This window comes from Nicrophorus vespilloides, unplaced genomic scaffold, assembly GCF_001412225.1.
Source record: "Nicrophorus vespilloides isolate i.1.1-1 unplaced genomic scaffold, Nicve_v1.0, whole genome shotgun sequence".
NCBI lineage: Eukaryota > Metazoa > Arthropoda > Insecta > Coleoptera > Silphidae > Nicrophorus > Nicrophorus vespilloides.
The window spans coordinates 1-54,131 of NW_017098248.1; the positions used below are offsets into that span (position 1 = coordinate 1).

The window sequence follows — 54,131 nt, forward strand, 5'->3', positions numbered from 1 at the left end:
AACAAACCCTACTCCCGATCACAACCCCCACCCCGTATCAATAAGAATTAACTTTGTAAGTAATATAAGTATTTTAGAATTAGTCTTAGTAAAACGTTTATGTGATGAGCATAGTCTCAGTAAAACCCTCAAAGACTGACATAGTCTCAGTAAAACGTTTAAATGATGAGCATAGTCTCAGTAAAACCTTCAGATTGATAGTCTTAGTCAACCTGTCGATTAAACTACATTGTCTTGGAAAGGGACCCCAAGAGTACCAATTATAATAAACTTGTTTTAAACCAATTGAATTATTTAATTCCCAACTACTGAGACTCCACAACGACAACACCAGACAATATTCCACTGTGTCCAGAATTCCATCCCTGGGACACGACAAGACTATGTTCATCTTATGACTTCTAATACTTCTTCTACTTACAAAGTTTTCAGAGTGGGAGTTGTGATCGGGCGTAGGGTTTGTATAAATGAATGATTAAGCGTTCCCACGGGATTCGGCCTCGGTGGTTTTGTTTATTATACTTTGCATTTGTTTATATGAAAAAATGATCGATTACGATTGTACGTGTAATGATCATTATGTGTTTATAATAAGGACTTGAAATCTGTATAAAGGTATAGGAGTATCGATGGGAATGTTTACGTGGCCCCCTTTGTTTATAGTAAAGTGTATCGAACTGAGATCATGATAGAGATTACTTTATGCTGACGTATATGTGTATATAATAATGCGACTATGAGACGCCGTGGATATCTCTAGTTCGTTATTACACTATATTAATAATAACAATTACAATAATAATGGTTGGACACAACAACATGTTTGTGCCATAAATCTACTTGACTATAAATTGACTCAAATACTGAAACTAGATCAACTTTAAAATGTATTATTACATGTATTCTACATTAAATTTAATAACTAAGAAATAAAACAAAGTTTTTCTACTATTTTTTAACTATGTAACAGAATACTTTTAAAAAGAAGCAAATAAATCTTGTAATTTATTTTGGCTCTAAAAACACATATTTACTATTATTCTTTTTATATTTTCTTTTTTTTTCACCTTGAAATCGAAATAGATATTTAAATTGATTGATGGTAATTGCTGCAGTTTGCTTCATAAATGAACAATAACATTATAAAATACGTACGTTCTTGACAGTGATCTTATATTATGTAATAAATCCAATCATTTCTGCTTACCAATACATAATTCAATAAATTATTTCAAATTTTATACGGATGCCTCTGGATTTAATACGACGTAGACTACATATGTATCGATCTTTGCATACATTATTTTCGAGAAATTATCCTTTATAACTCACTTAAAGTAGAAGTATAACCTTCGCGCTATATTTTGCACTTTAGCTGTTACTTCAATTATTGAATAACCTTCTTTAGTTCCTTATTTGGGTATTTTGAAAATCAGGATTAAAAGTAACAACTTTGATATATTAATGCTAATCAACTCGAATTATAATTATTTAAACGACATGTCTAAACTCTAATATATAATACTGTAAATAATAATATTTTAAACACAATAAAAAAAAAACATATCAACATGAAAAACCTTTATACTTTTACATTTTATTGCAACTAATGATAATTGATTAAAACATGAGATACATGATCAAATTGTATAGTAAAATATTGAATTGTTCGGCTTCAATATTATAATAATAAAAATGAAATTCAACTGCTACAAATGGCTATTGACCATAACTAAATTGTTTATTAACTAAATTACCTCTTTTTGTTCGGTTTTAAAGTCCTCGATTAGTCCAGTTTCAAACAGTATGGCATTGCAAATAAAATATTTTACGGGGCGCAATCTTATTTAGCCACAGTCGCAGAATTTCCTTACTGTAACCATGTTTAGTAGATTAACTTCTGTTATTCGAAAGGACCAATTTTACTCATTAACTAAAGAAATGCATTTTATATTAGTTATAAAAAAATAAATTTGATAAATTTGTTTACGCAACAAAAGTCGTTGGCTAAAATACCTTGTTCTAGTTGGATTTTTCTATTTCTTTTACTGGGAACTAAATGTGTGCTAAAAGTTTTTTAATGTGATATAAAATAGCAAACAATATTATTTAGTATAATGCAACATATTTATACAAGTGGACAGTTTATTGTGAAAGTGGTATACGAGATATCACATAATTTGTGATTAATTTAGTATGATATCTCATTTATATCACTATCATGTATATCACTATTTAAATTATAAACATATCTAAATAGTCGTTGGTATTTTAATGTAATCTTTGTATTGTATACAAAAATGATTTGTTTTGCAATTGGAAACATCAAGTGAGTATAACACTATATATATTCAAGTAAAACTTGTACATACAGAAGTGTATAGGTTATTTTGTTATGTTATAACGAAAAGAAAAATTGTATACCAGAATATCATGAAATAAGTTTATAAATTAATATTGTTACTAAATATATATATATATTAAAATTTATCCGTTTTTATAATCTAAATCTTTATAATATCTATAATTCATAAATCTCTATAAATGACTATATTAAACGATTTAAGCTTAAAATTGCATGACATTACCAAATGTACCATTTTTTTATTTTACTCAGTTGTTTATTAAACGGTTCATGTGTATAAGTTTGACTACACTTTTCACGACTTCATCAATTAACAAATAAAATTATTTTAAAAAAAATCTAGAATGGATTCTAAAACACGAATATATAAATCAATGGTTGCCTAAAAAACGATATTAAAACTATTAATAGTCTATAAGAAACTACTGTTGTAACATCATATGATGCATTGGATAAATTATATCAATAGACATCAATAGTATTGCAAAATATAAATCTAATAAGAAACTAAGCTTTGTAAAACCGAACTCGTATAATGATAAAGATTACACGTTTTCTTAATATAATTACTATATATTAATATTTACTCAGAGTTTCTATTCTCTGAACAATTATCATATACACAACAATGCAACCTACAAATAAGAGAATTCTCAAGTTTTATTTAAAGTGCTAAGTAAAATAAATATAATACACACAGAAACTGACATCAAAACTTCTGGTAATCAATTTCTTATTATAAAATATTAATTAGAGCTACAATATTTTAAGGAATTGGGAAAAAGGTTTATGAGAAATGAATTTTCTAACTAAACGTCAATAATTTCAACTGACAAATTTACTAACAAATAAAAATAGATGTGTGATAAAAACATAACTCAGATATTTTTTTAGCAAGAAATACAATAACAGGTTTGTATAATTTCAGATTTGAGGATTATACATAATAAACTATAACGTTTAGACTTCAAGCCGTACAATAAACAAAATAATTAAGTAAATAAAAATAATGAATAAAAATGCACGTGTAAAATTTAATAATACAGCTTTGTAAAACTGCTAATTACCTAGGTTACAAAAATAAAACATACAATAATATTAGAAATTTCTAACAGATTTTTTCAAACAATTAATTAAGATCAATTAATAAAAAAAATACTTACCTTAACTTTGCTATTTATTCAATATATTTTTATTTTTTATTTCGCGAAATTTATTGTAGTCATTTATATTTTGTATTCTATCATTTGAGCTATTATTTAAATAAGTTTATAATACATATGCATACATGTTGTTTTCATGAATGAATGTATAAAATACGTTCGTGGGATAAACACTTTTATTGCGGAAAAAAACGTGCCTAAAATAATTACAATAATTTAAATACTATACATGTAGATGACACGGTTCTTTCTATATTAGTAAAAATAACAAGTTAAAAAAATGGCATTAAAATTGAATAAATTAGAGAGCAAATTTCAGGACAATCAACAACAAAGTATAGACGACAGGAGGGCCGTTGCGGCCATCCTCAGTACACCGCATTTACGAAAAATAAACGAATAACGAACAGAAGAGAGAACCTAAGTTAAATGTTATCACAGTGATAAGATCTGGCTAGATATTTTGGCGTCGATCTCAAAGGAATTTGGACACTTCGATGGAGGCGTTCTTCTTGAATTCAGCGTAATTCTTGTCTGATTGCTGCAAACAAAAGACCATTAAGAAAAAAATAATATAGGGAAAATGGAAAATAAATTAATGTTGATTGGCGTTCATTGAGTTTGATCCTCCTGACTGCAGTCACGTAGCTATCCTGTCACTTATGGTATATCCATTGCAATCTGTATTAATCGACATGGCCATAAGGTATTTGCACGTCGGTATAACTCCTAAGAGCGCGATACAGCCTTGCCACAAATTATCGGATGAAATGCATCTTTCCAAATTCTTCTGAGTGTGAGTCCAAGGCGCGTTCCATTTACATACGATTGCATACCTTCTAATTACATTTTGCAAATTTCTATTGAATTACTCTTTTCACCGTTACTATTCATAATTCCATATTAATTATGCTCTTTGAATACGCACGCAATTTTGCATTGCATTCATAATACACGTTCTATTGTCTGTCATTCAAGATAATTGTTAATGATTTAATGTCAGTTGTTTATGCACGCTTTTCATTCCTATGTATAAATATTTAGTACCTAATAACCATAAATTACAATTTACACGACAATTTAAAAAATATATCTAACAACAATGAGAAAATCTCTGTACGATTTTCATCTAAATTATTATCTAACTGTATGCTAAAATATTATAGTAATCACTCGAGAAAATGTATTATTAACAAAGTAAAAAGTGATACATTAATACTATTTATTAATAACTTTAAGTACTATAGGCTGTAGGTCTTTTTGTCCTCAAATATATGATTTTATTTATGCTAATTAAATGCACATGATTCACTATAAGTTACAGAACTGCGAAATAATATTTTAAAATATAAATTGTCCATCGATTTCTCTAAGGCAGAGATTCCCAAACTATGTGTTCCGTGAAAACTTAGAATGAACTAATTACTTTTTTTCTCATGTTTTTTAATAAACAAGGTGTTGCGTAAAAATTTCAGGATTTACAAACTGTTGCGTCGCAGGAAAAGTTTGGGAAACCCTGATCTAAAGAAACAAATACTGAAAATATTTACTCTATGATAAAAATTTAAATTTTAGAAAAATCGCTAAAATAAAAAAATTGAATAATTTCCTTTCCGTTTCACGAAATATTTTTTTTTATATAAATTATTTTAATATCACGCAGATCATCTGGTATGGAAGGCCAAAGTATGTAAAACTGGTTAGAATTACGTCAATAAGCGCCACACTTTTTCAAAACTGAAATGGAACAGGAAGTTTAACAGCATGAGTGCATATATATACCTTGAGAGCGTCTTTGAGTTCAATGTTGTATAATCGTATAATGCCCTTTAAGTTTCTCCTCAATATCCTGTTGAACTCGTTGCGAGAGATCCTGAACTGCGGGGCCTTCGTCGTAGCATTCGGATCGGCACTGGTCGTAGTTTCGACTGGCTGCAAGAAATGAAACCAGCAATTATTTAACACTTCACAAATTCGGACTTTTCGATACGCACCGGAGCATTTTCTGGTAGGAAATTATCGTTGACCAACTTGTTTACTGTACCAACTGTATTTCTGGTATCATTCCATTGCTAAAAAGAATTAATTTATAAAGGAACAAATACATTAATTAAAAATTAATTAAAACTACCAATTTAATATTATTTTTTTACTAACTATCATGTGCTAAATATTCCAAAAAAAATCAATATACTAATATAAAAATAATTAGTATAATAAAGTAGTTTATATTGCAGATAGATGACAGTCATTTAATTAAAACGTGAGGCAATTAATCAAGTGTCATCTAATTTTATTACTTGACAAATGTTGAAATAATCATCACTTTACTACTTTTCTAATGAAAATCTTCTAAACTTATAAACTACACAAATACTGTTAGAGAAAAAATAAATTTATATCTTACCTCGTAAATGACAGAAAACAATGTTCTAAAGAATCCTGGTTTTCGCACCGTAGCTCGTTTGATCCTTTGATATTGATCATTCGAAATTCTAGAAATTTTCTGAAAATAGAATACATTAATATTATTTAATTAACTTTTAGAAGAAAACACATCTTTCATTGTTTTTGACAACAGATTAAAACTGAAAAAGTGCAACCTTTGTAAATAATCTCCTTTAAGATTTGTTAAAAAAATGCTTCTAAATATGGTTTATTTACAGAAGTTTAAAGGTTGTTACAACTTACATAATTATATAAAAACCATTGATACGAATGTTTTATTCCATCCATAACATATTAATTAAAAGCAATGTTTCTAACAGTAAAATAATAGTTGCCATTAATGGAGAATTTCCAAATGAATATTACAGTTGTCAACTGCAGTTACATAAACAACGTTCAAATTTATTTAATTGTTTAAATATACAGAAAACAGTTAACTTAATGAAATAAGAGTGAATATAAAATTCAAAATTATTTAAAAAAAAATGCATTTTGCAAATTGTGGTTTCCTTAATAAAAAAAAATGATTAGATGAAAAAAATAAAGAATTCATATTAAAAATGATTGAAGTTAATTATGTTAAATACAATATATAAATTATTCAGATTTAATTAACGGTATAATTTTAAATAAAAAAACATAAAATTTGTACATTCCTACTATTGTTTCCTAACTTACTGCAGACTCAAAACTATCAAATTCTACATTTTTATTTTCTTCAAGGCTTGGATATTGGATATAATGTAAAAGAATTGTATGCATTCTACAAATTTTCTTGATTATGTGGTTGCATATGTATACAATTATAAAGAAGCACCAATTGTCCAATATTGTGAATCATGTTGCATATATATTCAAACCAAAGTTCTTTGTGTTGGATTTGATTTTGATACAAAACTAAAGTAATTTTATATTGGTTCGAATACGTTTTAAATTAATAAATTAACAAATATGAGACTTTTTTTTATAGCAAATGTATTATTATATAAAAAAAACTACAGTATATATCAATTATTTAAAAATTTAAATTTTGTCTACCTTACATCTTAATTAATTAATATTATTAAAATACTTTTCTTTTTTCATTTATATATAAGATAACATAACATAACGTACAGAAAATACTCTTAATATTTAATAATATTTGCATAAAGCTTGCAGTGTATTACTTACATAACTTGTGTTTCTTCTCATACTTTAATCATAATTGATATTTAAATTATTGAGAAATTTTTTTATCAGTAATTACAAAGTTTAACAATTATTTACAATTAGTTAATTGTGCAATACGATGCTCGTAGCAAATTGTAATTATATAATTATTCCATTAATCTAATCTTCACGGATGGATAGTAATGAATAGTAAGCAATATTTAATTTGCTTGTTCTCTTTTACAGAAGGACGAATCGATTCCGTGAATGTCGCAACTATTCAACATGCAAATAATTGCATTCATAGAAACAATATTCAGTATTTACGAAATATTTCTTTTTTAAATTCAAATGAAACAAGAAAATAGGTCAATTTGAGTATCTAACAATTGTTTTCTTTTTCAATTGTTGATCGACTAGTAAGTTCTAATGTATTTTATAATTTTGTTGACAAAATAACATTGATCACAAAAAAATCATTTTGTGAAAATTATTAATTTATCAGATTTTCTATAAAATTTACCTTAATCACTTAATTAATTGGTTGCAACATATTCAAAATATTTTTGAAAAAAAAGAAAATCAAGTACTCATTTACTTTATTACATCGAAAAAGCAAAATGTTTAAATTGCATTACGTATTTGTTATAACATATTACCAACTATTGTTTTTTTTTCTATTCTGTATATCAGGGGTGGCCAAAACGTAGTTAACTATTTCAGGAAAAAGGAATTCATATGTCAAGGTATGAGGTACGATGTTGATTCAGTTGTCTAGAAATTTCTTGGGTTTGGAAATTTAGGAATTTCTGACCCTTCAAAGGGTTAAGTGACATTTTTCCACCCTATTTGAGCAATAGGTCTATAGACATAACATCTTTTTTAAAATCACATTTTCTGAGCAAAAATAAGAAATAAAATAATATTTTATAGTCGTTATCGATAAATTACTACTTTATTTGTTAATCTGTATGGTTTTCTATGTAGTAAATTTTGTTTTGTTATAGTTTTATGTAAGTTTTGTTTTGTGAGTTATTATTTTCTTATATTTTTTTAATTTTGATAAAGTTAAATAAAAAGAAATAAATATTTTTGGGAAAATTCGAAAACCGCTTTAAAACGGGTTTTGTAGACCAGCTGAAATTCTAAAACCGGTTTTTGTATAAACCCTATACAATACCTCATCTTTAACATTGTCATCATTAATTTGCAGCGTAAAGGCAACAAAAGTTGTGATGAGAAGGAACAGTATTGTCCTTTTGAGAATCCGCCGATGCATATCCTGAAAAAGAAAATAACATTAGTAATATTATCATCATCTGTAGGAACTTACAAATATAGAATATTATTTTTAAACTAGATGTCATAACTTGAATAACTCCGAACGCTGATTTACATAATTAATGCAAATTTTGACATGGTTAACCATGCGATCGTTGAAGCAGCTCCTTAACAAAACAAACAATAACATAAACCACTAATAGAAATATTTCCTGATGGTTTCCAATTGAATAATACGAAAATTTCGCAACTCCGTTTCAGTTCGTCCATCCATTTCATGCATTCCATGCAATCTCGTACGGTCCAAGGTACACCGATCAAATACGGCAATATTACGTAACATATTTTTTATATAACTTATTACAAAAAAGTAAACGAATATAATAATCTCGGTCAATGTTAAGTACACTTGTCATGGACACGATTTCGATGGAAAATGTATGTTCAGTCGTTAAATTTACATCAACTGATCGAATGCAATTTCAAAGACGTTTTAATGCGAGTATCGAAAATGACTTTGTTCAATTACTTGACAATTGTAGTTGCATAATTGCGACACACTTAACGAAATTGCATGAATTCATGTTTCCATAATGAATGGGTGAAAGCACGGACTGGACGAGGAGGCGCATGCAGTTTCGAAAATCCTTCGATAAATTCGGTACAAGAGACGATGCAATACAAACAACCTCGCAAGATTGTTTGCTCACTTGCTTCCTATATACGTCGTTGTTTTATATAACATACAGGAGATCTCGGGAAGAGGATAATCGCGTCATTCTTTTAGGATTTCTCTTCGATTCTTGCGAGAAACCAGTATTTCCAGTTAATCACCGATTAAGTAATAACCATTTCACATACAATACGGTAACGATTTCGATCAGAACATCGTAATTAATATAATTTGAATTTAAGCAATTCATTAATCAAAATGAGAAAACAATTTATGAAAGCATCGTTCCGATGGTTGCACTGAAATGGCGCAATTACAACTATTACCGCGATAATTGCAAGATGTTAATACCTTGCACATTACATGGCTTTTCTCGAACACAATGCAACAAGTAGTAAAGTAACAAATTCCTCGCTACAATAATTACACATTGCAACAAATATATTTACGTATTTACAATGTCACATGCACTCAAGTTAATTGTAACATGTTTCACACGAATCTAATCCAATGTTAAAATCGATTCGTTCTAGCCTATTGACTAGACAGAATTGTGTCCGAGACACAAGCATCTGGGAATACATTGAACTCTCGCTGAAATCTCGCTTACGTAATTGTGTTTGAAATAATCGCGAGGTTGCATAAACCTATAAAATTTCGCAAATATTACGTTAGCATTTAATGGATTTTAAAGCCGGCTCTAACAATCCCCTAACGAGGCTTCCTCGTTCAATCAAATTATTTCTTTATTTTCTTTTTTTCCTCGTTGCATAACATCTTTTATTGATTGATTGAGCGAACGTTGAAACTACTTGGAAATGCGTTTGCTTCTATACTTGGATATGCACTTCTATAAAAAAAAGAGACGACGGAAACTTTCTAGAAATGAAAACAATAAGTCGATTTATTTAATGAATATTATTGCGAGTGCATTTCATATTATTGAAGTCCCCAGGAACTTCGCGTTCGTTACGATTTCATTCCGGGAAAGCAGATTCGTAATTTAAACATCCGATCTTAACGCCTACATATTATATATAATATGATAAACTTCTCTTGAATTATAAATTATAATTTATAAACAACATATTTACAAAAAAAAAACATAATTACAATAAAGTTTCCACTTAATTTTATTATTTTCTACATATTTTTCCTTAATTCAGTAATGAATTATTTCTTAACAAATTAAATAAAACACTTATAATTGAATAATCTAAGTCTAAAAATATTTGATTAAATTTCTTCGAATTAATTTTTCTTAATTTAAATATATATCATACTTAAAACATATGGACAAGTATTAGAAATTCATATCAAATAAAAAATAGAAAAAAAAATCACAATGCAATCATTTACTTATAAAATAAATCTTTCACAATAAAAATTCCAATATACAAAATGTCACACAAGAAGTTCAATTTCATCATATAATGTTGAATCTGACTGAGGAATATATTGAAAATTATAATTTATGACGTACAACATTTCTATCACAATATAACTTTACGTCGATTCATAATTATATAATCTTACAATAAAATAGTAGATAGAAACATGATAATTTATAATATGTAATACAACAGGGTACGCGACAACTGGGCGACGGTCAACTCGGCGACTGACACAATAACAATAATTGTTTAGCCATATAATAACACAAAACATAAATTTGATGTATAGAAAAAAAATAAAATGAAAATATTTATAAAATTTCCATAAAAACACAAAATATGTAAAGATTCTTCATTTTTGATTTATTTTCAATTTTTTTATAGAAAATTTGTTTTTTTTATATATATCAAATATATGTTATGTTCTATTATTTGGTTAATAAATTATTGTTATTATCATAGGCGAATATGTTAAAATTTTATTTTAAAGTGTTAGTCGCCGAGATGTCACGTAATACAATACCTCGCATAGTACGGCTTCATTCAATGTGGATTAACTTCAGTACGGTTTGAAAACAAACTAAATTTTAATTGAAAAAAATAAAAATTAATTCTAAGAAAATAGTACACAAAAGTATTTTATACATAGTATTTTGTACAATGATAGTTTTTTTCCTGTAAAGTCTTGTGTATTTTATTTTTATTTGTTTTTTCCTCAAATAATCCGAAATTGGCAGAACCCGCACTATGTAAGATATTGCTTTATATATTTTACCCAATTGTTATATAATGTTGAAGATATTTAAAAAATCACATCTTCTTCATAACTTGATTGGAATGTGCATTCCAATGTTATTATGAATCCATTTGACTTTCAAAAGGAAGATCTCACATTAATTGAGATTACTTTTGACAAGGATGAAGTTCCTGGAGAGAAAGTTCTCTAACGTCCTTGAACTAATTAAGAACATTCTGAAGGATTTAAAAGAATTACAAATATACACCGAAAATTTTAACACAAAGCAATGGAATATTTTATTTGTACCTCTATATTTATGAAATTTAAAATGTCAAAAAATATTAATTAACATTTTATTAATGCGATAAAAATAATATATTAACATAATTATTACATTTTTAATTATTATTAATATAAATGTGAATACCAAAATAAAATTTAAGAATATTCTTTAAATTAATGTTATTTTACTACTCTTATTAAATCCTTTTACTTTTATTTTATAAACAAAAAAAAAGCACACGTGCTTGAAAGAACTGCAGCCGAAGGCGGTTTCCTCTATTTCTTTTCTTAACATGTTTTTTATTTCGTTTTGTGAGTTTGAGGCTGTGTATCAAATTCGATTTCTATGATCCGTAGATAATATACATTAATATCGAGGTGTTCGCATTCCATCGCTCTATTGCCCAACTGCCAACAGGTTACATAACGACGTAATCGACTGCGTACACACAGTTCGGACACACGTAATCGTCCAGCGCGTGTCCCTTTCTTGTTTTGCTTGTTCGTTGCTCACGTTGAACTTTCGCGAAACCGCGCTTGAATATATCGGAAACGAATTGCACATTGCCGTACGTATGAAAATCCCAGAAATGAAAGTTCAATAAAATCAACATATGCTTTATGCAAGACAAATATGGGCGTACTAAACGGATGTCAAATGGAAACATTTATTTTTAATATAAATTTATTAAGAATATTATTTACTCTTTTTAACCCTTTGTATGACATTACAAATTTGGTGTTTAGCCATGTTTCTCAGTCGGTTGTTTTTATTTAACCATTGAACAATATTTTAATTAATTTATCTTTAAATAAATACACGTTGTCTAATAACAACTTTGAAAATAAATAGAGTTCAAAAAGTTAATATATTAATTAATGCAAACAAGTAGCATAATATTTTTATGTATGTAATTAATTATACTTAATATTAATATTTTTATTACGCTACTAATAACTTACACGAAAATAATTGTAAGGAATTTGAGAATATCAACAATATGCACTGATCTCTTTTATTTTTGTATTGTGCGTCATATAAGATAGGATTCACACGTATCGAATCCAATCAAAATAAGATGAAATGATAAACTTCAAATAAAAACTGAAATATTGATAAATTTTTGTTTTATTTCGTAATAATTTAATTCACAATCTGTTCAGCAATGTGAACATTGAAAAAATTTAAGATCGCGGTAGACATTAGGTAGGTAATCTTTCCCGATGGATAGTTACCATTATGATGATTTGATTTTTTAATTTGATGGTTGGATGTTGTCTTGTTAACTTCAGTAGTATATTGATGCTCTGCGATTGCACTATTTCCTTTGATTGTGATTCTGCTGCTATCCTTAACACTGTCATTGTCCATCGACTTGGCTGAAGGTCCATATTTGACCTTCATCTTTGATGAACGATGGCGCTATTGCTGCAAGCACCGAGATCGGCAAAACCGTGGGTAAGGGCGACTTATATAGGTAAATATAAAATTAAAATGAATATTTCAATCAATTCTTTGTATTGTTTTAGGAAAGGTTCACCATCACTGTACTAAATGATGAATCTAATTCATTATCATTGAATAAAATGTACTTAAAGAAAAATCCGATTTAGTTTAGCAAATGCATTATATACAGATTGTATTTTTTTTTTCCACAAAAAAATCATATCAATTGGTGACACATTTATTTAACAAAATCAAGTAGTCCATTTCAAACAATAAACTTTATAATTTACCAGCGCAGGAAGTATAAAATTAAGAATATCCGATAATAATTTATATTTAGTATATAAAATATTATATAAGGATACTGTTGAGTTGTCAAACTACAAATAACACCGAATAACCTTTTAAAGCAGTGATTCTGAACCTGTAGGTCACCCAAGTTTGATTTGGTTACGAAACGACAGCTGTCACCATATGTTAAATGAAATAATTGGGGAAAAACTGTTAGAAATTGGATCTCAGTACATTTACAAACAAATACAGTGGAACCTTACTTAAGCATCTTATATAACGAGTAATTCCCATTACGAGCATAAAATGGAATTCGCATTCCAGTTTGGTTCACTCGGGATAGCCAACGTACTTCAGTATAAAACAATAAGGATTAATATTCGACTCCCATTTCTGCACAGAGTATTCCGAATTTAGGCAAATTATGTTTATGATTTTAATGAATTCATTTATCGTGTTGAAAAGATCTTCTGGTAAATTCTTGACCATCAATGCTTTTCGATGTGTAAATTGCATTATCAGATTTTATTGGACCGTTGAAAAATTATTTAGTTAGAATAATGTATCGGCTCATGACACATCGGTTGCGGAGCACTGCTATAGCAGACATGTGGAATTTTGCATGGAACAATACATCTGATAAATTACCTCCTCGGCATTGTTGGTACAACAACAAGTGAACTATTAGTGTTTTATTTCAAATTTAGATTTTCCTCTCTTCCTGGGACACTCTATAATATAGAGTCTATATAATCAAAAATTTCTATATGAAATACAACTCATACATAAACAGTAATTACAACAACGTGAAAAGTAAAACCATACGTTTGTGTTTTCTAGAGTCATTTAATGAAGTAAATTAATTAATAATAGTTTGCATAAAAACGTGATCCAATTAGTCCTAATGATTTTACGTTTGATGCGGCCACTAATTAGCGCGCGAAAATAAAAATCAATTACGGTGCGTTTTACTTACTCCAACATGAAAATTTCTTTTTTGTTTTCATATATTAATTTTCCTGCTCCTAATTAACTGCAAATTAATTTAAATTGCTCTCGTTCGAGTTACAGATTTTTTCACATAGATTTTCTCCTCGTTTCTTTGTTGCTGATTACTCGTGAGACTTTTTTTTTATTTGAGTAATTAAAGCTTGTAAAGAATCCATAATACATGTAAAAAATATATTTATATTTTTATTTTATTAGACCTTTCAATAGTGCAGGTAATAATAATTATGTAATGTTCAGTTTTATTTATAATAATTTTGATACAGAAAAAAAAATATTACTAATTTTTAAATGTTGCTGTTCTTTTTAAAATAATGTACAATGAACACGTCCATAATGCGGTTTCAATAAATCGCGTTATTAAAGGGTTGACTAATTGTTCCAGTAGGTGAATGATATTAAAGGAAATATAGATCTTATATAAAGTTAAAATAACAACTATATCCAAGTTCAGTCATACCTCGGTTAACGTTTCCTCTGATAACGTAAAAAATTTAAAAATTTACTTAACATAAAAAAGATTCCAATTTAAGACCAACTAACAATCCGACTGATCAATTAATAGGTTTCGACAATGTTGATAAAGAGGATGCTAGAATTTTAATGTATGGAGAAGATGGTAGAAGAATAAAAAAAACATGTAAACAACGAAAACAAAGAATATGAAGATAAAATTTTCTCTCCATTTGAAAAGGTTTTTAAATGACATTAAAAATGTGAAAATTATCCTTATAGAAAGAAATGTTATTGGTAAACGACAAGTGTCACAAAACACTCATATTTCAAAATTAAAATTTCACCTTGTATGTAAGTTGACGTTTTATATAATAAAACTTTTCCGTGTTTGAATAAATTTTCTTCATTTTAACGAAAGAAAGTTTACCTCTGAAAACTAAGTTTCGCTTAACAAAGTAATTTCGATAATAATGCTATGATTGTATATTTACTACTAACTAAAATATAATTTTTGCACACTTTCTTCTACATATTGCATGAAATGCTTTTAAATAATTAATTTTTACTAAGTTATAAATTGGTAAATGTAAAAACATACTCTATTTTCATACATGTATTAAATAAATATACTATTTAATAATTTATACATAAATATTCAGAACATCGCATTCGATTTAACAACTGTTTGATGCTTCAGAAAACTTGTATAAAAAGTAGAACAATACATTAATATTCATTAATCTGTATGTAAATAATCTGATTTATAATATTTATGCATTCCACGTATGTTAAAAGTGCGGTTTTCCTTCTTTCAAAATATTTTCTCATGCCGTTCGACAGCTGACTACATTTTTTTGGGTTAGTTATTTTGCTGACTACGAAAACACGAAACTTTTCACTACAATTTACATATGTGAACTATTTTATATTTATTGAAACTTTTATGATAAATAGCTTGCACGGGTCTATATCGCAAGCCCAACAACCCAAAGACCATCTATTGAAATCCCGACGTTCGAAATCCCGACTGCATCGAAATCCCGTCGTTCGAAATCCCGACTGTATTAAAGTCCCGACTATCTCAAAACCATAATCCCGGCTATGTCAAAATCCCGACTACCATAATCCCGACAATCAAAATCCCGACTACCATAAAAAATTTATTGTAGAAATATATAATAGTATTAATTCGATATAGTCGGGATTTCGAACGTCGGGATTTTGGTTATCGGGCTTGCGATTGCCACCGAGCTTGCACATATGTAACAAAGTTTTATAAAAAAAATGCAAATTTTTAATAATTAATAGATAAAAAAAATCTTGCAAAATTTTACCTTGAACTAATTTGTGTACAAGATCAGACTTAATTAATATATAATTTAAATATTACAAATTTATGATACATTTGGTTATAGCAATAAATATTATTAATATTTATTTCTTATTTTAAATTGGGAATATTGTATGCAAAGTTTCATAAATATCATGAATTAATCTAAAATTTATAATAAATTGGTTTAATGGTGAAAAACACTAATATTCTTTAATGAGTGACTGAACTACAATTACAATAATCTAGCAACAGGAATCCTCAATTAAAAATAATAAATAAATATTAATAATATTTATTGCAATAACCAAATTTAACAAAATAACATAAAAAAATAAAACTAAATAGAATTGTTGCAAAAACCTACTGATCATAGGTCTACTATTCTATTAATCTGTTTTTTTTTTATAAATTTCGATGTATAAAATGTACACTACATATTTTGATTTTAAATAATCATATCTTTAAATTTCTCCTTTCGAACAGTAAATTAATATTCCCTATACTAAATTACTTTTCCTAAGTTTATTAACCTGTTTTAGAATGTATTTATAATTGCAACTAAATCTTGTAGCATATAAATAAATCGCAATAAATTCATTGAATTTATTATAAGTTGTGGTCACATGTTTTTATAAACATGTTATAGTTATGTAATTAATTAATTTATTTATAAAGAGTAAAATGTATAATTCCATTAAAATATTAAAAAATATTTATTAAGTGACTCAAAATACTGAATTTTCAATTTGTTACAAATATTTGAAGTAAATCAATATCGACTGATCTTTTCTAACATTACATTTATTACTTATATATAAAACATACAGTACTGCAGATTTTAAATATATGAAAAGTTTAAAGAAATTATAATAATTTTTAGATTTCCAAAGAAAATTCTCATGCAATTGTTGACATATTACACGGTAAATTTCACTTTCGTTACAAAACAAACATACAGTCACGGCATACTAGAACCAATCAATAACTAAACTCTCAGTACAACAGTTTCACTTGCGATCTATAATTTAAAAGCAAGAAACAACTGAAAACAATAAACACAAAGAATTTCTATACTTTTCTTAATTCCCTTTCAAATATTCAAATAGCATTTTCCAAAGCGTATTTAATTTACATGCACATTGTTAATGTCTACAAGTCACGTTTTGTTTCTTGCTTTTCTCTCCTTTATAATATAATATAGCAAAACTTACACGTCTCGTCGATTTAGCTCACTCATTAACACAAGAAATGCACTTATTAAAATGATTATGAAACGCGCACAATCACCAAAGCCCTTGGAATAATCAACTTGCGATCGGTTTACGATCACATTGAAATATCCTTGAGATCGAAGTACAAACTGAAGCACAATTCACTGCTATATTTTTATATTTTTCTGTATGTATTACGTGTGTGATATTTCGCACATTGCTGATGAAAGTATATGTTCGGTTTAACTGTCTTTCGCGCCGGAGGAAAATCTTATGCAATTGGAAAATACGCTGACGAAGAGGCGAATGTCCAAGTGCATCCTCTACACTCGTTTAATCCATTCCGTCTGAGTCGAGTGGTAAGTTATGTGCCGTAATGCCGCAGAACCGGCCGGCCACTCTCACTTGTACACGGGTTAAGTAATAGGCATTCTGTAACCGAACCAAGTCTCGTTTCGAACGTATTAAAGGCATGACAATCCTGCGGACATCATCCGAGAGTCCATTCCTGGCTTACACATACCGAAGTCAAATAACAAGAACGCTTTGCGTAACTAAAAATTACAACATCGTCGTAATTTTCATATTTGTGAAACAACCCCAAATCGTTTTAAGCTACAACCTAAACTCGCTATTCATTCAGTCATTAGTCTCGTATTTAATTACAAATCCTTTTGTTGAATAATCATGCGTTGCTCAAATAAGTCTTCTAATGTTCATTTTAATATATAATTGTAATTAAAAGTACATTTCAGTTAATATGCTCATTATTTCATAATTTAAACAATCATTTGTTTAATTTATAAATTCAATTTATATTTTTTTTATGTAGTGTAATTTTATTCACAATCTGTTCATCAGTGTGAACATTGAGTAAATTTAAGATCGCGGTTGACAATCTTTCCCGCTGGATAGTAGCCATTATGATGATTTTTTTAATTTGTAGATTAGTTGTTGTCTTGTAGGTTAACTTCAGTAGTATATTGATGCTCTGCGATTTCACTATTTCCTTAACACTATCATTATCCATCAACTTGGCTAAAGGTCCATATGCTGAACCTCATTAATTTCACTCTCCATCTGTGATGAACGATGGCCCTATTGCTGCAAGCACCGAGAGGGCTCACAAAGGGCCTGGCTTTACCAGGATTTGAACCTGCGCCCACTAGCTCGTGGGTAGGTCGACTTAACCATCCGGCTAATAGTCGCCCCAATTTATATATAAGATTATATAAAAATTAGAACATTTATGTAAGAGTATGAATTAAAAAAATCTATTAATAATAATTCTACTTAGATCTATTTTTGAGTTTTTGCAAGTAATTAAACTAAAATTTCTTAATAACTTATTTTATTATTGATTTCATATTAAGGTCTGGTTATATATTTTTTCCATATCCGCATAAGCACACATCCATTAAAACCATTTAATTATATCCTTCCTTTAATAATCTGCAATTACCAGTTTCTATTAATAGTTTGTGATATAACTGACAACACGGTTTTGAACTTACGTAAGTAAGATCCAATTTAAGAAACTTATGAGTTGCATTAAATTAGTCTATCCGAAGAACTTTGGAAAAATAATTAATGTTATAAATTTATTGAATTCAGAAGATCTTGTTAGCAATAAAGATAAAGAAAATCACAAATGAAAAAATATTTATTGAAAAAGATGCTTAAATGATATTTTTTAAATGAAAATACTGACTTAGGAAAGTGTTATTGTTAAGCTGTCAGTGTTAAATGCAAATAAGTTAAATAAAAGAGAAAAGGACACAAACACTCAACTTTAGACTTATTTATTAAAAAGTGATTTCACTTTGTATGTAAGTGGACTGTTTGTTTAATAAAATTTTGTTCTAAAAAGCTATTTTTTTTTGACATTCCATATTTTCCTTTGAAAATGAAATTTCATTTAAGAAATTAATTTCGTGGAACGCATCTTATTTATTAAACGAGTTGTGTATGAACGTATAGTCTGTTTAGAGAATAAGTTTTGGATAGTTATTGTTTCACAAATTATGAAAGTTAATCATGTAGATGGGTGATTGCAGATTAACATTCTAGTAGAAGTGAAATAATTTCTTGCAATCATAAATATTAACTATACTTATATAATTCACATGATTTTATATGCATTTTCAATGAAAAGAAAAGTAAGCAATTTATTAATGAAGGTCAAAGTATGAATGTAAATGCTATATTTTTAATTGATTATTATTTATTTATATTTCCTAGAACTTTATAATAAATAGACAGAATACGTAAAACACTACTTCATACAAATTACAAAATAACAGCTTAAACGGGCAAAACGAAGAAAAACATTCAGTTAAATATTTAGTAGAAATATCGATATTTTTTTACATATGACTTCCATATATTTATTTAAAAATGTTATCAAACTAAATGTAAATTATTAAAAAAATATTAGTGAAGCACAATACTCAGACTATGCGAAATATTGCTGTACTTGAATTTTTATTAGTATATTATTAATTAGTTAATATACTTTTAAAAAATGTATTACAAATAATTTATATTAAAGTATACAAAATTTCATATATGTATGTAAATTTCAGTTTTCTCTCATTCTCATGTCATAAATTCGAGAAGGAACATTGGAAACACCAAAAAGTTTTTCAAAACTACATATTACAACATACAGCATACATGTCGTAATAGTTTTGAGTCAGAACGTTTTGCAGATTACTTAATAGGCGTATGTTATGTTTGTATTTGGAGGCTACAGATATGAGTTGCTTTTTTTTCGTGAATGAAACCGAATACCAGAAATGGCTTCAAGCTTTCTTGCAACGATTAACACGTCTGCGAGGTCGCATCAACGTTGGGTATATCCCGAACTGTAAGACTATTTATTTTTACATAATTATCATTGAATAGTGAATCTAAATTTTAGCGGATCCAAGAGAATTTCATCTGAAGGTCGTGGGTTTTTTTGATATGTATTTCAAATAAACATCTTTCAATGTTAAAAATAATTATGAGCGGTCATATTTAGGTTACATTTATTCAAACCGTAACAAGAAATATAATAGTCTCAATATGAAAAGTAAAAGTTGGAATTTCCTTAATTTACAGTTCAATGTTTTTCTACTTCTGCTCTTGTACTTAAGTTGTTCCATAATTGTCATAAAATTAATTAATTAAAAACTAATAAAATTTTGTACATAAATTAATAATATTAAATTATTACGAATATAATTTAATAAATAATTATATATATAATATATTGAAGAGAAAATAACTTTTATTTTAAATTACGGAAAAAAATTAGAAGAATCCCATTTCACTCACGTAAATGACCAAAATAAAAGAGAAAACTCAATACACGGTGTATTCAAAATTACAATTGCAAATTATTATATCTAAAACATGCACCTGACTTGAAAACTTATAAATGAAATAAAGATCAAACTTTCGTAAATAATAAGAATAAATTTTTATTTCCATAAAATGCCTTTAAAATCTAATTAAATTATTTCCGAAAATAAATAACAACATGAAATATTATTATTATTCTGTTACTTCTATATAAAATTATTATTCATGGTTTAATAAGAAATATTATTCGTGTTTTAATATTGGTTTTGTAAAATAACAATATTATGCAATTATTACTACAACAAAAAACTAAAGTTCTTAATCAATAAATTTCTATATTTAAAGACTCTTCATAATATTTAATCTCAAGATTCGTAATTTGTATGTCGAAATGTATATAAAATTCTATTTTTTATTATTAGTAATAATTATAATCAACGTGTGTAAAAGATTGATTATTTAGAAATATTTAGAAGAGAAGAATTTGTATTTAATTAAATAACATAGAATGCAACTTACTGTTAATTTATGTAGCGATATCCAATGAAGATCCTTTTGTATGTAAATCACAACACATGCACTTCTATGCTTCTGCGTTCAAAAAAATATATATGTGGGCGTGCGTCTTGATCTACCGTTAAATGCACTAAGAAACGCGACTGTTCTTCGTGCGACGAACGCGCGGCGTTTGTTCATTATCGGCCCTGTGGTTCGTTAAATCACATTTACTAAGTCAAGGCCGTATGGCCCAATATTCTTGCATAACACTAGAAGCAAACAGAAGACGCGCACGATCAGGTAAACGCGTCCCATTGTCTGCGATCGTTGTATAACCAAAACATAATGGTAAATAACGAATAGAAAAAAGAATTGATGTTATTAAATTTATTTAATCAAAAAAAAATGTATTCTTATAAGATGTCGTGGAGTAGGTGTTTAGTTTCGCTGTTCAAGTTGGAGGGAAAAACAACTTCAAAGATAACTTTAATGTCGCCTCTCCTAGATGGCTCTTTGGGTAACGGTAAGCCCATTCCAATCAATCTTTTAATCATATTGGGTTTGATAACATCCAATCCAAGATTTAGATTCCTAAATCCACCGTCCAATAGGGGAACTTCGATTGAGCAGCCGCAAAGAGCTTCTTTCAGAGAAACCTTCACGTTGTACCTCAGGTCACTTCCTTCTCTAATGTACAGTGCATGAGGTTTATCCCTAATGATGAAAACCACATCAGCTGGAATCCTATTCCTCTTCTGGTCGCCTTCTTGCGAGAAAGTAATTTTCGTCCCGGACTTCCATCCTGGCTTCACATTAATCGTAAGCACTTTATCTTCCTGGACCGTGCTGTTACCTTGTAAAACTTTTCTAGATATCCTCATTTTCTTAGTACAACCAGTCGCAATTTCCTCCAACGATACGTAAAGGTCATACTCTATTGGTGGATCCTGTTCGCTTTTATTGCCTTTTCGAAACGGCGACGACAACGATAAAAAGTCAAAATCGTCGGAGGTATCAAACGCTGATGTTTCAAAAAAATTCCCGAAGGGACTGGAATTGCCGAAGAATTGCGCGAATGTGGCTCTAGGATCTCCATGAAAAGTGTACGAAAAATTGCCAGCTTCTCCAGGAATTCCACCTTTCAGTCCATTCTCACCATACGAATCATACATGTCCTTCTTCTTTTTATCCGATAGAACTTCATAAGCTTCGGCTACTTCTTTAAACTTTTCATCGGCACCTGGTGACTTATTTTTGTCCGGATGATATTTCAATGCTAATTTCCTATAAGCCTTTTTAATCTCCTCATCGCTTGCATTTCGGGAGACTCCCAAAATTGCGTAATAATCTTTACCCATTGACACTTACTTTGACAACAACTGATTTTGACACACTGGATTTTAATGTCAATTTCTTTCAGCGTAATCATATACATATAGTGTTAAACGAATCTAAAGGAACAATGGAGATGTTGAAACATAAAAATTGTAAGCATTATATTACATCAAAGTTCACTTCAGTCATTTTTGACGTTTGAAATTATGTGGAAAGTCCTATTCATTGTTCTCATCGAGTGTTCTTTATATTTATGCAGAGTGACACTCAGAGATTATTGTTCTATTCAAGAAACTAATAGTCCGTGTGCTACTGGATGTACAGTATCTTCAAAGTGCGGTACAATTGTTAAATCTTCCCCCACTTTAAATCAAAAAGAACAAGATCAAATTATAGTTGTTCACAACAACATCAGAAACTATATTGCGAATGGATTCTATAACAACCATACAGCAATTTTTCCTCCTGCCAGCAACATGCATATCCTAAGTTATGATAAGGAATGCGAATTCTTTGCCGCTTGCAGCATGGTACAGTGTAACTCTACGAGTAATATCAAGATGATTGCTTTGGATGGCACCGAACTTTATCACTTATCTTATGAGACTACTGTAGCAAAACAAATGATGCAGGATGACTACAATAACTTAATTGTAAATGGTATAAAGAAATCAATGGACGATGCGGTCGACATAGAGTATGGAAGAAAAAGAAAGACCTTCACAGTAAAAGACGTTAACGTGACACATCCAGGAACAAAGATGAACAGAGCAACGATCATCCTCTGGGCTAAATCGCTTTACGTAGGTTGCGCAAAAATGCTTTCCAAACGTATAAAAAGTACTTTCGATTACATCATGTATTGCGTGTACAGGATACCTGGTCTAATCGAACCTCCTATGTACGAGATTGGTTATCCCAATTGCCACACTGTATCAAAGCATTACAACAGATTGTGTGGCTTATTAAGAATATCTGATCTAGATACTTATGTATCACCCATAGACAAAGGTTCTTTCACAAATTCTAAAATCCACAGCTTTGATTTACTAGGCATTTACAGACTTTTGATAATTGTAGTTATTATTGTGAATCTACTATTATAAAAAAGCAGAAAATTGACATAGATGTATTTAATGTATAAGCTTAATTTCTTACATGTTGCGCATATACTTTTTAATATATAAAGAATTGCAGTAATACAAGCCTGAATAAATTTACACAATCACAGATAAATTTAAGTTTTTCTTGAACATTTTGACGAGTAAACGAAAGTCTACTCCATATAATCCTTGCATCTTCAGTAAATACTAATATTTTTGATGCTGGGATTGACACTGACTTTGTCAATCACAGTTTTTATTTAATTTATCCAATAAATTTTAATCTCCGAATTTCCACATTTTAGTTAATAAAGAAAGCGAAGAGAATGTTCAATGTTACTTTTTTATGATGGTATGGAAAGTGTTCATCGTGTTTTTCTTCAAGATTTCTTTAAATTTGTGTAGAGTGACCATCAAAGACTATTGTACGAATAGCGATCAAAATAGTCCATGTGTTACCGGTTGCAAGTTGTCAGGAAGGTGCGGTTCTATAATTCATCCCTACAAAACGTTAAACGAGAACGAACAACGGGATGTTCTGGATATGCACAACGAAATCAGAAACTACGTTGCCAATGGATCGTACAAAATTCTACCACCAGCCGCTAACATGCACATTCTCAGCTATGATAACGAATGCGAGTTCTTTGCCGCTTGCAACGTTATACAATGCAAGAACTCGGATCCAGGCAAAATGATTGCACTTGATGGTTCTGTACTCAGTAATACAATGTACCATGTTTCGCAACAAAAAAAAATGTCGAATGAAGATTACGATTATTTTTTTAATGACGGTTTTAGAGAAATGATGACCGATTTAGCTAAACTCGAGTATCGGAAAACAGCACAAAATTTTATGGTGAATAATGTGCAAGTTACACGTCCAGGAGTCGTGCAGAATCGGGCAACAGTGTTTCTATGGGCAAAAGCTGTGTACGTGGGCTGCGCAAAAGTAGTTTCGAAACGCAGGAAGGGCTATTTTGATTATGCTATGATGTGCGCATACAAGATACCTGCATTGATTGAACCTCCTATGTACGAACCTGGACAAATGAAATGTCACACAATATCAACACAATATAATAAATTGTGCGGTTCTTCAAGATCATTCAATGAAGACACTTATATTTCACCTCTAGATACAAGTAAATATAATTCTAAGTCACACCGTCTAATTGTACCCCCTCAGATGTACTTATACTATTTAAACATATTCATTATAATAATTAAGTCGCTGTTTTGAATGAAACAATTAATTTTGCAAGTATTTAAGCTTAATATATAACAATTATTTTAATAAAAGTTTTAAATTGATTTATGATATTACACTAGATTGTATTAAATGTAAATACATAATCATGTCTGATGTTACTTGAATCAATTTAAAAGTCTTATTATCCAATAACATTTATTATTTCATAAATACATATTAGTTGCATTAATCCTGTATTGTATTTATTCATACGAGAAGCTGCAAATGCGAGTGGCGATATGAACGGATCTTCTTTTATGGGTCTGATTTGACCGCACAATCCCTTCCATCTAACGTGCGAAATGCTGCACAAAGGTTTACCAACTTCATAGAAACTTGTAGATATTGGTTCGGGAATTTTATACGTGCATATAACTGAATAGTCATGAAATCCTGGCTGTCTTTTCGAATGAAATTTTGCGCATCCCACATACATACTGGTACCCCAAAGAATGTATGTGATATTAGAGACACGAGGATGAATGAGTGGTTTATTTTTGAACGTAAAGTTCGGAGCTACATATTTGATGTAATCAATTTCACAGAACCACTTTTCCATAGCTGCAAGCATTACTTCGACAAATTTATCTGCATCTAAAGGCAGTTCAACAGACATAGTATACATTGCTTGTCCAAGTTTATTTCCATTTAGAGCTATCCTTACATTATCATTTGTATACATACATTGCCCTATATAGCATCCAGCGAAAAACTCACATTCCTTGTCATAACTCAGTACGTGCATATTCTTAGCTGGCGGTAATTTTTTCAACATTTCTTGATGATATACTGCTTCAGCAACTTGGTTTCTATAATAGTTGTGAGCATCCAATATATAGTCTCTTTCGTGTTCAGTCAACGGTTGAAATCTGCTCTTCGTAACTCCACAAGTCGAAGACCGAATACAGCCGAATGTACAGGGTGTATTCAATTCATTTAGGTAGCAATAATCTTTCAACAGAATTTTACCAAACACCGTTTTCTGGATAATGTAGAAGAAGCAGAACAAAGTAATTAGCATCACACAGTGACAATTACTTTTGAATTTTCATAATATTTCTTGAATGTTGGGGGTTATTAAATTAGACATAACTGACATAACATTATTTAACTGACACTTCATATGGGCCAACATTTTTTTTGCAATCTCTTGGATTGTATATTGAAAGAAAACATATATTAACACATCTATGATATAGATAAATACATTATCTTAATATAAAACAAAGGAGATTAAATTCATCAGTGATTATCACAAAGATGTATATAGTCAGAATTAATATTTTTTTGCATCTTTGCAGAAATATTTGTTAAGTAGTGGTAATATTTAATCATTTGTACAAACGGAATATGATTACACATTTACGCTTGTTCCGTGCATCAGTTTCTGTGCGTCTACCAGGTATGTAAATATGAAATCGGAATATTTCTATAGAAAAATACACGTTTATTGTATTATAAATGATGAAAATTTTTTATTCGAAGTTTTGCTCATCGCTAGCTATATATTTTTCCCACATGTCTGACAATTTGTGAATGCCAGTCAACAAAACTATTGCTCTTGTGAGGAAAACCAGTCATCATTTTCGTAAGAAGTGAAGCGGTGCTCAGCAAATGCGTATCCCATCGATGCAAATAAGTAGTAATCAGACGGAGTTAAGTCTGGTCAGTAAGCCGCATGCGAAAGTATTTACCAACTAAACACCTAAATAGTTTTCTTGGCCAGTTTTGCTGTGTGTGATGGTGTATTACCATGAAGCAAAATCACTTCCTGTTGCCTTTTTTGATATTCTGAGTTTCAACACAAAACTTGATTCAAATCGATCATTTCTTGTCGGTAGTGTTCAGTATTAATGGTTTCGTCATATTTTAGCAGCTCATAATAGAACACACTCTTCTGATCCCACCAAACACAGAGCATTGTCTTCCGTCCTTAGCAATTTGGCCTTGCAGACGATGTCGATGGCTCGACTAGAGTTACCCATCTTTTACGCTTAGAATTCTCAAAATATATCCATCGCCAGTCACAATTCGATTGAGATATGACTTTCTGCGAGCAGCATTTCGCAAGTGGTTTTTCGGTTTTCCTGCTTGTGTTTTTTCCCGTCTTCTGGATCTTTCCCATAGCTTTCTCGTGGAGACGGCTTCTCGTGTCACATTTAATTGATGCAGGAGTTATTGTTGCATTTGAGCGTCATCATCATCCATTTATGCTTGCAAATTGCTATCCTCAAACTTTTTCGGTGATCTTCCACGTTCCTCATTTATCACATCAAAATCTCCATTTTTGATTATTTTTAATCACTCAAGGTAGTGCTCATAGAAGAGTATAGATAAGAACATATACAAAATCAGTGTTCAATGAATGTAGTGAAATCATCTTCATCCAATCAAAGAACACATTCACAAAGTATCTTATACCGTTTACTACGGATAGTAAAAATTTGATAGTTTTTATGAAAGTTTTTTGACTAGAAATTCCGGTTTCTAATTGCAGATGAACCTGTAAAAATGTTGTCTTAATAATTCTTAAATTCTATAGTTTTTAAATTGGACATGTCTATAAGATTACATTACTTATAATTCATATGGAATAAAACTCTTTTTTTTTTCATTTATTTGGATTGTACATTAAAAACATATATATTAACATACAAATGATACAAACAATCACGTTATTATATATATTGGCAGAATTTAAATTAATCGGTGCAATAAATTTATCTTCCTCGTAAGGTCTAGTCTTTCCACATAGATGTGGGAAATCTGCATTAGTATCATTGCATTGCTTTTTATTTTCAAGAATCGTTGTAAAAGGGACTTTATTACTCATTCTTTGATACGGAATATAATTACATACTACTCTGTATATATGCTCAACACCTGTAGGTTTAATATGGATTATCGCACAGCCCACGTATTTTGTAATATTAGACACTAATTGTATAAGATCACCATAAGTAGAATTTCCACTGTTCCAAGTGTACTTTATCAATTGGCTCGTCCATGCATCGAACGCTTCTTCCATTATTTTTGGATCTATAAGATGTGTTCTTGGAGTGTACTTATCATAAAATATCTGACCCATCTTTTTTCCACTTAAAGTGAGACGTGTTGAATCATGATTTAATTGGCACGACTTAATATGGCAACCAGCCAAAAATTCTGCTTCCAAATCGTAACTTATTAGTCCCAAATTAATTGCCTTCGGTATAGGAAAAACAGCATTCTCAGATATTTGTTCTCTGTAATCGTTGTGAATCATTTCAATGTGATATCGAATATCATCATTTAGTACTCGAAAACGATCGTAAGTATCACCGCAATCGTTAGATCGAATACATTTAGTCTTACATGGAGTATTATCCGTACTGTATTTACAGTAAACTTTGAGTTTATCTCCAGTACATGTGCTGATGATTAAACCAATTAATAGTAATAATAAATGTACATATTTTGCCATTTGATGTTCAACTGACATTTCCTACGTTGATATGTATTTTAAATGATGAAATTTATACAGTTTGTTGTTTAAATTAAATTGAGAACAATGATCGCATTTGGCAACAAGTTCATAGTTAGGAAGACATGCGAAACCAGTGTCAAATCTAAGTGGAGGACTGAAATCATCAGCGAAAAACTCGCATTCTTTGTCATAATTCAGTACGTGCATATTCTTAGCTTGCGGACATTTTTTCAACATTTCTTGATAGTATACTGCTTCCTCAACATGGTTTCTATAATCCAATATATAGTTCTTTCCTTTTCAGTCAACCTATGAAATCTGCTCTTCATAACTCCACAAGTTAGAGACCGAACACAACCGAATGTATTCTATTCATCCAGGTGTTTTCTGGATAACGGAGATGAATCATAACAAATTAATTAACACCACACAGTGACAAATACTTTTGAATTTCCATAATATTTCTTGAATGTTGGGGGGTTATTAAATTAGACGTAACTGACATAAAATTATATAATTGACACTTCATATAGGTCAACATTTTATTTTTAAATTCACTAGCATTATATATTAAAAGAAAACATATATTAACACACCTATGATATAGATAAATACATTATTATAAAATATAACAGAGGAAATTAAATTCATCAGTGATTACCACAAAGATGTAAATAGTCAGAATTAGTATTTTTTGCATCTCTGCAGAAATATTTGTTAAGTAGAGGTAATATTTAATCATTGGTACAAACGGAATATAATTACAAAATATGCTTTTTCCATGCATCAGTTTCTTTGGGTTTATAATATGCATTCTTGGACTCTACTTGTTATATTTTATTTGACACAATCGTATGCCTCTTGAAGACAAACGTGTAGAACCATATTTTAAGGTACAGATCTTAGCATAACAACCAGCTAAGAAATCTGCTTCCAAATCATAACTTATTACACCCCAAATTGTATGCCTTTGATCTAGAAAGTAGATGTATATGTATTTTTAAAAATCAAACTAGTACTGATTGGAATTAAAGTAATTTGATAATAGAAAAGGTATTAGAAACAAGAGTATTAGATACGAACATATACAAAATCAGTGTTCAATGAATGGAGCGAAATCATCTTCTTTCGATCCAATAACACATTCACAAAGTATTTTATACCGTTTACTACGGATAGTACAAATTGTATATATGAGTATTTTGAAAGTTTCTTTACTAGAGTTTGTAATTGGAGATAAACCTGTAAAAATGTTGTCTTAATAATTCTTAAACTCTGTATATATGTTCAAAACGTATATGTTTTATATGGATTATCGAACAGCCCACGTATTTTGTAACATTAGACACTAATTGTATAAGATCACCATAAGTAGAATTTCCAGTGTGCCAAGTGTACTTTATCAAGTGGGTTTTCCATGCATTGAACGCTTCATTGACTATTTTTGGATCTATAAGATGTATTCTTTTACTATACTTATCATAATATAACTGACCCACCTTTTTTCCACTTAAAGTGAGACGTGTAGAATCATGATTTAATTGGCACGACTTAATATGGCAACCAGCCAAAAATTCTGCTTCCAAATCATAACTTATTAAACCCAAATTAATTGCCTTCGGTATAGGAAAGAGAGCATCCACAGATATGTTTTCTCTATATCCGTTATGAAGCATTTCAATGTGATGTCGAACATCATCATTTAGTACTCGAAAACGATCGTAAGTATCACCGCAATCATTAGATCGAATACATTTAGTTTTGGGACTATACGCATTATATTTACAATAAACTTTGATTTTATCTTCACTATTTGTGTTGAAAAATAGACCAATTAATAGTAGTAATAAATGTACATATGGTGTCATTTCATTTTTTTTTCAACTGACATTTCTTACGTTGATATGTATTTTAAATGGTGAAATTTATACAATTTATAGTTTAAATTAAATTGAGAACAATGATCGCACTAGAGCATATGGCAACAAGCTGATAGATAGGAAGACTTGCGAAACCAGTGTCCAGCCTAAGTGGTGGAGTGAAATCATCGTCTTCCAGCGGTCTAACAAATCCACAAAGTTTTTTGTATTGTTTATTACGTTTTGTGCAAACGTGATATCTAAGTTCGTACGAAAGATTCTTATCTATTGGAAGTTCCGGTTTGTAATTGCATATAACACTGTAATAATATTTATCGGGTTTTTGTCTATAGTACATCATAGCGCATCCAACACGCGTGGTGTGAACCCATGCTAATTGAAAAATGTTTCCAGCAATCTCCACATGTTTCGGCTTCTTTTTTTTTATCCACATATCGAAAGCTTCCGAAAGAAAATTCACGTCCAATTTATCAGTTTCATCGTCCTTTACCATCCTCCTATACATAATTTGACCCATTGCTCCATCGTCGAGAGAAATACGTACCTTGTCGTTTGTGAATTTGCACTGCTTCATGTGACATCCGGCAAGAAATTCACACTCCTTATCGTAGCTAACAATTTTCATTGGTTTCATTGTCATTGCAACAAATAGCATGTGTGACCCACGCACTGTTTCATCTCTTAACGCATTATGTTTATTTACCATGAAACTTCGTTCGTCATTTGTAAGTGATCTAAATTTTGTTTGTGTAAATCCACATGACTTTGAACGCAAGCAGCCGTGTCTGCATGGTGTATTCTTTGGATCAATATTGCAATATTCATTTACAGAAGTTTTGTACTCTAACGTTCTACCAAATAATATTGAACACCACAATAATATAACAAACATGTTGACAAACGATTTATTTGAAGATTTTTTTTTACATAACATAATTATATGTCTTATTGACAATAAAAAATATTCAAAGATGACTTCGTTTAAGATATGAGCAATTAAGTAACACATTCTAAATATAACATTTTTTTAATATATTTAAAAAGTGCATTTTATATCGCATTTTCAATTTGCTATCTGATAAGATTGTTAATTTGTTATCGTGATTTACAGTTTATATAAGCCAGTACTTGTTAGTTAGTAATATCTTATTATTCAATATGTCAAAGACGTTGTTGATATTCGTTGCGCTTTGCTTCATTTTCAAAGCTTCAACAATTACTCCTCGTCACTTTTGTGAGTATCATAATATAATATATACTAATGACTGATATTATAAATTATATAATCATTTTAGCTATTCACAGTCAAAACAGAACAACTCCAATTTACAGTTTTGTGCCTATTTCTGGAACGAACCTAACATTTGACATTAGAGCCAAGGATGAGGCCAGGCTGGCTTTAACTACAGGACCCGCACTCGTTGGACCATATTATGAAATCATCATCAGCGGAAGAGACAAATTAATGAATCAAGTTATTAAAGATTATCCTGGAAATGTAGTCGCTTCTAGAATTAGGACGCATGTCATTGAACACGAATTCAGATCGTTCACTTTATTCTGGAATAACAGCAGAATCGCTTTACATGGAGCTCAAGCAGGAGATGAATACATGGTTGTATCCTATAGAAGATCTGGGGATACTGCATTCAACTATATTGGATTTTCTTCAGGAAACAGCAGTGAAGCTACCTTCGTATTTGAAGATTATGGACACCAAATAGGATATTAAATAAATGTATTCGATTTAATGATATATTTTCAATCTAATATTTATTATTGCAAATATACATGTATGGCATCATGAACGTGACTTTACTTTCTTCGCTAGCTGCGAATCCAATGAAGTTCATGCTTCCAGTTCCAGTGCTATTGTACCGAATCACTTCTTCAAAATTTCCTTGATACACTCTAATATCTGCTTCATCCCACATCAACATAAAGTATGTGAATTCCACGTCTGTGATCATTGTTGTTTCATTTACAGCGCTTTGAATTTGTATATTTTCAGATGAATCTTGTGCAATTTTATGGTTGATATTTGGGTCTCCGCTTATGGTAATTTCAAAGAAAGGTGGTACAGCAGCCGATGTTGTCGACAAGAGTATTTTTGCTTGGCTACCTCCTCTAATTAATAACTCAGTTTTTGTATATTGGACCGGCACGAAACTGTAATGTTGGTGCTTGCTGTTAATCTCTAAAACAGATTTAGTTTTCATATTCATTTAATGTTGAAGATATATCTTACTTATAAATTCTTTTGAATGCGATTCATTAAAAATAAAAAATAGAATCAATGCACCAATCGCAAATTTAAACATTGTGAACATTATTATAACTACATGCACAAATATGAGTTTGAAAAAGGTAAGCACTCTATTTAAGTAATTTAGAAAGAAGATAACACATTTAAGTACTGATCAAATACCATTTAATCAATTTTCTAATCAAATATCATTAACCACTCAAACCTATTTTACAAAATTATACTACTGAGAATTTAGACTATTATCAATTGCAATATTAATGTTATCTATAAAAAGTTTGTTTAATTATTCTCTTGCATGTTTTATTTGTACGCAGCAAATATGTGAAAATAAAAAAATAAATATTACTTAAATTACTTTTATTCATTTATTACAGTATTCAAAAATTGTAAAATATTTTAATTGTTTATTTAAGTTAAGTATTATTATTAACATCACAGCCGTCAAGAGGAACCATAAATATAGCATCATCATTTATTCCAGCTGCAAACCCGATGAAGTTCACGACATTGATGAAGCTCTCGTTAAAACTAACAACATGATTAGGACCTTTACTCACGACAATACCATTATTCCAAGAAAGTTTAATAGTATTAAATGTATCCCCCGACAACGCTACTTCCTTCAAATCTATACTTTGAACATTTTTGGGGTCATCTCTGGTAATAATATTAGGTTCTGATTGTTTTCCGGACAGTGTAATTTCGAAGAAAGGAGCAACACTGCTTGCACTCTCAGAGAGTAGAATCTTTGCGCCATGTGTTGATTTGATCAGAACTTCCAAATTGTTGGTCTTGACCGGTACAAAACTGTAATCTGTTACATCCGAATGTCGACTATTTATTGCTAAAATATTACGTGATAATATAAATATTAATATTTTCTAAATCTTACTTATAAAATATGTTGTAGCTTCTGATGTCAATATGCATATTGATACAATGAGAAACCGTAACTTATCCATTTTCAAAATGAATGTTTTCGAACGCTTTATATACACTAAGGTAGATATAAATTGATAAAACTAATAATAATAATATTGCAATCTATAAAATATAATTTGTTGCGAGGAAATAATAACAAAATCAATCATACTTAAAATTCATTTTATATTATTTTTTAAAAATATATATTTATAATTACTTCTTCTTATTCTTCATTTTCTTCTTACTGCTTTTGACCTGCGGTTCAGCTTCAGCTACGTCCTCCGTATCTTCATGCATCCTTTTTTCTCCACTACAAAATGAAATGATTATATTTCCAGTTTATCAAAAGCGTCAATCGTCAAGTTTTCACTACAACATACGTGAAAACTTTATTAGATTAACGCATATAAAACATTAAAACAAACATTTACCTTTTAACCGATATTATATTTTTGCTTCCTTTTCCTTTCAGCATTTTACCCCATTCTTGCTCGGAACCTTTAATAGCGAACTGCGATAGATTTTCATCTTTCAACTTTTTCAGTTCCTTTTTCTGCTTCTGCTCCAATTCCTTCGAGGCTTCATCGAGCTCCTTTTGCAATGACTGTGCCATGGCATTCATTTGAATATTCTTAACTGGCGCTAACGATTTTTCCACATCGTCTTCCAAAACTCCATTCAAATATTGTACGGATCTACGCACTAGACGATTGAATAAACCAAGCAATTGATTTGCAGGCAAATCCAAAGCAGAAGCCAAATCGTCGACAGTTTTGTGTTGCAGTCCAATGCCCAGCAGAATAGCTGATTGAACTGCTGAGAAGTTTACATCTCCCATGTGCTTCAAGAAGTAAATTCTTGCGAGAGATGGCAACAAGTCCACAATGAGGTGATAGTCGACCAAATTATTGCTATACATCTCCAAACGCTTCACGTCGTAACTAGTCATATACACATCCAATTCGTTCCGCATCATAGTCTTAGCTTCGACTTGGTTATTTTTATTGTTCAGAACGCCCAAGGATAACGATGGTGTAAACGTGCTAAACTGATACGATAACAGTGAAAGGAAACGCCTCCTGAAATCTACCCAATAAGCGCTTAACCAATCAGAAGCCGGTGCTTCGTCGTCGTGTTTCAAAACATTAATCATGATGCAAGAATGTTCACCGGTCAAATCATTAGTTGTTTGCCTCAAATAAACTGGAACAAATCCGGCTCGTTTCCTATTCAAAACAAAAGAACGCAAATGTTAAAAATAAATTATTTGTTTAGGAAAATAAAATAGGCTTACCAAAACTTTAAAAGAGGTTCAGTTAAACCATAGGAGACACCTAAATAATCTAATTTTTCAGGTTGCCTTTCATTCAATTTCAAAAGCAATGGCGGTAATTTTTTTCTTGGTTCAATCGTTTCTTCTAAAAGACCCAAATCATCATCACCAACCTGTTCAATTTCTTCGGTAACTCCGTTATTCTTCTCTTCTTCTATATTTGTCATTTTAAATTCGTAATAGTCTTTTAGTAAAGCTACAGCCCTCGCACCGTATCCCATCTGAAAGTTTATAGTATTGGATTAAGATAATATTTAATAATTAATAAGAACATACGCCTTGATAGTCTGGATGAGTTGCGATTCTCACAATTCTAGCACCAGCTAAGCTTGGAAAATCCGGATCTTGATATTGTTGTCCTATTGTCCAAGGTATTAAATCACCTGCGGCTCTCTTTCCACGATTAAAATTATCCACAACAGAATCTTTCGACACTTGTCCCTCCAGACAAACTTGAATAACAACCAATATTTCTGGTAATGAACTCTTATTCGGATTTACTGGTCCTAACAAGCAGAACAAATGATGAGCTGGGGCATCAGACATCATTTGCAAGTCATTTGGAGAATTCTACAAATACAAATTTATTATTGCTGATATTGCAAATTATATGTGTATATTGAAGTACCTTATAATGAGAAGCAACATATAAAGACACCAATCTCTGAAGAAATTCTTCTGATGCCCTATGATAACAAAATAATGTATCTCTGTTTATATAGTACAGTTCACATGCATCCGGAGGCGGGCAACCAGAAGATAATGATGAAACTGATGTAGCATCTAAACACAGCAATTTTGTTAGCCATGTTTCAACTGCATCTCCAGATTTATAACGAATTGATTCTTCTAACGTAACCTTTAACAAATAGGAACTTGGTTAATATTTTTTTTGTTTTCAAATATTAACACTTACTTCATGTAACGTTCTTCCCGTAGCTGCAGCAGAATCTTTCTTATTTGCTGCATTGGTATTAGCACCAACGGGAACTGTTTGCACCCTTAATTGTTGTAACAACTTTAAAGATAATGACCTTCCGGTACCTTCATACCCATTAATTGTCGATGCTAAGAATACTAAATACGGTCCCAACATAGCTTTAACGTATGGTAATGGAATAGCTGCAGCTTCATCAATAACCACCAATTCCGCTTGTGACAATTTATTTGCATCAGTAGGATGTATGTACTGAAATATAAAATCATACCAAGTCTATACAATTTTCTTACAAATTAAGTTATGCATACCTGAATAGTCTGTCTATGGTCCCTAAAGATGTTAACTCTAACAATCGCCTTGTTAAATTCCGGATTTGTACTTTGCACTAAACCATAATCAATATGTTCCTGATATTCTAAAGCATCAAAGCCTTTGAAAACAAATTCAAAAAATGTGTTCAAATTTTCAGGGCTGGGACTTGTAACAAATATGTTACTATAGCCAAAGGCAACAGCTGCAGCTACAGAAAGTCCTAAAGCAGCAGATTTGCCTCGTCCTCTACTAGCAGTTAAAGACACTGTTGATTTCAAAGTTTTCTCTGATATAGCTTCAATAAATTTCAACAGGGCTTTACCCTGATCCAAAGTTCTACAACAATTTACCAAAGAACCAACAGGTTGTGTGTCTCTCAAGTTAGCTTTTAACTCTATTAATTCCTCATCAGATTTTGATTTTTCTTCTGCTATATCAATGGGTGTCACATGTAAATTATGAGATGAGACAGGTAAGACTGCTAATTGGTCATCAACAACAAGACATCTCTTGCAAGATGCCAAACTCAACAGGAAACGTTCATTAAATCTACAAGATACATTCTGGTGAGCTTCAGTTCTAAATCTTTGATGCACATCCATTGTCAATGTGTAAAGTTGTTTCAATGAATTCATGGTACGCAATAATAGAACAACAATGCCACCACCTTCTACTGTTTCAATTGTTCTTGCTAGCAAATTAGGTGTCAAGGCTTCAAAATCTTGCAAAACACACATACCTGCAAAGTAAATATATAAATATAAAAAATGTTAATTATTGTTTTTGCATTTACCATAAGTGTTTCCAAGGATTTTCTGTGTTTCAGAATAATAACAATAACGTATTTTTGTACTGGAAACAAATAATTCAAAAGGGTCATCTTCATTTACACTCAACTTTCCAGCTTTAATCTTATGTTGTAAATGCTTCATACGTTTCTTCCTGTTGCTGCTGAAACCTAACTCCTTTTTATAGCACCATAGCACTGATGGTCTTGCTTTTACTTCAGCTTTGGCTAACATATGATGTAAAATTACAACCTGCAGGTAGAAAATGAAGTTTTATACATTTTATACATTATTAAGTTAAATGAATTGTACTAACCTGATCACGGCCTTTATCACCAACCATAACAAATAATGTTCTGTGTCCCAATTTAACTCCATTCTCGATTAGAACACGAATTCTATTATCAATCTTCTTGCGTACCATCTTAAATGTTTAACTTTATGAAACTTCAACTTGTTTTAAGGTTATGTGAATAAAGCACGCCTTCACATGTGTTTTGAATTTAACACACCATTTAATACATTTTACAAACAAGTCATACCAAAATCAAAATAAATATTGTACAAACCATACCAACCCAAAGGAAAAAAGTAAATTCACGTATCCCTCGTTTTACACGGTACTTTTTTTACACACTTTCTTTACACGGTTTAAAAATTAATAAATTAAAAAATAAATGTTGAAAATAACCTCGTTTTACACAGTACTATTTTATATTTTCTCTTTTACACGGTTTAAAGTAGATTGTCAATAATGAATGATAATTGCCATCATTTATATTTTTTTTTGTTCCTTTGTATTTAATTAATAGAAGAATTAATATATTTTTTGCCTTTCAATATTTTGTTTGATACACTTTTGGATGTATACAGTTTTACATTCAAAAAGTTACAATTTCGATTTACACTACACATTATTTTCAGGGAGATAGGTGTATTTTAAAAACAATATTAATTAAATAAAAAATGCTGAATATAGTTGATAATCAGATACTAAAATACTAGAATATGTTTCTCAATTAAGGTCTAAATAACATATCTGGTCAGTCTGTACTTGAAATCTGTATATACATATATTTATTTATTCATTTTATACAGTCAGTAATTGTCGCTCATCACAAAAATAAATGCATACAGAAAATAAACATTTAATAATAAAAAAGATAAAATGTTACTTCATTTTGAAGCTATGAGTAAATTTAAGTTTCTCCTGGCATATTTTTCGTTAATTATCTACATAAAATCAGTGAAATTGGGACCTTCATCAAATACTTGTTGATTCCCAGCAGAATTCTGCATTTGTTGTCCCATTTGTGGTCTGGGTCCAGAACCTCCCAAAGTATGCATCATCATTTGTTGCCTATATTGGGGTTGCTGCTAAAAATATACTTTTATAAAAACAAGCTAAGTACATAAAATAATATTAATATTACCTGTTGCAAAAGTGTTCTTAGTCCCGGATTGTTAGGTAGTACAGGTCGTAACATTCTCTGCGGTGCATTTTGAGGCTGCAGATTACTTTGACTTCCTAGTCGCTGCTGCTACAAATTATGCATTTTTTTAAATATTTTAACTGGTATTTACTACATTCACTTACATCCAGGATTTTATATTGCATCTCTTGATGCTGTGCAATTTGCAATGCTTCTTGAAGTTGAGCTGTTTTCATATGCGAAATTCTTTCTAGTTCCGTTTTATATTGTTGTTCTTGTTGTTGTGCAGCTTCTAAGGTTTGCCGCAGCTGATTAATTTTATCCAAATTTGCTTGTCTTTCGGCTTCTAGTTGATTTGCAAACGGTTGAGTAGGTCTTTGATTACCCATCATATTACCAGCGGCACCCGCAGCACCAGCACCTTGACTTTGTTGTTGTTGCTGCTGCTGCTGTTGCTGCTGTTGTTGCTGCTGCTGCTGCTGTTGCTGTGGGTTGCCTTGCATTTGACCTGCAGTTTGTTGTAAACCCTAAAATGTTCAATTTACAAAACGAATTTAACAACTAATTATGTCGAAAATACCACGGGCATTCGCAACCTTTGGCCCATTACAACTCCAGGCACATTTTGTCCTAAAAGTCCTTGGTTACCTAACCCTTGACCTGGTTGTCCCGTGGATGCCACAACATTCTGGGTTAATTGGCCGCCGCCCATAGCAATAGCATTAGTTTGAGACATCATGAGACCTTGTGATGGGGTTTGCGAAGTTACAGGGTTTTGTTGACCTGCCATTGGAGCACCAGTTTGAGGATTGATATTTCCGCCTGTTCCCTATTAAATGAAAAACAAATATATAACTTTGCAATAACAATCAACAATTACCAGCAATACCTGTCTTAAATTTTGCGAAGACTTCTGCTGTTGAATAACCTTTCTTAATCTATCAACAAACGCAACTTGATCGTTCGGTATAAATCCTAAATATGCTCTCTTCTCTGACGTATATAGAAGGATCAATACTTTTATATCGCATTCTGCACTATTTGGAGTGAAATGAACGCAACCAGCCTAAAAAAAATGAATCAAATATGCAACATTTTATATGAACATAATATACGTACAAATCCTGAATTCATCACTTTCGTTAGTGTTTCTAATGCTTCGCAATTTGTTGGATGAAACAATACCGATTTTGAATTTTTCAAAAATGCCCCACCGATGTTTCCAATCAACTGTTTGGGCATCAATTGCATTATTAATTTGCTTGGCCATCCGTCGGCTTTCCTGAAATGTTATGAAAATGTAAATAATATTTATTATTTTTTAGAAACTGTAACGTACATTTCAGGTTCCCCTTCTTTGATATTTACAGAAACGGAACATGGTACATGTCTAGTAATCTTCTGTGTTTCAGTTGGTGTCTTCTTTTCCAACCATTCCAATGACCCACTCCAAATAGTTTGTCTTTGTGGATTCATAGACTGTCCAGGCTGTGAAGCTTGTGATGTATTAACTGGTTGATTTGGTTGCTGTACCTGATTTGGATTAGAGGTTTGTTGCATTCCAGGAGTACCAGGATTTTGGGCCATAGAACTTTGTACATTTTGCTGCACTTGTGATAAAGACGGTTGATTTTGCTGCGATGACAGGATACCCATTCTTATTTGATTAGCCATTTGTGGATTGTTCGGCACTATAAAATGATAAACGGAAATTCAAAAATATAAATATAATGGAAAAACTCACTTGGACCAAATTGATTTACAGAACTTGGCATAGATGAAGGAGGACGCGTCAATTGGTCAATCAGAGCACTGCTTTGAGGTGTACCTGGTTGAGCCGGAGTTTGCGGATTAACGTATTGTCTGCCCATTGTCATCCACCTAGCAGGACCTCTATTGCCAATGCCTTAAATAATAGTTTATATAGTAATATAATTATACTAAATCAATAACAAATTGTTTCAATAACATACCAGAACCTGGATGGTAGCCTGGTGGCGCTTGTAATGTCTGAGCAGCAAATTGATTTTGCCCTATCATAACACCTCTGACATTTGGAATACCGACATTTACCATTCCTGGATTGACCATAGCTGAATTGTGCTGCGGCATTTGATTCAAACCTGCCGGATTAGCACTTCTATTGTAAGCAGCATTTGCACCAACCACATTTTGTACAGGATTTGAATTGGGCCCAATCATTGGTTGATTCGACTGTCCTGATGGTCCCGAAATTGGACTGTCATGATTAGCCAAAGGACTCGGCGAAGCTAAAGGATTTTGATTCGTGTTAACACTTCCAGGAGGTGGGCTTATTGGTCTCTCCTTCAAACTATATTAATGTTATTACAATTTGAAACAAACAACATTTTAACTAAATATATACCTATATCCCTTTAACAGTACCAAATGCCTTGGATCTTTAGCATAATTTTTAGTTTGAGATGTTCCCAAATCCCCTCCAGCCTTCTCAAATAACTTATATAATGCAGGAATTTTTCTTGGAGATATCACTGATAAATGTATTTGACGTTCCTGCAGTATTGATGCCAGTTGGTCAGTTGTTTTCCCAGAAAAAGTATGAGATTCTAATACTGGCAACATATATGGAGGTGAATTACATATCAGTATGCAATGTTTCTGAACATTTGCACTTGGATCATGCCTCTGTTGCAAATCTTCAAAGCAGTGTAAAGCTGTTGCCAAACCTTCAGCAATATTTGAATGTGACTCTCCTTTACCAGCAATCAATCTAGTTAAAATATACAATTAATAAAAATTTAAAAAAACATTAACTACTAACATACTCCAGTCTATCCATAGTTTTAACTAATTTCCCTGGACTAGAAAATGGTCCAATACTCTCACTGCTAGGACTGGAAAGACAGTCTGCTGCATGATACACAACAATACCATAAATACAACTAGCATTATCCGACATATAATTAACTTCATCCAGATTTCCCTGACTAAAATACCTATAAAATACATTCAAAATATATATATAAACCAGAGAAAAAAATTATAATAACAAGGTAAAATATAATACAATAAAATCAGCAAGTGTATTTGTTATCAATATTCAGCAAGGTTACATTGGTTCAAGCCAATACCTCTAACCAAATCTCAAATATCCGTTCAAGACTCATCATTTTAAAATTTCTATAAATATATAGATCTTCATTATTTTCTCATTAAAACAATATATTAAAAGTATACTAAATAAATACAATAATTATACTCACTCTATCGAGGGCATTATATAATTCGATTTCAAATCATTTATGTATGCCCCATTCACTGCTGTTCCTTCAATTACAAAAATCACATCTGCCTGCAACCCATGGTCTGGTGCACAAACAACCATTTTCTGTAGATACTATTTACTATCAAATATATGAAACAGTAAATGTACTACAATCTTACAGTTACAACTGAAAATATTTAAAACATTATTTAAATACCAGAAGCAAATGAAAATTGTAATTAACACAATCTATATAGAATAATTAAGACCACAAATAAATGGAATAAACAAATGTATAATCAATGTAGAGTAATTTACTTAAATGTCATAAATAATTCCAATACCAACTTTACTTATGGATTACCAAAATGCTTCTTTCCATTTGGTTCCTTTGAATTTATTTGAACAAACTATATTATATTATATTTTTATTCACTTCAAATACAAGTAAATATTATTTGAAACTATGTTAGTATTACTTTTACTCACTTTTACTATCATTAAGTAACTAAAGATCCGCATTCCGCAGTTTGCCGACCACTGGTGTACAGATGATAGAAAGAAAATAGATTTGACATTTGAAGCAATTTGAAGTGTCAAAGTTGTGAAACTTTGTGAGACCCAACAAATACTGATCAAAATATTGTAATATTAAAAACTCTTGCATGAATATTGTTGCTAAAGCAATGGCTTCAGCTGTTATTGATAAAGTTAAGGACCGCAAGGTTAAGGTAAATAGTCAACATATATATATTTCACATTATCAATAAAATAAATTGCTTTTAAAGGTTTTCTTGGGACCATTGCCAGATGACTTCTTAAGGATTACTGGGGGTGTACAAAAGCAACAAGAAGCAGTTGATCGTCAGACAGCCCTTGCATTGCAACATCAATTTGTTGTATTATCAGCATACCCACCCAAATTAGCTGGACGATTCAGTATAACTATTGCACAAGCAAAACTGGTCAAGAATTATGGCATAACACGTATGGACCCTTATGTCAGAGTTAGAATGGGTCATGCAATTTATGAAACTCATACTGATCCCAATGGAGGAAAAAATCCACGTTGGAACAAAGTGATTCAATGGTAACTATATTTTGAAATAATATAATTTATGTTATCTGATTGAACTACACTTTATAGTTTGTTGCCACATGGAGTGAATACAGTTTCAATAGATATTTATGATGAAAGATCTTTGTATGTTGATGAATTGATTGCCTGGACTCAATTTACAATACCTAAGCAAGTATTGTTAGGTGAAACACAAGAGGAATGGTATCCTTTATCTGGAAAACAAGGTGAAGGGCTTGAGGGTTCTATTAATTTAGTGTTGAGCTATGTGGTAAGTTATATTATATGACAATTGAACCACGCGTTTAATCTTATCAAAATTGTATATAGCTAAATGCACCTCCATCTATGCAATATCCACCAGTAATGATGTTGCAAAATGTCAGTGGTGGCAGAGTACCAGCACCAGTGTATTCTGCACCACCAGCAAATAATCCAGCTCTTCCTTCTGTCCCAGTTCTCAGTGAAACAGAATTCAATCAGGTAATTATGTCGACAATGAGTAGGGATTATTAATGAAACAATACAATTTCAGATTGAAGAGATGTTTCCAAATATTGATAAAGAAGTCATCAAATCCGTTTTCGAAGCCAACCGCGGTAACAAAGATGGCACCATCAATTCGCTCCTCCAGATGTGCGAATAAATTCTCTATCTATACTAACTTGCAATATTGTTATATTCCATTGTATTAGTATTATAATGTGATTTAATCTCTAGAATACGCTTGGCCATAATTATTAAATTGTTAAGTTACCAAATTGGTGCCAAATATTGGGATTGATTTTATTTGTTTCGATGCTATAACTATATTATATTGTTAATCTAAGCACGTGTAATTCAGAAATATATACATAATGAGTATACACATATTTTTATTATTATATTTTTAATTTACAACATTTAAAAAATTAAGTACATTTAGACATAAAACTAGTAACAATTATTATTCGGGGAAATAATATTGGTTTTTGTGCAATACAAACATTTATCAAGTGTAAATCAATCTTCACACGTTAACTAGAAGATGGTTATTCAAACACGCTTTGCACATCAATTAATACTTTCTTATTGTTTATGAGCAACATTTTTTACGAATAGGAAAAAAAATGTGAGGATTCGTTTCCAAATAAAGCTTAATAATGTTTGCAATACACTATTACGTGATTTCAATTAATATGAAGGCATCTTCATGAATAATACATATCAAAAATTACGTTTAGATCTTGTATAATTTTTGATTATAATAAAATATTAAAAATTATGTCATCATCAAAATATAAAATCTAATTTAGCAAAGCATATTATTTTGTTTGTTTCATAATATGAATTTAGTGTTTTTTTTTTCTTGTATAATACATCAAGTACAAAAATACAGATTCAGATAAATTGACTTGATTTTAAGTGAACAGACAATGAACATCAAGTTTAAAAACTCATCTAACAACAATAACACCCTGTGTGTTTTTTTTCCGCTTATTAATTCCTCGTAACCCGGTTATAGAAATAAATTCAATAAATATTAATTATAAAATACTATCCTAACATTTACAATACTGTCTTTATCAGATGCATTAACTTGTCGTTGGGACACTTGTTTCCAAGACTATAAATAAAATGAACAAGCTAAACAAAATGTGTAACATAACGAAATAACGCAGTCTTAATTCAAATCGGTCTTATTTTGTATTCATTCTTAAACACAATTGCAGCTTAAAATTATTCGGACTAGAGAAAAATATCGTGCTTCAAAAACATAGGGTAAATATATAAAACAATAATATCACCAAGATTAAAGGCAACTTAATTTTACATCATTTTTCTTTTGATTTTCCTTTCAGTAAACTAAACATAGCCTTCTTTCTTACCTTAAGCCATTATTCACAGGCCAATTTGCTATCGAAACTGGAAAGCGCAATGGCAAAAGCCTGTAAAGCGCACATTGGATATCTGTAGTCCATCGTGAATATGTCTTCTGCAATGCGACCAAATTGCATCACAACATATTCATTATCGCTGTCGTGAACTATCTGGAAATTCTTCACCGAAGCTTCCGTCACTCGACCATGGAAATTCAATACGTAAGATTGTGTATCGTCATTCCAGACCGGGGTTTTATTATGAAGTTCAATAATATTTTCCATATTCTTCGACTTCCATAAATCAATTAAACCCTCTCCATTCTCTTGTGGTTGCATCAACACTCTTTCATAACTCAATGTCATACCTTAAATTGTCAATTATATATTTGCAGAATAATAACGTTTAAACTAAATATTACCTGGTAATATGACAGTCATTTTTCTTGGTCCTTTAAAACCTAACACATTAGTATCATAAATAACAGCTGCTAATTCTTGACGAATGTTAGTATCATTTGGACCACTACGCCTTGCGGATTTGCCGTTATCGAATATTGTAAACTGCGTACCCAACAAATTTGATCTCAGTTTACCTATAAATACACATTTATTATATTACAAGACATTATATGTTGTTTAATTTCATTACCTATATAAGATTCAGCATTTCTTGATAGATCAATAGGATCTGTAGATATCAAGTAATTACTTGTAGCACTTTTTTTTCGTTTCCTTCCAGCCAGCAGAAATACTTTCTTTCCATATTCCCTCTCTAAATGCAGGTAGTAAGTTGGATATAGGCCTCTGTCAATGCCTTTCCTATCTCTAGTAATTCTACACTTGTAAAGTACTTTTTGGGTAGCTGGTTGCATGACAAACTTTTCTATATTTCCTTCCAGATCACCTTCCATTTCAGCAGTCTTCAATTAAACAATATCATAAATTATCAGTTATAACAAACTAAATTATTTTCTATAACAAACCCCACGATTGATTAAATTAGGTTGATCATTAATTGGATTAATAGGCATTGCCCCATTATCAGATGAAGTTGTTATGGGAGTGGATTCTTCATCTTCAATGTCCATGAGTTCATTTGATGAACTTATTGTCAGATCTTCTACTTGAGTATCTAAAATATAACATAATATATTAAATGAAATGGTGCTCTTTGTGAAACTAACCATCAATTGCATCAACACTAGGGATGATTGTTATAACTTGATCTGGATTGTCTTTTGTCATTGAATAATGTAAAGGACCATCATAACCTGAAACATAACATAATCTATAATTTTAATTGTAAAATAAAAAAAGGAAATGTGCAGACCATGTAATTCCCTTCTGTTAGCTGCACTATTTCCTCTATTTCCCTTAGCGCTATTATTCCGAATATCAGATGCTTGGATCATCCCTGCAGTCTGCCTCTTTTGTCTCATCTTTTGCTCCATCAACTGACGCTATTAAATAAATACCATTAAAATAAATATATTTCTTTTTAAAAAGCCGCCTTCTTTACCTGTTGTTCCAACTTTTGATTTCGCGAATCCATGGCCCTTTCCTCACCACGCTTTTCACTTAACTGGAATAAAATCTTACATATCCTCTTCAATTATTCAACGCTCTTATATAATTGCGTGGCGCTATTTATTACATTTCCCTTGAAACGGTATTTGATCGATTTTATTCACATTAACGACATTGGTCGCTAACAACAACTTTTGTTTACTCCCGTTAACAACGGCAGAAACCCACCCGAAGTTAGCTCAGTAACGAATTGAATGGCATTTCAAATTTTTTACCATTTCACATTTTCTACTTATAATCTTACATATGCTTTGAGAATAACAAATATTACGCATATTTAAACTAATATCGTGTTTACAAAGTAATAGATGACAATAAAATTCTTGTATTTTACTTCAAAATGTTATAATAATGAAGTTTACACTTTTAGTGTGAAGGGTGTGAAGAATTGCATAGAAGTAGTTCCCGCCTTTACGAATTATTGGGTCAATGAGAATCTTTTTTCAAAAACTTAATATAATAAATTTAAGTAAAAGAATTAATTTAGGTACAATAAATGCAATTTTATTGCAACAAGACCTTAATGCAATAATAATTAAATAAACACTCAACTGTTGCATATGGCTATTGACCACACAGTCTTTCTGCACATTTGAAACTTTGTACTTTTACTTATGATGTAAAACTGATAGGCTTAATTAAGACATTATTCCAACACTTAAATTACCTTAAAATTATTTGATATATCTAATAAATGTACTAATTTGATTAAATGTTATTTATTTGCTAATATATTTTTTCACAATAATTTCTATAAATTATTACTTTTTAATATTCTTAAATGAAACAACTTGGTAAGAACATTTAATAAGTATATTTATGCACAATTAATAGAATCTTGTTAATAGAAGAAAAAAATAGGAAACAATTTTTAGCCTAAGAAACATTTTCTATAGCAACAACAATTAAGAATAAATTATGTATTACATAAGTAACTCGATTGTTTTGACTTGTTTTAGAATCTGCTCTGTGACGACTTTTGTAGCAATATGAGCCTCCGGAATCAAAAAGCTGTCCATGTCTGATATCATTAAAGAATCGCCGTCGTGGACACCATATTTAAAGGTAATCAAATCGGGATGACGCTTTTTCGCGGTTATTTTAACAATAGCCGTCAAAGGCCGTTTGACGATGACCTCCGCAGTGCCCTTCTTGTCTGGTATCTCTCTGAGTACTACCAAATGGGTATCGGTCACCATCAGATGGCTCTTGTACATGAAACCATTAAGCTTCACTTCCTGGCATGGAAAATGCTTGATCAAATCAGCATTTTTCAACCAGCTTTGTATTGAAACAAATTGCCTTTCATCGTCCTCTTGGATCTACAAATATAGGTTGATATAATCCAAATTAATACATTTGTTTTAAAAATACAAACCTGATCAGAAGTAACATTATCATGATCGTCATCTATGCTAAAAACAGGAGCAACATTTCTATATCGTTTCCCTTGCTTATCGCTGCTGGAAACGTGTCTCTCTTGCACCGGACTATTATTCGGATTAACAATATATTCGAAAAGCATTCCTTTAACCTCCGCAGATTTGTTTTTCATTGCCGCAGAAATTTTACCAAACAAATCATTCGACTGGCCTCGATTAGTTTGTTTCCCTGATTTTCCAGCTGTTTTGAACAATCAAACGTAAACATATTATTAACGCAAATTTTATTAGATAAACTCACCTGTCATCAATGGTCCACAGACCATACACTGCGAAGATACGTGGTCTTGCAGATAATCTCCACATTGATTACCAAAATAGTCATGTAAAGAAATAAAACCTCCAGTTAAAATCGATACATACTGAGTATGCTTTTGAAGAAAAGATGCAACAACCATTAGAGTGTATTGATCTTCTTCGGTTCGCCCAGAACCCAAAAAACATAGATGCTCTCCTCCTAAAAAATGAACGGCGATAAACATGATACTACTTATATAATTATAATAATTAAATACCAGCGTTGGAATTCATAGCCAGTGCTTGTTTCTGTGCGTTTAGAAGGCCCTGTACTGCTGTCTGGAATGCGCTCGGCTCTTGCAACATCAAATTGCAGTCCAAATGGAAAGCCGTGGATAAATGCCCAGCATTGTATTGCTCTACTGGTCTACAGTCTACTATAAAAAAACGAACAGCGTCTGCGTTGCCTCCATCCATGCTACTATTTTCTACCAATTCTTGAACAGATACAGGTAAGCAAAGGGCTTGTGATATTAAGCTAATATCGTCGCCCTTTCCACTATATAAAGACTGCATCAAGTCAGTGCGGAAACCGACTGGGGTTTTCGCGGCATAATACTGAGCCAGTGAACAGAAGTCTGCTACATCTTCAGCCTCCAATGCGTTCGGCATTGAAGTTAGCATCTTAATTAAAGTTTCTTTATCTTCGTTCTTCATTGATATTATCTGCTCACGGGCGTTAATCACCATAATCAGAGACAAAAAGAAAACGAAAAACGGATCGGATTGTTGCAAATAATAGTCCCACATAGTAATGGTAACATTTAAATTGCATGTGGCTGCAAAAAGTGATTGAAACCAAGTCAAGCAATACAAATCTGGGGTTAGTTTCTTTGTATCCAATAAGTTACATAACTCTGGATCATGGTACAGCAGCAGCAGTCTCAGTATATGGAACACATTGCCATTCTTATGAGAGCCTTGTGGAATGTACATGTCACGTATACCTTCAAATAAATTATAAATGGTCGATTTTCCGACTTTCAATGTGATTATTGGAAGTAACAGTTCAATCCAACCATTCCCTCTCTCATATTGCAAACTTCGACTTTTGCAGTAAAAAGTGAGAATACTCTCCAAGTCAGAGACAATGGATGGTCTTTCAGCCTCATCATTTCCTAACTTTGATACAAAATTTGCACAATCCTCTCTCAAAACCACTTGATTAGGCAAATCAAAAATCTCATTAAAATGATCAATTTGGTTGCCTTTATCACGAACGTCCAAGCAAACCTACAATAGGCATTTATAAATATATCAAAATGAAGTTAAATTTAATGTAATAAATACCTGCCACACTTCTTGTCTTATACTATCTGGAAGTGGTTTACCTTTGCATAAGCAATATATATCACTTGCTGTGCATTCTTCCAACAGAACATTTTCTAGTTCTTGAATCCTATTAAAAATAAAATGATTATTAGAATACATGATATATTTCTAGTGAATGATGATGATTCACATTATAAAACTAATAAATAGAAAGATAATTTTTAGAAAATGATGTGGCAAGTCATAAAGTAAATAGCAGCATTACACACTGAAGACTTCATTGGCAACATATATGAAATACAGTTAGGTGAGTGTTAAATAGCTATTGCAATAATTCTAATTCTTGTTTTATTTGCTATTCTTTTAATTTGTAAATATTTTACCATGTAGCGTTCTCATCCTCCAAAATAGACATTTTTGCATATTATAAATCACAACTGAGTTCACATAGATAGTAAATATTTATTATTTCACGACTAACAGATTTTAACATCAATATGATGTCAACAGCTGACTTCTGTATGCAATTAACACATTTGACGTACTTAAACCAAAGCACCAAAGTAGTTCATGCAGATACTGTCAAATAGATTACTTTAGTTTAGATAGGCAACTTTTATGACAATATGAAAATACATGAATCAAATGTACGTTTATGGGCGGCCGTAGCTGTGTGACTATGGTCGCCTGTATCACGAAAATCTGATACGAAAGGTCGTTGGTTCGATTCCAAAAAAAACAACAAAAATTTGTGGTGGCTGTTAAACCCAAAAGGGTTATATTTAAAAAAAATGTATAGATATATCATGATTAAACTATATTACTTCACCGTATATATTAATTGAACAGATCTAACTGGTACAATTAGCCTACTCTGTACAAAATAACTTTAGTAAATCAGCAATTACTACTTCTAAGAGAGGTTGTAATTTAAAATAGTTGTTACAAACTTAGTAGTTTCATCTTCAGCTACCTTTTCTCTTAGAATATGCATTATTAATATGAAAATACAACAGGCTATAATGAAGTTATATTTACAATTTTTGTGTAACATTTTATGCAAGGCAACTTTAGTTTCACTTACTATTTGTGAAAAAATGGGATTACTATTGAATAATACTATATTTTTTCCTATATTATTTGTGTACTGGTAGAGTGTTGCCAGTATACAGAAAATAATACAATTTAGTTACAATAAATAGTGATTGAACGTAGCGAATGTTGGTCATCTGATTGTAAGATGTCAGGAGTTAACAATGTTTATTTCAGCGCATGCGATGCAGTTTCGAAGAGTAAATGCATACCAAACAGTGAAACACAAAAGATATTCCCTTCCCCGCGTGACGAGGTCAAATCACACAGCTGTTTTTGGTATTCAGCTGATCTTTGTTGTGTGGAAGGCAGTGCGCGAGCCCCAGAAATGTCTGGTGAATCGTGTGCCCACGAATAAAGTAAAAATCGAAGCATATTTATATATATATGCTTGGTCGCATGTTGTTATTCCCTAACTCATCCTACCATTTGCACTTTCTTATCATTATATTTCTTTTATTGTTTCCTGCGTCAGTGCCAGGCGGTGACGTAATTGGTCTATACTCAGCCATCTAATTCTTGTTGACAAATTGAAGATTGTGCATTTGGGGGACAAATCCGATCATTTAGCGCCCTGCAGTTTCCGTGATTGTTGGAACTGGGGTTAGGCAAGTTTGAACGTCGAATCGCGTGCTCTGGGGGTGGTGTACAAAGTGTCTTCCAAAAACAATTCTGGCCTCTGCTGGCGTTCACGAGGGGGGCGAAGGTGGATCTCCGCCTCGCAAGAAGTCCCGTAAAGACAGTAAAAGTGACCATTTCGCGATGACGAGCAACGGACTTGTGCAAAACGGAGCATCCGCCGCCTCTGACACCTCCGCCGCCGCCTCTACCAGTAGCAATAATTCGGCAGAAAATGGACTCGATGGGGGAACTGCGTCACTGCAGCTAACACAATCTCATCAAGACATTGTTAGACTCATTGGCCAGTTTCTGAAAAATGAAGGACTTAGGTGAGCTTACTGATAATGCCTTCTACCCAGTTCATTGTTTTATTTATGTTATTTTTATTTTTCACTTAAAGTCAAACAGCTGAATCTCTTATGGCTGAATCTGGTTGCCGATTGGATCATCCCTCAGCAGCCAAGTTTCACACCCACATCTTGGATGGGGATTGGTCAAAAGCTGATCATGACTTACAAGAGTTGCGACCATTACTTGGACAATCACACAGCTTAGTTGTAAGTATCTCCAAAAATATATATAATATGCATATGCATCTAATATATGTGTATTCCTAATGTTCCATTTAAGAGAAAGCTATTTAAGTATAACAAACAATTAAAGGAATTTAGGTATAATAAAATTATTTACAGAGTTATGAATATGTGGCAGATAATTTGTGAAAGAAATTCTTTATCTATGTTATTTTTTTTAATTTAGATTAATTTTCAATGTCATTTAATGAACATTTGATCCACAGGAGATGAAATTTTTGTTATTAGAACAAAAGTATCTAGAATATTTAGAGGATGGTAGAGTTCTGGATGCATTGCATGTTTTAAGAAATGAATTGACACCTTTGCAACATAACACTGCCCGCGTGCATCAGCTCTCAAGTTATATGATGTGCTCCAGTACCCAAGAACTTCTAGCGAGAACAAATTGGTAATAGCGAAATTTTGTCTTTCGCTAATAAACAAGTGTTTTGAAACATAATATTTTATCGTTTCAGGGCTGGTAAAGGTTCAAAATCTCGTTCTGCCTTAATGGACAAATTACAGTCCTATTTGCCTGCCAACATAATGCTGCCTCCTAGTAGATTAAGAGTTCTGCTCAATCAAGCTGTCGAACTACAAACAATGCGCTGCCAACATCATAATACTTCCCATGGTATTTGTTTGAACAACACATCATTGCTGGTCGATCATTGTTGTCCTAAGGATGACTTTCCAACACACACTATACAAGTGCTTAATGATCACTGCGACGAAGTTTGGTTTTGTACTTTTTCTCCGGATGGTAAGAAATTGGCAACCGGGTCAAAGGATAGTAATGTGTTCATATGGGATGTGAATCCAGAAACTTGCACTTTGAACTTGAGGAATACATTGGTTGGTCATAATTATGGTAAAATTCATAATTATTCTCGTAACTGCAAATTTCACATATTTCATTAATGTAGGCGCTGCTTACTTATCTTGGAGCCCAGATTCTACTCATCTTCTGGCCTGCGGTCCGGATGAAAGTCCCGAGGTGTGGCTTTGGAATATCAAAACTGAAAAATGTTTGAAAATATCTCAATCCCAAGAAGATGTACTTACTTGTTGTTCTTGGAACAAGGACGGGAAGAAATTTGTTGTTGGCGGCATTCGAGGACATTTTTACCAAGCTGATATGGACGGAAATATATCTGAAAATTGGGAATGTGTTCGTGTCAATTGTCTATGGTGTAGATCTGATGGAAAAACCGTCTTAGCTTCAGATACACATCATAGAATAAGAAGCTACGTACTTGAAGATTTAACTGATCAACACATGTAATTTCTAAAGATAACACTATGGCAACAAAAACATAATTAAATATTTTGTAGTTTGCAAGAAGAACATCCAATCATGTCATTTACGGTAGATAAAAATGATAGACTAGCCTTGCTGAATGTGGCAACTCAAGGGGTTCATCTTTGGGACTTGAAAGATAAATGCTTGATAAGAAGATTCCAAGGTGTTACTCAAGGACATTTCACCATTCATTCAACCTTCGGAGGTGCAAATCAAGATTTCATAGCTAGTGGAAGTGAAGATAATCAAGTAATTAACTCGGTAACAATTGAATGAAAATATAGTATACATTTACAACATTTCCTAGGTTTATATATGGCATACAAGATCGGAGCATCCATTGGCCACGTTAAGCGGTCATACAAGAACAGTAAATTGCGTCAGTTGGAATCCGGTATATCCACATATGCTGGTTTCCGTCTCGGATGATTGTACGATACGCGTTTGGGGCCCGAAAGATCGCATTTCAAAACCCTCAGGTGAGTAAACTGAATATATTTCAAAACAATAAAAGAACAATATAACATATAAATGAGACAACAATTAGATTGAGACAATTTTTGCGTGTCCAATGAAGTGTCTTCAAGCTCAACGAGCAGCAACTCCTCGAATAATGGAAATGGCTGGAGTTGGAATGATATGGTGTCATAGTTAAGGAAGATTGGCTTCAACAATTTTATTATTATTATATCTCATATTATTATTTTTTATAATTAAATACTATTTTGTAAAGAAAACAATGTATTAGCTTCGTGCAATTTAAACGAAAGATGATGACAAAAAAATAACTAAACAAAAATTATATATATCTAAAGTGTGTGATATTTTTAAGAATAACAATTTTATTTGTTTTATTTTTTTTTTTCAAATTTTTGATTTAAGTACATTTTATTTTCGGTTTTGCCGTTTTTTGATCTAGAGGTTATGAATTGATTTTGCGCGCCTCTCAAACTAATATCACGTTTGTTTCATTACTTATAGAGTGTAAGGTGTAGTGTTACGAAATGAAAATGTTACGCAATAAAGTTAAGCAGATTAGAGTACTGAGGAAGCGCCAGAAGTTTAAGAAAAAAAAAAGTTCTATTATGATAAGCAAATATTAACTATATAATAAATTATATGATATTTTTTAATATTTAATAAATATAGTAACTCACAACTACTTGTTTCATTATACCTATTCATTTCTTTAGTTTCTGATAATATTAAAAGTTCGGTGGAAAGTCCTATGGTCAGCGTGGAGCGATGGTCGGTAATAGTAGTGCAATTGAAATATTTGGCCTTTTTGATTTAGCACCAGGCGCAATATTTCCTTGCTGCGGCACTATTTACAATTGGAATGATTCATGTTCCTTTTTTTGTTTGTAATTCTGTTGTTTGTTTTTGTAATAAACGTGCCTTGAAAATATGTTTTCCATTCATCCTAATAAAAATAAATTATATGGGTGCAAAATGATTTTCAAAGAGGAAGCAATATTTATTTACCAAGGTAAATGACCGAAGTCTACCAAATACATTATAAACTTTCATCTTTTTCTAATTTCATCTAATTCAGATCTTGATGTACAAACTGCAAACCTGGAGGTTCTTCTGGTATTAATTTCACATTTAAAAGGATCTACAACCCAATT

The 54,131-nt window shown here is 31.1% G+C and overlaps 11 protein-coding genes across 16 annotated transcripts; 3 read left to right on the forward strand and 8 right to left on the reverse strand.

Annotated features, from left to right (window-relative positions):
• Window positions 1-3,693: 3,693 nt before the first annotated feature.
• LOC108561995 lies at window positions 3,694-21,203 on the reverse strand. 2 transcript variants are annotated; one of them, XM_017920161.1, is made up of 6 exons: window positions 21,111-21,203; window positions 8,309-8,410; window positions 5,936-6,034; window positions 5,523-5,600; window positions 5,311-5,460; window positions 3,694-4,069 (listed from the first exon to the last, which is right to left on the reverse strand). In XM_017920161.1, the coding sequence occupies exons 2-6, from the start codon at window positions 8,405-8,407 to the stop codon at window positions 4,004-4,006; spliced, it is 492 nt and encodes a 163-aa protein (XP_017775650.1). In that variant the 5' UTR covers window positions 8,408-8,410; window positions 21,111-21,203; the 3' UTR covers window positions 3,694-4,003. The 2 variants fall into 2 exon arrangements, with proteins under 2 accessions (XP_017775650.1, XP_017775649.1); XM_017920160.1 differs by lacking the exon at window positions 21,111-21,203 and adding an exon at window positions 17,244-17,710.
• Window positions 21,204-21,502: 299 nt separating this feature from the next.
• On the reverse strand, window positions 21,503-22,447 carry LOC108561998 (dnaJ protein homolog 1-like). Its single transcript, XM_017920164.1, has one exon. The coding sequence runs from the start codon at window positions 22,445-22,447 to the stop codon at window positions 21,503-21,505; it is 945 nt and encodes a 314-aa protein (XP_017775653.1).
• A 7,739-nt stretch (window positions 22,448-30,186) lies between these two features.
• Window positions 30,187-31,000, reverse strand: LOC108561991 (venom allergen 3-like). Its single transcript, XM_017920155.1, has one exon. It carries the CDS (start codon window positions 30,829-30,831, stop codon window positions 30,187-30,189), a length of 645 nt encoding a protein of 214 aa, XP_017775644.1. The 5' UTR covers window positions 30,832-31,000.
• Window positions 31,001-31,251: 251 nt separating this feature from the next.
• LOC108561996 lies at window positions 31,252-31,876 on the forward strand. Its single transcript, XM_017920162.1, has 2 exons — window positions 31,252-31,359; window positions 31,421-31,876. The coding sequence occupies exons 1-2, from the start codon at window positions 31,284-31,286 to the stop codon at window positions 31,855-31,857; spliced, it is 513 nt and encodes a 170-aa protein (XP_017775651.1). The 5' UTR covers window positions 31,252-31,283; the 3' UTR covers window positions 31,858-31,876.
• Window positions 31,867-32,550, reverse strand: LOC108561997. The gene is made up of 2 exons (XM_017920163.1): window positions 32,374-32,550; window positions 31,867-32,322 (listed from the first exon to the last, which is right to left on the reverse strand). Exons 1-2 carry the CDS (start codon window positions 32,453-32,455, stop codon window positions 31,892-31,894), a joined length of 513 nt encoding a protein of 170 aa, XP_017775652.1. The 5' UTR covers window positions 32,456-32,550; the 3' UTR covers window positions 31,867-31,891.
• A 235-nt stretch (window positions 32,551-32,785) lies between these two features.
• Window positions 32,786-37,221, reverse strand: LOC108562001 (RNA cytidine acetyltransferase). Of its 2 annotated transcripts, XM_017920171.1 has the most exons (10): window positions 37,008-37,221; window positions 36,697-36,943; window positions 35,900-36,642; window positions 35,568-35,840; window positions 35,280-35,510; window positions 34,928-35,221; window positions 34,613-34,872; window positions 33,750-34,544; window positions 33,536-33,628; window positions 32,786-33,238 (listed from the first exon to the last, which is right to left on the reverse strand). In XM_017920171.1, exons 1-10 carry the CDS (start codon window positions 37,113-37,115, stop codon window positions 33,229-33,231), a joined length of 3,054 nt encoding a protein of 1,017 aa, XP_017775660.1. In that variant the 5' UTR covers window positions 37,116-37,221; the 3' UTR covers window positions 32,786-33,228. The 2 variants fall into 2 exon arrangements, with proteins under 2 accessions (XP_017775660.1, XP_017775661.1); XM_017920172.1 differs by lacking the exon at window positions 32,786-33,238 and having other exon boundaries at window positions 33,608-33,687.
• Window positions 37,222-37,866: 645 nt separating this feature from the next.
• LOC108562000 (mediator of RNA polymerase II transcription subunit 25-like) lies at window positions 37,867-41,624 on the reverse strand. 3 transcript variants are annotated; one of them, XM_017920169.1, is made up of 12 exons: window positions 41,370-41,624; window positions 40,932-41,102; window positions 40,511-40,876; window positions 40,098-40,456; window positions 39,869-40,030; window positions 39,464-39,815; window positions 39,244-39,406; window positions 39,014-39,190; window positions 38,705-38,953; window positions 38,289-38,651; window positions 38,125-38,229; window positions 37,867-38,068 (listed from the first exon to the last, which is right to left on the reverse strand). In XM_017920169.1, the coding sequence occupies exons 1-12, from the start codon at window positions 41,489-41,491 to the stop codon at window positions 37,925-37,927; spliced, it is 2,733 nt and encodes a 910-aa protein (XP_017775658.1). In that variant the 5' UTR covers window positions 41,492-41,624; the 3' UTR covers window positions 37,867-37,924. The 3 variants fall into 3 exon arrangements, with proteins under 3 accessions (XP_017775658.1, XP_017775659.1, XP_017775657.1); XM_017920170.1 differs by having other exon boundaries at window positions 37,867-38,065; window positions 38,125-38,232; XM_017920168.1 differs by having other exon boundaries at window positions 38,125-38,232.
• Window positions 41,625-41,933: 309 nt separating this feature from the next.
• Window positions 41,934-43,295, forward strand: LOC108561993 (toll-interacting protein-like). The gene is made up of 5 exons (XM_017920157.1): window positions 41,934-42,102; window positions 42,160-42,461; window positions 42,519-42,720; window positions 42,780-42,932; window positions 42,985-43,295. The coding sequence occupies exons 1-5, from the start codon at window positions 42,037-42,039 to the stop codon at window positions 43,093-43,095; spliced, it is 834 nt and encodes a 277-aa protein (XP_017775646.1). The 5' UTR covers window positions 41,934-42,036; the 3' UTR covers window positions 43,096-43,295.
• Window positions 43,296-43,790: 495 nt separating this feature from the next.
• LOC108561994 (protein king tubby) lies at window positions 43,791-46,070 on the reverse strand. The gene is made up of 7 exons (XM_017920159.1): window positions 45,831-46,070; window positions 45,642-45,771; window positions 45,496-45,582; window positions 45,295-45,443; window positions 44,961-45,231; window positions 44,731-44,904; window positions 43,791-44,676 (listed from the first exon to the last, which is right to left on the reverse strand). The coding sequence occupies exons 1-7, from the start codon at window positions 45,861-45,863 to the stop codon at window positions 44,327-44,329; spliced, it is 1,194 nt and encodes a 397-aa protein (XP_017775648.1). The 5' UTR covers window positions 45,864-46,070; the 3' UTR covers window positions 43,791-44,326.
• Window positions 46,071-46,697: 627 nt separating this feature from the next.
• Window positions 46,698-49,496, reverse strand: LOC108561992 (TBC1 domain family member 23). The gene is made up of 6 exons (XM_017920156.1): window positions 49,293-49,496; window positions 48,928-49,036; window positions 47,856-48,870; window positions 47,582-47,797; window positions 47,277-47,521; window positions 46,698-47,220 (listed from the first exon to the last, which is right to left on the reverse strand). Exons 1-6 carry the CDS (start codon window positions 49,322-49,324, stop codon window positions 46,822-46,824), a joined length of 2,016 nt encoding a protein of 671 aa, XP_017775645.1. The 5' UTR covers window positions 49,325-49,496; the 3' UTR covers window positions 46,698-46,821.
• Window positions 49,497-50,209: 713 nt separating this feature from the next.
• Window positions 50,210-53,297, forward strand: LOC108561999 (WD repeat-containing protein 26). Of its 2 annotated transcripts, none has more exons than XM_017920165.1 (8): window positions 50,210-50,951; window positions 51,023-51,179; window positions 51,422-51,606; window positions 51,674-52,068; window positions 52,124-52,478; window positions 52,533-52,749; window positions 52,808-52,979; window positions 53,078-53,297. In XM_017920165.1, exons 1-8 carry the CDS (start codon window positions 50,764-50,766, stop codon window positions 53,149-53,151), a joined length of 1,743 nt encoding a protein of 580 aa, XP_017775654.1. In that variant the 5' UTR covers window positions 50,210-50,763; the 3' UTR covers window positions 53,152-53,297. The 2 variants fall into 2 exon arrangements, with proteins under 2 accessions (XP_017775654.1, XP_017775656.1); XM_017920167.1 differs by having other exon boundaries at window positions 50,211-50,951; window positions 53,048-53,166.
• The last annotated feature ends 834 nt before the right edge of the window (window positions 53,298-54,131 follow it).

Excerpts from the sequence above, each read along its gene's own strand:
- LOC108561994 (XM_017920159.1), bottom strand. The coding sequence starts at position 45,863 with ATGGATTCGCGAAATCAAAAGTTGGAACAACAG. Across the intron at positions 45,772-45,830 it reads ATCAAAAGTTGGAACAACAG|CGTCAGTTGATGGAGCAAAA; the intron begins GTAAAGAAGGCG and ends TTTATTTAATAG. Across the intron at positions 44,905-44,960 it reads AAATGCTGAATCTTATATAG|GTAAACTGAGATCAAATTTG; the intron begins GTAATGAAATTA and ends GTGTATTTATAG.
- LOC108561996 (XM_017920162.1), top strand. The coding sequence starts at position 31,284 with ATGTCAAAGACGTTGTTGATATTCGTTGCGCTTTGCTTCATTTTCAAA. Across the intron at positions 31,360-31,420 it reads AATTACTCCTCGTCACTTTT|CTATTCACAGTCAAAACAGA; the intron begins GTGAGTATCATA and ends TAATCATTTTAG.
- LOC108562001 (XM_017920171.1), bottom strand. The coding sequence starts at position 37,115 with ATGGTACGCAAGAAGATTGATAATAGAATTCGTGTTCTAATCGAGAAT. Across the intron at positions 36,944-37,007 it reads GTGATAAAGGCCGTGATCAG|GTTGTAATTTTACATCATAT; the intron begins GTTAGTACAATT and ends TTCTACCTGCAG. Across the intron at positions 34,873-34,927 it reads CTCATCCAGACTATCAAGGC|ATGGGATACGGTGCGAGGGC; the intron begins GTATGTTCTTAT and ends ATAAACTTTCAG.
- LOC108561998 (XM_017920164.1), bottom strand. The coding sequence starts at position 22,447 with ATGGGTAAAGATTATTACGCAATTTTGGGAGTCTCCCGAAATGCAAGC.
- LOC108561993 (XM_017920157.1), top strand. The coding sequence starts at position 42,037 with ATGAATATTGTTGCTAAAGCAATGGCTTCAGCTGTTATTGATAAAGTT. Across the intron at positions 42,462-42,518 it reads TGGAACAAAGTGATTCAATG|TTTGTTGCCACATGGAGTGA; the intron begins GTAACTATATTT and ends TACACTTTATAG. Across the intron at positions 42,933-42,984 it reads GTGAAACAGAATTCAATCAG|ATTGAAGAGATGTTTCCAAA; the intron begins GTAATTATGTCG and ends ATACAATTTCAG.
- LOC108561992 (XM_017920156.1), bottom strand. The coding sequence starts at position 49,324 with ATGTCTATTTTGGAGGATGAGAACGCTACATG. Across the intron at positions 49,037-49,292 it reads GAGGATGAGAACGCTACATG|GATTCAAGAACTAGAAAATG; the intron begins GTAAAATATTTA and ends TATTTTTAATAG. Across the intron at positions 48,871-48,927 it reads TAAGACAAGAAGTGTGGCAG|GTTTGCTTGGACGTTCGTGA; the intron begins GTATTTATTACA and ends TGCCTATTGTAG.
- LOC108561991 (XM_017920155.1), bottom strand. The coding sequence starts at position 30,831 with ATGGTAAATAAACATAATGCGTTAAGAGATGAAACAGTGCGTGGGTCA.
- LOC108561995 (XM_017920161.1), bottom strand. The coding sequence starts at position 8,407 with ATGCATCGGCGGATTCTCAAAAGGACAATACTGTTCCTTCTCATCACA. Across the intron at positions 5,601-5,935 it reads TGTTTTCTGTCATTTACGAG|CAATGGAATGATACCAGAAA; the intron begins GTAAGATATAAA and ends AATTCTTTTTAG. Across the intron at positions 4,070-5,310 it reads AACTCAAAGACGCTCTCAAG|CAATCAGACAAGAATTACGC; the intron begins GTATATATATGC and ends TTTTGTTTGCAG.
- LOC108561999 (XM_017920165.1), top strand. The coding sequence starts at position 50,764 with ATGACGAGCAACGGACTTGTGCAAAACGGAGCATCCGCCGCCTCTGAC. Across the intron at positions 50,952-51,022 it reads CTGAAAAATGAAGGACTTAG|TCAAACAGCTGAATCTCTTA; the intron begins GTGAGCTTACTG and ends TTTCACTTAAAG. Across the intron at positions 52,980-53,077 it reads TCGCATTTCAAAACCCTCAG|TGTCTTCAAGCTCAACGAGC; the intron begins GTGAGTAAACTG and ends TGTCCAATGAAG.
- LOC108562000 (XM_017920168.1), bottom strand. The coding sequence starts at position 41,491 with ATGGTTGTTTGTGCACCAGACCATGGGTTGCAGGCAGATGTGATTTTT. Across the intron at positions 40,877-40,931 it reads AAAACTATGGATAGACTGGA|ATTGATTGCTGGTAAAGGAG; the intron begins GTATGTTAGTAG and ends TATTTTAACTAG. Across the intron at positions 40,031-40,097 it reads AGGCTACCATCCAGGTTCTG|GCATTGGCAATAGAGGTCCT; the intron begins GTATGTTATTGA and ends CTATTATTTAAG.
- LOC108561997 (XM_017920163.1), bottom strand. The coding sequence starts at position 32,455 with ATGTTCACAATGTTTAAATTTGCGATTGGTGCATTGATTCTATTTTTT. Across the intron at positions 32,323-32,373 it reads GCATTCAAAAGAATTTATAA|AGATTAACAGCAAGCACCAA; the intron begins GTAAGATATATC and ends AATCTGTTTTAG.